Raw genomic sequence first — 72,089 nt, forward strand, 5'->3', positions numbered from 1 at the left:
GCATCTCACCCAAAACAAGAGTTTTGTACTGCAAATTAATGACCTTACTATGTATTTCAGATTTGAAACAGAACATGAATACACTAAAGATAACACCTGAAGTAATTACTCAAACATTGGCAGAGTTTTTAACAATTACTTGACTACATGACATCACATTATTTTATATACCAGTTTTGGAATTGGACTGTAGTGTCTAAAATGGCTTCTGCTCCTCCAGTTTCCTGTCTGTGCAGGAAGTGATGCAAAGAAACAAAAAAAATATTAAACCCAGTGGCCAGTCTCTTCTAATTGTCCAGTTATGGTCCATAAATGTTGTGGATGAATTATTGGATATCTTGGCTATTACTCTGGCCTGTATGTATGTGTAGGACTGAAAATAAAAAGTAAAGTATAAAAAAGGGGAGGGACTTGAGTATCACCTGAGTGTGGGGTAAATGGAAATAACGTCAATCAAAGGCAGAGCTCAGAGCTAGGGAAGGAGCTGTAGATGGCGGCTCAGCCCTGGGAAGGGTGCATAGGCTTTCGACGCACGCTTTCTGGCCTGGCTACTGCCAGTTTTCCTTCTTAAATGGTCATATTTGGACGTTTAAACTTTTCCGGACGCAGTTTTAGCCGTTTTTGTAGGTTTTGGTCGGGTTTGGAGCTGTATTTTGTCACGAAAGAACGGAGTGTGCTGTCGGAGTGCTGTCGTTGTTTTCAGAGCAGACTGTGGCGGCCATGGCGTTCCTCCATTTGCAGTGCGCTGCTCCCATGGCTGCTCCCAGTCTGACAGCAGGCGAACACCAGTAGGCCTGCAGCCTTTCACATGGAACATTTACTCATCATTTCTCGCTTAACTGTACTTTTACAGCATTTTATTCAAACCGGGAAATATCCCGAGTCCGTATTAAAGCGAAGTTTGATTTAGTACTTCTGTCGTAGGCTACCAGCTTTCACTGTTTAGTTCTGCCTCGTTTCCATTGTGAAACCTATAGATTACTCTTTTGTTATGTTTAAAAGTGTTATTTGTTAATATTTATGCGATGACGCAGTAACAATTGGGCTTTCTGCATGCTGCTCAGTGTCCGGACTACACTGAATGAGACAGTGAGGTTTGCACTACTGTACAGAAACTATCATGACTATCATCACCTATGCCATAGCTACAGGTTTCTTCCAGGCAAATCATGTTTGACATTTTTTTCTAGTTTAATTCCTATTTTTCTAGTCGCGTCAGCTCGTCTTGGTTTAGCCTGCCATCTGAGCAAAGCCACTTTTACAGGACTTTAATGATAGTTAAAGCATACAGTCCAACTTTTTGTCAACACAATCAGGATAAACAACTGCACAGTGACATCTTCACGGACACTGCGATGATGAAGAGTAAAAGTAAGAAACTCGAGGAAGAGGGCTCTACTCACAGCAATGCGTCAAGGTACGACCCCTTCTCTCTCTCTCTCTCTGTCTCTCTCTCTGTCTCTGCTTTCTATTCTGATTGTTGACTGATGGGGTTGGTTGCTCACCTGTGAACCACTGCACACATGCTGTCTTTCATGTGGTTTGCTCTTGTGTCTTCAGTGACCTTGCTATTGTTTTCTACAGCCACACCCCTTCTCAATGTAAGATTTAGACCAGTTTAAAGGGTCTCTAGAGTTTACAGTTGTAACATGTAATGCTTTTACATTTAACACTTTTGTTTATTTGCCAAGTATGGAACACCATCTGAACAGGTGCCTCTGCAATGCACCACTTAAAAACAACTTTTCATATGGTGCTCATAGTAAGAGTGTGGTTTAATGAGCTGCTCTCATCTTGCTTTTAAAGTTAAACTTAACATGTCATTTTCTTTAGTTGATAATTTTACTGAAGAATTAAACTAACTTGGAGCTGTCTCCATATTTAGGTAGTGTGGGGTGTGTGTTAAATGTTAGAACCTTAAACATGGGCACTGCCATGTTTATAATGCACATTTGTACTTATTACACCAGCCTGATGTAATTTTAGAAGCTGCATCTGTCTTAAGCAGGGGTTACATTTGACCTTTAACCCTTTAGAAAAGAGGTGCTCCAACAGGCTCACAATCATTGTGCAGATGTAATGTGTGAAAGGTACACTGTAGTTAGCCTGGCTCTTTGGAGACTCAAACTAATTGTAGGTCATTGTCATTTGTAAAATGCTTGTTCATTACTTCCTAGAATGACCTAAATGTTGAGATCTTCTGTTTATACCGTGGTGGCCAGATATGAACTTTCATCTCAAAATGATCTGTGAGAAATAAAATTGATTTTAAAAACTATCTTGGTTTGTAAATATCACACATTTCTGAACATCAATAAAGAGACTTGGAATATCTAATCTTTCAGGTGTCTGGGTGCATACAGAAGTAAGGGGTTATAATTGGCCATGGAGTTGTTTTACACATTTACATAAATTCAACTAATAACGCGACAGAACAATAGGACTCAGTAGCTTGTAATGTTAAAATCCCAGCTTCTGCACTCTATAAGTGGCAGCCATTTTACTCTGAAGGCCTGAGGTAAACTACCTTGCTAAGGTGGTAATAATGACTAGCCTAATTTCTATTAGCCCTAATTCTCAGATAATTTTGGAGACTCAGTCTGAAAATGTGCTGGGGTCTTCCAGCAGGCTGCTTGGTTAAGGTTGTACTTTAATTGTATTTATTGGTCACAAAATGGCCCTTGCCTCATGCACTGGTCTGTATGCCCTGCTCAGCCACAGTCAGAACTTCACTGAGAAAGAACAGGAAGAGCTCAGCTTCTGGTATTTTCATTCATGAAATCCTATTGGTCCGAATCGCATGTAGCAACACATCAGCCAATAGAAAAAAAAGAGCAGCACATCAGTCCCGCCTAACTCTCAGCTCAACTTAAAGGGGCTTTCACTTTGGAATGAGCACTGGCATGGAGAACATGCTCCCACATCCTGCTGTTAGGTTAAAGTCATACATTAAGATTAAATAAAACATTTGTTTCGCACACATATCTTAGATGCAGGTGAGAACAGTGAGGGATGCTGATAAGATCTCAATGCTGAAATGGCCTTGTCATGTTTAGTTCATGTTCTTTTAGCGCCCCCATGTGTTTAAAGTGTGTATATCCACAGCAAGGGTTATATTACTTTACTTAAATGAAAAGTACTAGTTTTTCATACAAAACTTACAGCCTACATAAGTTAGAGGCTATAAAACAATATGCCTAACTGTTGGTAACCCCTTCAATTCATTCCCTCTTACATTCTGCATAATAAGTCTGCTCTCATGAAAGGAGTATGTTTTTCTGCCCTGAAGACTATATTTGACAGGCTGAAGTGTGAAATGGGGAGAGAAGGGCAAAGACATAAATGTACATTTACTAGGAACAAAATTATCTTTTTTTTTCTTAATTTGGTCACTTATTTTGGACACAGCAGAGAAAAAAATCATGCATAAATTACTTAACATTTATAATGTTTTTGTTCAAGAAGAGGTGGGAAGAAGTTATAATTTAAATCCCACCCCTTTAATGCCAGCAGAATTTTACAGTTGATCCTTCTTGCATCCCTGACATATCCAGAATGATATGTCACTGTATTTTTATACAGATTGATATCAGTCTGGTCCACTGCCCTCCATTGTGTATCAAGCCCAGCCAAACAAGATCGTCCAATTGGATTGTTTTTTTTCAGTGACACATGTGAAATGAATGAGCTTATTGGTCACCTATCACTTAGAAATAAAATCAAATTTATCTCACCTCAGACTAACAGAGTTTAGTGCTTCGCACATTGATTCTGCAGAAGTGGGTGATGTTCTTCAGCCCCCATGAAATTTTTTTCCTTAATTTTTTTTAGGCAGACCATGTGTGTTCCTGATTGAACAATTTATATCTTTACATTTTTGTATCTTTAATTGGACAAACAATGGATGTCTGTTTCCAATTAATTTAATCATCAATTAATTCACTTAAAAAGTTTTCATGAACCTTTCAGTCTCTCCTCCATCTATTTGAAATTGCACTTGTGTATATTTTTTACAATTACAAAATAACTTCCCCTTTTTGTTTTTAAACATTAGTGCATCCATCCATTTCCTTCCACTTATCTGGGGCCGGATCATGGGGGTAGCAGTTTAAGCAGGGACTCCCAGACTTCCCTCACCCCAGACACATTCTCGAGCTCCTCCGGTGGGACCCCAAGGCGTTCCCAGGCCAGCCGAGAGACATAGTCCCTCCAGCGTGTCCTGGGTTTTCCCCAGGGCTGGAACACCTCCCTAGGGAGGCGTGCAGGAGTCATCCTGAACAGATGCCCGAGCTGCCTCAACCGGTTCCTCTCGACGTGTAGGAGAAGCGGCTCTACTCCGAGCCCCTCCCGTGTGACTGAGCTCCTCACCCTATCCCTAAGGGTGCGCCTGGCCACCCTACGGAGGGAACCCACTTAGGCCTCTTGTATCCACGATCTTGTCCTTTCAGTCATTAGCCATAGCTCATAGATGAGGGTAGGAACGTAGATTGACCGATAAATTGAGAACTTTGCCTTTGGACTCAGCTCCTTCTTTACCACAACAGATCGATACAGCGACCGCATCACTGCAGACTCTGCACCGATCTGCCTGTCCTTCCCTCACTTGTGAGCAAGACCCCGAGATACTTGAACTCCTCCACTTCCACTTCCGGTCGAGAACCATGGCCTCGGATTTGGAGGAGCTGATTCTCATCCCAGCCGCTTCACACTCGGCTGCAAACCGCCCCAGTGCCTGTTGCAGGTCCTGGCTCGATGAAGCCATCAGGACAACATCATTTGCAAACAGCAGAGATGAGATCCTGTGGTTCCCAAACCAGACCCCCTCCAGCCCCTGGCTGCGCCTAGAAATTATGTCCATAAATATAATGAACAGAGCCATATAAGCACAAACATGTGGTATTTCTACACATATGTGTCTATAAAGGCTATAAAGTCCTCATGTGCCACAAACTACCCTTTAAACACAGCTTTGCATTAGAACAGTGCACTGACCCTCACCTCTCACAGATACAAATCAAAACCATGTCTTTCCTGAAAAAACGTCTTGTATTTCCCTGAAGCAGCGTGGATCCAGAACAGCCACATTTCCTCTTCACACGTAATAATTCTGTTATTCCACGAACACTATCGCTTCATAAGCGAACGGGCTCCTCTCCAGCTGCTGTCACTCCACTGCTCTGTCCGAATCCTCTATTTCCCACAAACTAGCCCTGAAACTGGCTCAGTGTTTGATTATATTACTAACTAACATTATTAGAAACGTTAAGCTAAAAGCGAGTTATTTTAGTCACTCATGTTGAAAGTTGGTGCTGCGTTGTCATTTCCTGCTGCACATAGATCTATAATATGGATCTGTAATATCAGTTTATTCAATGGTGCGGTTCTCACATATGCGAGCCTTTAAAACAACGTAGAGAGTGTGGTGCTGCATGACCTCTGTAGAACAGTGACCAGTAGGGTGTACCAAAGGATGACGTGACAACAACCATGCTTCAAACAGGCAGAAGTGAAGGGAAAACAGGATTATTTGGATATATTTTGAAACTATTTAATTATACTTTTGACACATGAGGATTTTAAGATTTTACTGAACAAGCTTCTTGCTTTGATTGCATTGACCACACTCTATTTTACCACACTCTATTTTACAGATATCATTTTGATCCTCATACAGCGGAACCCCTCCCGTGACTCCGACTCCATATATTTCAAGTTTTCGAAGCAGCATATTGTAGTTGATTGTGTCAAATGCTTTTTTAATCAATGTTCAATGGCATTTGTAATTCAATATTAATATTGTATTGTAATATTTCAATTGTAGAATCCATATTGACCATCCATGAGCAGTTTATGTTTTGCTATAAATGTAAGAGTAATATATAGTCTCAACAGTACTTGTGTAAAAGTATGATGTCTAAAAACTACTCAAAAAAGTATTACGTACCGCTGCCTAAGTTCTTTTTTTTTATCACCCGCTATTGTCTAACTTGTCCTGGCTATAAGAGGAGAGTCTTAAAGCCCAGATTATTTGTGAGTGTCAGTCCTGGTTATTGTCAGTCCAGTAACTAAAGGCAGTAGATAAAAATTTTAAATTGGCTACAGTAAAATATATTTTAGTTGGTTGTGTCACCATTCCATATCGTTCCACCTTTAGCAACTCCGCCTCAGAGGAATCTAACCACTCAGCGTCTGACTCGGGCAGTCAGTCTGAGAGTGAGCATGGCAGCGAGCGGGGCAGCGAGCGGGGCAGTGAGCGGGGCAGTGAGCGGGGCAGCGAGCGGGGCAGCGAGCGAGGCAGCGAGCATGGCAGCGAGCGCAGGAGGTCCCATAACTCAGAGTCCAACAGCTCCTCAGACTCAGACAGCCAACCAGAATCTGATGAATCCAAGTCCCACCACAACAGCGAGGCCAAGGACAAGCCCGTTGGCCGCAAGGAGAGACTGGCTGACGTCAAGAAGGTACACCCACTGTCAAGTAGGGCTGCAATGGAATCCAAATCGCTATGTGAAAAGACTTTATTAGTAAATCAGCCTTGCAAAGGCTGAAATTTTTGAAGTCACATATTTTTGCTGTGATGCAGATGTGGGAGGAGCATCCAGATGTGTACGGTGTGAGGAGATCCAACCGCAGCCGCCAGGAGCCTGAGCGCCTCAACATAGGAGCAGGGGTAAGAGTAGTCTATTGATGAAATATAAACCCAAAATAAACCTTTTGAGTTAAAATGGGACTAAATACCTGAACTCCACCCACTATTAGTTTTTAAATAGAGCTGCTAAACTGGGCAGTATCTGAAGGAATAAAGGGGAGAGTGATTGGTCTCTAGAAGGAGGTATAAAGAACAGTGCGATTGGTCTCACAGGTAGACATACTTCAAAGTCTGCCCCTGTCAGGTAATCATAAACACCTGGCTGTAATCATGGCAGTCATGTGTGATGGCACACAGTACTTGAAATTGCAGTGCTCAATTGCAGAAAGCTGCAAATGTGCCTAGTTTGTATTAAAACATCCATTAAGAACTCAGAACAGTACACAATACTATTAAAAAGCAATGTTTGCACATATACGATTTATATATAATTTAAAACTCAAAATAGTTCATATTAAATTTCAATATATGATCTTACTATCTCTGCAAAAAAAACAGCACCCTATGTTTTCCCTACCTTCTCAAATGAGTTTGGATACTAGGCTGAGTATTCATTTGTATCTGGGTATCTGCTGTTACATTCAACACCCTCTCTTATGCTACATTTTCAGGGCAGCAGTGACTCGGAGAGTGAGAGCCCCAAACGCAAAAGCTCACGGACTAAAAAGAAGGAGTAAGTACTGAAGCATATTTGTATTGAGGTTTAAGAGAATACTTTTCACCATACTTAGAGGATCATTATGTCCCTACCATCCTGCCATGACCATTCTTTCTTCTGGGTATCTGTTTGGGCTGCGATCAGTGCCTTCTCCTGCTCTAAACTATGTGGTGCTGGGCTTGCCAGTATCCACCTAAAAATGATTGGTGTTAGTCTGATTGGTCTGAGGGTGAACTTGTGGCATTTCTTTGTTGTAAGACTAATCGGGAAAGATGGAGACTCCGATGATGAAGAGGAGTCGGAGTCTGAAAATTCCGACAGTGAGCAGGAAGAGAAAAAAGTTAGATCCAGACGACTTCCTGCCCGAAGGTAAGATTAGAGCTAATCTGGCCTCCAGACAGTTACCCACTGGTCCTCTCAATCCACCTCATCCTTATACAGTTTCCTGGTCAAAACAGCTTAACTACAAGCATAATTCAGTGTCTGAAATGAGCCTGTGGCAGTTTCTGGAATATAGACTATAAATAAAGAAGAAAGAAGTGGACTAAGGCAGCGTGATGTCACCTGTAGCGTTTGGCTCCAGCCAAATGAAGCCATTTGAGGCTTACCTGTTGCTGTTGAAAGAAAGCGCCTCAGTGGTGTGTTCATATCTTGATTTGATTACGGACAAACTGGCAAAATAAAAACACCAAGATCATGTAGGGCCAACTGTGAAAACTAACATTTTAAGGTCAGAATGATGAGCCTTGCATCAATCAGTTGCAACCAGAGCTTGAAGGAACCGCTTCTAGACTATACTCACTTCCTATTTGGAACGCAGCAGCTAGCGTGTTAGCTGTGTCCATTTATATATACAGTCTATGTTCTGGAACCATTATATACCCCATTATATAAACTGTGTGTGTGCTACAAATGGCAAATAATCTAATCTAACCTGTACTAGACCTGAAGTGTGTACTTCTGTTAACAGTTAGCTTCACTAGTTAGCTTCTAATGTACCAGTTCCTAAAAGGGGGTAGTGGGGGCAATGGTGGTGTTTTAGAAATTTTAGATTATGTTCCTCAGAGCAGGTTGCTACCTCCTGGAATGGACCCTTTGCTATATAAATAAGGTGTGTGAATAACTTATTTACATACCCAAATTTAAGTGCTGTGAGTGTGCGTAACTGTGTGTTCCAGGCCTCAGAGTAGATCATCCAAAAAGCAGCAGTCTCAGAAGGCCAGGAAATCCAGGAGACAGGAGTCCTCTGTTGATGAGGATGAGGAGGACGAAGACGATGATGATGATGATGATGATGAAGATGATGACGAAGAGGACACTCCAAAGAGACAACCGCGCAAAAGAGGGGCCACCAAAGTCAAGAGGTATACATACTCCCACAATGAGATTCTGCAGCCACGTGTCCCACATGCATGTATGTTTATCTGGAAGCACACCTAACACGCTGCTCAAAGTGCCTCTTGTTTTTGACTCTTGTTGGGCTAAAAAATATTACACATATTAAATGTAATCTGACAGTAATGGTGGTTCTTAGAGCAACTCTTCTCGTGACACTGAATGTTCCCTGTCCTTCATGCTCGCTGTTGCTGTGCAGCTATAAGGAGGACCAGCACGACTTTGAGACAGACTCTGACGACCTGATTGAAATGACAGGGGATGCAGGAGAGGAGACGCAGGATGACGACAGCGAGACCATCGAGAAAGTCATGGACACCAGGACAGCCAGGAAAGGAGGTGACCACTTGCATGACACCATAATGTATCATTTATCAGTTTGTTATTTTACAGGACATTGGACTTAAAACTAAATTTTAAAATGATTTCAACTCGGGAGTTAGAGCCAAAAAACAGCACTCTGATGCTGTACTTGGGCGGTCTGTCTCAGTTTCAGTTCGCCATCTGAAAAAGCTGTTTTAAATCCATGCATGCACATGTGGATATGAAAGAAATCAATCTTTGTTTTTTTTTTGTTTTTTTTTTTACTTTTCTCCCACGTTTATAATATTGTTCATTCATCAAAAACATGCCTGCAGAGGTTTTAGATGTCTCTCCCTATTTAAATACTTCCATGTCCATGGGATGAAAATCAGGCACCTCAGCTTGAAACTGCCATTAATCTTGATTATAAGTTGTAATCGCTCTCCAAAACTAAAAATAAAAGCTTTTACTATATCTCTTATGCCTAAACAATGGCTGTAAAAATGTGGACCATCCTTGTCAATTATTTGAGAACGTTCATGACCCTATTTATTAGCTTAACTCAATAGGCTACAGGCTTTATCTTAAAGCTCCAATAATTCTCACTGATCTGTCAATCAAAGACTAAATTTTCAGAAACCCCATAGCTCATGAGAAACACTAAAAGCAAATGTCCACAGCCACTGGAGCGCGCACCACCCTGTATGCAGTGGAGGAGAACGGAGACCCGTGTGAGGGCTTTGACCCCAGCACTGAGGAGGGGGAGACCCAGTACCTGATCAAGTGGAAGGGCTGGTCCTACATCCACAACACCTGGGAGAGCCTGGACTCCCTCACCCAGCAGAAGGTCAAGGGCCTCAAGAAACTAGACAACTTCAAGAAGAAGAACGATGAGCTCAATGCATGGTCAGAAACTCCTCTTTATACTATTTTTTTAATCCCTCTATTGTAGAGAATGTATATTTTTGTTAGGGATCTTTAAAAAGTGGTATTTAAAAAAAAACAACAATATTTGCTTATTTCTTGTGAAAAATGTTTCTACTGTTTTGTTTGGATATCAAGTTCTATGTAGGCCTGGGATTTAACCTGCAGAATACAAAACAGGCCCATTACTCAATATGTCTCTAAATTTAAGTCTTTGAGAAAGGGCATTTTAAATATCAGGGACTTCGTAACTGAACTGGTGAGGAACTTTACAACTTTTCTTAAACAAATTGCCCAAAAGCATCTCAAACACTGTAATTTAGTATATATCACAATTGTTTACCAATAATTGTAGGTTGAGTTTGAAGAGTCCATCTGACCAATTCATTCTCCATTTATTATTCCCAATAATGTTTTTTCAGTATTGTTCTATTATTTTCAGGCTGGAGAAGGCCACTCCTGAAGACATCGAGTTCCACAACTGTCAGCAGGAGCTCAACGCAGATCTCAATAAACAGTTTCAGATCGTGGAACGCATCATTTGTAAGTCAGGAAGCAGATATCCTTTGATTTTTGATTTGACAGTATTCTAAAACGTGTTTCATTTTTAACAGCCATTAAAACGGGAAAGTCCCACGTGCCTTCTGACTTCCCCTGTGAGTAGCACTTTTATTATATGCTCACCCAAAGTACACATGCACACATATTTTTGACCCTTTTCTGTGATTGGCAAGTTCCTTCCAGACCTAAATAACTACATATTCGACTTATAACAATTTAAAGTGCACACGGCAGGTTGACGGGTTACCCTATTCTCAGACTGCATTCCATATAATTGAAAGTGTAAAGAGGGCTCAGACCGCACGCTGTGCTGTCCAGTGTTGCTGTCCGGTGTTGCTGGCGGTGGTGCTTATGGGACTGAAATGTTTAAATGTTACAAAAAGCTTAATTTTGTGTCCCGGTTCAACACTGGTGGCAGATCTGACATACATAGAGGTATTCCATCAAGCAATCATAATGTAAACAAGGGCCAAACCCGGTCTAATTTACACAGTAGTTATGAATGGACAAACAAAAATAAAGGACAATAACTTTTATTTTGATAAATGTATAAACTGTCAGAAAAAAAATGCTTTCCATGTGCCTAAATTGTCTTTTCCATGTTATTCTCTTTTAGAACTCGCCTCGACTTCCTGAGCACCCCCTGAGCCCCCTTTATTTTTGTACTTTTCTTCTCAAAGTTTTTGCATAAACTGCTAATAATAAACTAATAAATATTTACCATCTCATCAAAACAAGTCATTGTAAAAAATTGTTTTGCATCCTAAATTACCTACCTATCAGACAGGCCGCTACTTAGACAATGTTTAAATCCAGGCTCAAAATGGTTCTGTTTAGCTGTAAACATGGCTCAATTTTGTTTTGTTTTTTATTGTGACTATTCTCTTTTAGTGTTAATTTTATGATGATTATTTATGTTTTGATTTGTTTGTATTGTAATTGTAATGTCTTTCTTAGTCTGTAAAGCACTTTGAATTACTTTTTACAAATTGTGCTATACAAAAACACTTGCCTTGCCTCCATAGTAGTAACTGTTGTTTTGTCCAGCTCACAGCCATAAGACGGGCTCCTCAGATGAGCCGGAGTACCTGTGTAAGTGGATGGGCCTGCCATACTCTGAGTGCAGCTGGGAGGATGGCGCTCTGGTCAAGAAGAAGTTCCAACACTACATCGACAGCTTCAACAGCCGCAACTCCAGCAAGACCCTGCCCTCCAAAGACTGCAAGGTGCACTGCCCTACAATAACTCTGTCTTTCCTGCAATTAACTATTAAGCTAAAATCCCTTCAAATCATGATGTAAACCTCCTGTCTAGTAGGTTTGACTAGTTAGTAAAGATGTTTTGCTTAACTGATTTAATTGAGCAGTTTCAATATATTTCTGACTGATGTTCTTGTTTTATTTTAAGTGGAATCTAAACTTGACAGATTGGTTTCAAAATATTCTTGAAAAGTAATATCTGTTAAAACAAGTCAAATTACACCTCTTAGTAAAAATAGATCAACAATGTTTTGTCCTTGGTCTTGACACCTAACTGCCTTGCATCCACACACTGCTGTAATTGTGTGCAAATGGTTGTGATACTTTGAGTGTGAGTGGTAGAAACATACTTTTTTAAATATGATCACTTACTGTTAACGTGACATCTATGGCCAGGTTCTGAAGCAAAGGCCAAGGTTTGTGGCTCTGAAGAAACAGCCCTCATACATCGGAGATGAAAACCTGGAGCTGAGAGACTACCAGCTGGCTGGGGTCAACTGGCTGGCTCACTCCTGGTGCAGGTACAGCTCAGTGGGACTGCTCGTGTACATGTCAGTGAATGTGTTGTGTGCCTTATTAGAGAGTCCATAGGCCCAGATCGGCTGCCACATTTCTGAGTCAGCCCTGTGTCCACTGTGGCTATATAACCATACTAACTCTGAGCATGGTCAGTGAATGATCAACAGTAACCTGCTCACAGTGTTAAAGTCATGCATGATTCAAAGGAGCTTGGACTTGAAAGTGCCTTATGCAACTTTTTTCTGATGGAGGGCCCACCTGTGTGTCTCCATGGATACGTTATTGCTTATCAGGAGACTGTTATGCCAGGAAGGAGGTGATGCCACCAGGCAAGTTACAGATCAGATCAGAGGAGGCCTTGCTGATGGTAGTAAATTCAAGATAGATCCAAGTTTAAGACAATACCGTGGAATATTCAAACAAAACAAAATAATCTCTTTGGAAACGTGCAGGTGGCGGACATCCCATCAGATAACTTACATAGTGCACCTTTAAGTCATGGATCACCTTCATCCAAACAGCGCTCCCTCAATAAAGCTACTGGGCAGACTCCAGACCTGACCTCAGTATTCCCCATACATTTTGTTCAGACTATGATGGCACGAACACCTTTTATATCAATAACTTTCTTTCATACCCGTAGTGGAGTTTGAATGTCACTTATTGCCTGTATTTCATGTTTTAGCAGTCTTTTCGAACAGTGTAGTTACATTTTATGTTAATTACAATACATGGAGCATCAAAGTGAGATTTTGTTACATTGATATCTAGTCCATGTTCTTTTTAGACTATGGAGGATAACTTTAGACTATGGGGGCCAGCATCTATTCTATTAATGGGAAATTCTGTGACCTCATGCCTATCGTGCAACGTTGGCTGTAACGTTGGCTGTAACGTTGGCTGTAACGTTGGCTGTAACGTTGGCTGTAACGTTGGCTGTAACGTTGGCTGTAACGTTGGCTGTAACGTTGGCTGTAACGTTGTGTGCAGGTGTAACAGTGTGATCCTGGCTGATGAGATGGGCCTGGGGAAGACCATACAGACCATCTCGTTCCTGTCCTACCTGTTCCACCAGCACCAGCTGTACGGGCCCTTTCTGGTGGTGGTGCCCTTATCCACACTTACTTCCTGGCAGAGGGAGTTCCAGACTTGGGCCCCCACCATGAACGTGGTGGTGTACCTGGGAGACGTCATGAGCAGGAAGACGGTGAGTGTACCACATAGTAAAACGGACGTATGAATGAAGTAAGTTCAGTAGTTTGCAGACTAGTAGTAGTAAGTTCAGTAGTTTGCAGACTGCTACAATTTAAAGTTCATAAGACTGGTTTTCCTGTTTTACTTTTACCTACTTTGTTTGGTGGGCTAAAATTTATTTTACTTTTACCCAAGTGAAGTGGTGACATGGTGAGGAAAGCAGTTAAAAATTGCAGGAGTTCTTAAATCGATATCTATGTCATCAATAATAAAATTCCATTGGAGTAGCAGGGACAATTTATGCATATGGTGCTGTTTTATCTGACAATTTAAACATTCTTGTAACAAAATAAAGGTTTGTCATATTTTATTTGTGAATAATAATAACTTGGTTAAATTAGATAAGCTTTGGTCCTATTTTATATTATGGTTAACTAAACCAAAATTGTCAAGCAATTGGGAAAAGTAGGCAAGATTTTGAGGCAATTTTTTTTATAAAAAGGTTAATTGCGTTTATGGAAATAGTCTATCCTATGCACTTAAAATATATTATCTTTTTAAACAGATCCGGGACTATGAGTGGGTTAACCACCAAACAAAGAGGATCCGCTTCAATGCCCTGTTAACAACTTATGAAATCCTCCTGAAAGACAAGGTATGTGCATATTTAAACTGTCCATAAAATGTCTATGCAAACAAGAAACTCCACTGTGCAATGTAGTTTTGTTATGATACTAAAATTTCAAACTCTGTTTCGATACTAAGGAATAGACTTGATACTCAATACCATTCCGATACCACAATGATTATAAAAAAACACTCTTTCTTTAGTCAATAGAATGTGATTTTCCACATTAAATCATAGTACTTTCTTTTATATTCCCATGTGGTCTTATATTCCTGTAATTCCTCAGTGGTCCATGGTTCATGTATACTAGTCTATGTGGTCTTACACTTCTGACATAGTGCAAAATCATTCTAAAGCTATTCAGGAAAGGTTCATTTCTGTCTGGTTGATGTGACTTTTTTAGTATAAAATGTTTTAGTATCGAATAATATCTGATTTTCAATTATTTTTTACAATACTAGTTCAAAGTATTGTTGTGGTAATGGATGACCACACATGCTCTGAATTTACCCTTTTTAACATGTCAATCTCATATACATACATGTACATATGCATATTATTACGCCTGTCACGATAATTTACTAAATTGACTGATTATTTAATATATGAAAGCTGGAGCAATATATTTTGAGGCTCAATATTTATTGTGTGTACAGTTTCTTTGCAATGGGGAGACTTTTGCCATTTTTATTTAATGAAAGATTTGAGCTGTAGAGAGTTTAATAAATAACTTCTATGGCTAATTAGTTAATTGTGCTGTTTGTTGCAGCACAGGCCTTTTAATGATGCTGTCTATTTAAAAACTGGTTTTCTACTATGAGCCTGCTTTGTGTCAGTGGTATGAAGTAGTTTCAATATTGTAATTTATCGCAATATTGATACTTTACAACTGATTTCATCAACATTTCCTGGGGGTGTGATACCAACTGAAGGCACTACTCTGTCTGAAGCTCTATTAGACTTTAATCTGAGCTTTGTTGTAACACAATTTGACCAGAAAACTGACTTAGTAGAATTTACAGCAGGTGAGCTGATTTGTGCTTTTTAAGTCCCTGTCAAATTACATCACAGCTAGCATTAGCCAACAGTTTTTCAGTTAGTCATTCCCACCTTTTTTGTTGAAAACTCCTAAACAGGACTATGAATATCACCACGGTAACAGCTGAAAATTCCACCATAGTGATACATGTCGCACTCCCTTGTGTGATGTCATTGCAAAGTGTCAGTATCGTGCTTCAGAATGGGTTGTCGTGATAGGCCTTCATATTACTGGTCCTAACTGTGTTGTGTGGGCAGGGCGTGCTGGGGAACATAAACTGGGCATTCCTGGGCGTGGACGAGGCGCACCGTCTGAAGAACGATGACTCGCTGCTGTACAAGAGCCTGATGGAGTTTAGGTCCAACCACAGACTGCTTATCACAGGCACACCTCTGCAGAACTCCCTCAAAGAGCTGTGGTCCCTGTTGCACTTCCTCATGCCGCACAAGTACGACTCCTCTCTGCTCTTAAGTCTTATTTTCTTATTTTATTTATTTGTGAACGGGCAGCACATATTTAAGTGCCAATGACAGTTTGAACCACTCACCATTTTCCTGAAACACAGTTTACATCATTATATTTAAAATTGGGATATATATATATATATATATTTTTAATTTTAAGTACAATTTGGCAGTTGGTTAAGTTTCAGATTTTTCTCCCTGGTTGGAAATCATGACATCACGCTAGGGAAATCCATTACTGTTACCAATTACTGGGCCAAAACTCCTCTAATGCCCACTAAAGTTAATATTTGAGAAATAAAATAGTAAGAAAACAGCATTATTAGTTGAAACACCATTTAAAATATTTGAGAAAAGACTGTTTCTTGCGTGTAAACTGTAAACTTTTGGATATAATTCTTCCATGTGGTATCATCAATGTGGAACTCTCTAAAATGGGATACTCTACTTCCAGGAATTTTCAACATATTTTCCAACTTGTCTTTGCAAATTGCTTCTTGATTGGTGTTAAACCATCATTTATATTTACAGCATGTATTATCCCACCAAATTAAGCATCAGTAGAACCTGTCATACACACTTTGAAATGTAAAGATTATTTCCATCTTCAGTCCCTCGGCAGGTTAATGTCAAACAGTCTACAGGACAGGAAAAAGCAGCATCAATCACACAAGGGCAAGTTTAACAATAAACTTATACAATATTAAAATGTAATTTTGTATACATTGTGACATATATGACCCTCCAACAGCCACTGTTTTAAAACTTTAAATCTATACCAAATATTAATAGTAGATAATAGTGAGATTCCATAATCTAGTGTTGCCACAATACAGACATTTCAAATTAATGATATGATTATTATTATTATTATTATTATTGATGATGATGATATTATTAAGGCATTAGTCTTATATAGCTCTTCTGAGATTCTCAATGTTGCTTTACAATTTCATGCATTGTTCATTTACTCCATACTTTGTGATGATAAGCTACTATTGTAGCCACAGCTGCCCTGGGGCAGACTGACGGAAGCAAGGCTGCCAATCTGCGCCATCGGCCCCTCCGACCACCTATCATTCGCGCACACACCACTTTCATACTAGGCAATGTGGGTGAAGTGTCTTGCCTAAGGACACAACAACAGTTTTTGCTACTGGTGCCCCACTGTAGCACCTGGTGTTCCCAGCAGTCTCCCATTAAATAAATAATAATAATAATGGCTTACACTTGTAATGCGCTTTACAGGCTTGTCAAAGCCTCTCAAAGCGCTACACTATAGTGATTATTCATTCATTTCCACACTTGGTGATGGTAAGCTACTATTGTAGCCACATCTGCCCTGGGGCAGACTGACGGAAGCAATGCCAATCTGCGCCATCGGCCCCTCCGACCACCTTTCATTCGCGCACACACCACTTTCATACTAGGCAATCTCATGATTGCCTACGTCCCAAACATGGAGTACATTTCAAGGACAGACAAAACTGGATACATTGGTGTCACTAATGCATTTTAATTATCTGGTGATGGACAAGTTGATATTATTGTTTTGGTTGTATTGTCTTAACAGGGAGCTCATGAAAAAAAATAATCTGATACTCTCATTTGGCTCTCCCTGTAAAAATAAACAAAAATGAAATGGTCTGGTCTGTCTGTGCAGGTTTGACTCGTGGGAGGACTTTGAGGATGAACACGGTAAAGGACGTGAAAATGGGTACCAGAGCCTGCACAAAGTCCTGGAGCCATTCCTGCTGCGTCGTGTCAAGAAGGACGTGGAGAAGTCTCTGCCCGCTAAAGTGGAGCAGATCCTGCGTGTGGACATGAGCGCTCAGCAGAAACAGTTCTATAAGTACGTAGGCCTGTCACAGTAACATGTTTTGATGCACAACATATGGCTACAGAGAAATATTGCTGTAAGTGATAATATTGATACTACTTTATAGGGCTGTTGTTGCAATCTTTTGACTTTCGTTGAGTAATGTTCTAACTGATTTTAGGAGAGCCTGGAATATGGATGAAATCTTTAAGCATTCATAGTTTTTCCTCTAAGCAATCCCAGGCTAGAGATAGTTTTCCCATTTTCCTTTTACCTGACTGGTTCAGCAGGTCTTTGCATACAGCAGTGTCACTAAATGCACTTGTCATTTTCAGGTGGATTCTCACAAGAAACTACAAGGCTCTGTCCAAAGGCACCAGAGGCAGCTCGTCTGGCTTCCTCAACATCGTCATGGAGCTGAAGAAGTGCTGCAACCACAGCTTCCTTATCAAACTTCCTGAGGAGGAAGAGGAGGGGGACAGCAAGCCCACGCAGCTGCAGGTACTGTCATGTAGGTTTTTTAACTTAAAGGGAGAGTATGTAACCTGCACCCTTGCTGGTTTAAAAAGGTATTGCATCACAATTGAACCTGGGTTGCCAGTGTCTAAACTTGCAGATAGAGGACACATACAGGTTTTCTCATTCATAGAAACTCCAGAATTCACTCACTGAGCTGCCGAGGCTGCAGTAGGACTGATTAATGATTGGCTGCAGGTTCTGGGGTTTAAATAGTAACCTTTCACAGCAGAGAAAGTCCTTCCATCTATTCTTCCATTTTCGGTGCGGGGTTGCAGTCTAAATAGGGACTCTCAAACTTCTTTCACCCAGACATGTCCTCCAGCTCCTCCGGTGGGACCCCAAGGGGCTCCTAGGCCAGCCGAGAGACATAGTCCCTCCATGTCCTGGGTCTTCCCCGAGGTCTCTTCCTGGTGGGACATGCCCGGAACTTCTCCCTAGGGAGGCGTCCAGGAGGCATCCGGAACAGATGCCCGAGCCACCTCAGATGGCTCCCCTTGACCTGGAGAAGCAGCGGCTCTACTTTGAGCTCTTCCCGTGTGACTGAGCTCATCACCCTGTCTCTAAGGGAGCGCCCAGCCACCCAGCGGCGGAAACTCATTTCGGCATCTAGCATCCGTGATCTTATCCTTTCGGTCATTACCCAAAGCTCATGACCATAGGTGAGGGTAGGAGCGTAGATTGATAGGTAATTGAGAGCTTTGCCTTTCGACTCAGTACCTTCTTCACCACAACAGTCCGATACAGCTCCACTGATCCGCCTGTCAATGTCATGCTCCATCCTTCCCTCACTTGTGAACAAGACCCTGAGATACTTGATCTCCGCCACTTGAGGCAAGGACTCCACCCACCTGGAGAGGGGCCACCCTTTTTTGGCTGAGAACCATGGCCTTGGATTAGAGAAGCTGATTCCCATCCCAGCCGCTTCACATTTTCAAATCGTCCCAGTGCCTGCAGCAGGTCCTGGTTTGATAAAGCCATCAGGACAACACAAATAGCAGATGATTCTCCTCTCCAGTACCCTGGAATAGACTTACCGGGCAAGCTGAGGAGTGTGATTCCCCTGTAACTGGAACACACCCTCCAGTCCCCCTTCTTAAACAGAGGGACCACCACCTCATTCTGCCAGTCCAGATGTACCATCTCAGATTGCCATGCGATGTTGCAGAAAAGTGTCAGTCAAGACAGCCCCACAACCCCCAGAGACTTGAGATACTTGGGATGGATCTTATCCACCCCTGGAGATTTGAGGAGGTTGCCAACCAATTCGGTGACTTCGGCCAGGGTGCTGGATGAGTGCGTATCTTAAGTCCTCAGTCTCCGCGCTCTCTTCTGAAGACATGACTGTGGGATTGAGGAGATCCTCAAAGTATTCCTTCTACTGTTTATCCCCAGTAAACAGTTTTGGTGAAGCACTGCTTCCCACTTCTGAGGCGTTGGATGGTTTGCCAGAATCTCTTTGATGCCAACCCATAGTCCTCCTCCATGGCCTCCCTGACCTCCTCCCAACCCCAAGTTTTTGCCTGCCGTCAGTTGCCTTAGAATCCCACAAGCCAACAAGGCTCGATAGGACTCTTTCTTCAGCCTGACGGCATTCCTTACTTCTGGGGTCCACCACCATGTTTGGGGTTTGCTGCCACAACAAGCACCGCAGACTTTATGACCACAGCTACAAGCAGCCGCATTGACTGTAGAGGCGGAGAACATGGCGGAGAACATTGCGTTTTATTATGGACAAACTGTGACTAGCACAGAAGTCTAACAACTTTGTTTGGGGAGGCTGTTCTTTCTGATCATCCCTCTCCAGCTGTCACCGTCTTTGCCCTCGTGGGCGTTGAAGTCCTCCAGTAGAACAACTTAGTCCCCAGTCCGGGCAATGTCTAGCACCCCTCCCAGGGACTTCAGAAAGGCTGGGTACTCTGCATTGCTGTTTGGCCCGTAGGCCAACAAAACAGTGAGAGACCTGTCCCCAACCTGAAGGCGCAGGGGAACAATGCTTGTTCACCAGTGGGAAGACCTTTTAGATTTATTTTTAACCGGTTTTAGCTGTAAGATCTGGCAACTCAAAAGTATGAGGCTCATTCTGCTTTCTAACTGGATATTAAATTATAGCATAAACGACTTGGCCATCATGTCTGAATAGCAGTGACATTTCGGTACTGTCATAGATAGAAGATAAAGCCGTATGTTGTGTTCTGGCCAGGCCCTGGTGCGAGGCAGTGGGAAGCTGGTGCTGCTGGACAAGCTGCTGACCCGCCTCCGAGAGAGAGGGAACAGAGTGCTGATTTTCTCTCAGATGGTGCGCATGCTGGACATCCTGGCCGAGTACCTCACCATGAAGAGATACCCTTTCCAGGTATGGTCAACCCATGCAGACCATTTCTTATATTCAAAGGAGCAAGCTAAGAAGTCATCAGTACTGTGTCAAAATCAGTCACCTAATCAGGCAATAATCTTACATCAGGTAATATTTCTTTAGCAATTTCTGCTGCCTGACAAAAATGCCTGATCACAAAAAAGTGGACTTTTTTTTTTATCATTATCAACCAACATTAAATGCAATTATAAGTCCAGTATTTGTCAAAAAAAAAAAAAAAAAGCCCTTGATCGACCGTAGTACATGCTGTACTCAGTATTCTCTAATGGTACTGTACTGTGAGTAAACATTGTGTCACATTGGCACTCTAGTTCAGCTTAAGGCCCAGGATGTTGACCTTTGTGTTTGGCTCAGGCTGAGGGTGAAGTGTGGGGGCTTGTTTGGCCTGTGCTGAGCCGGGCATCAGGTTTCCATGTTGTGCCTACTTCAGTTATTTATACCAATCCAGTTCTGTACAACTGAACTGCAGTGGGCTGGTTTGCTCTAGTGATCACACAGCTTAGTTCTTTAGGCAGTAGACATTGGCCTGCAGAGCAAAGGAATGTACACGTTAAAGAAGACACTGGTTAAACCTGCTGTTCTGTCTGTTCTCTGCAGCGACTGGACGGTTCCATAAAGGGAGAGATACGGAAACAGGCTCTGGATCACTTTAACGCAGAGGGCTCAGAGGTCAGTATATCTACACTGAATATTCATGCAGTAGTTTGTGTATGTTAGTGAATATATATGGACAATAGGATGGGTTACATCTGTGTCATTGTCATCTTGAACACTAGCCCTGGATTTTGTAAGTGTCAAAAACAGTAGAACACTGCAATATAGAAAACCACATCTGAAATGGCGAGTAGTGGATTTTTTTTCATTTGTACCAAAATAAGGGTCCCACACATATTGATCAATTAAGAAAATAAAATTGGAGAATGAAGTAAGGACAGAGCAGTGGGTGTATCAGGAGTTGATCTTGAAAATAAGCAATAAAAAATGCTCAAACATTCACAATTCACTCCAAATACAATTTTGAGCATGTAAATGAGAAAGGAAACCGCTATAACTGGTTAAAAGCACTGAAAAGTCGATTTTGCTGAATAGGTCTCTCACTACGTGTGTTTTGGTTGTTATGTTGAAATTACTGGCCTTAATGTAAAGGCAAATCACTGACAAACTTGGAGCTTAGAGCTTCAGCATCACATGGTAAATGTGTTTGCAGCCTACATTTAGATGGGATTGCAGGTTGAGTTTTTCACCTCATGTTAAACCCTGGAGCACACAGCATATTTACAATCTATTGTGTCTCCAGGACTTCTGTTTCCTGCTGTCCACTCGGGCTGGAGGTCTGGGCATTAATCTTGCTTCTGCAGACACTGTGGTCATCTTCGACTCGGACTGGAACCCTCAGAATGACCTGCAGGCCCAGGCTCGGGCACACCGCATTGGACAGAAGAAGCAGGTACAGCCCTACATGTGCACACACACATGTTACTTTGGATATAAGCACAGTGCAAGATTAACTGTTACTTTTACTACTGGAATGGTTCTTCTTAGCATTTTGCAAGACTGCAGTTATGTAGATTGTATCATGTTATCTGCAAACCACAAAATATGCCATCTCTATGTAGTCTTGCTCATAAAACATCTTGTAACCCTGTTGTTTAGAATACTATTGATACCTTGTACTGACATAACACTGGAGGTGTTATACATGTGCATCTGTGTGGTGGAATGTTCGGCAGTTATCATGGAGACACAATGCACACATTAGCAAACACTGTCATATAAGTTTTTAGTTGTTTTTTTTCCTGAAAACTCAAGAAAAAATACAAAATAGATTAGAGCAACACATTTTGGCTAATGTTAGCTAGCTTGTGACAAATTTTATGTGTGACAGACTGGTTTAACAGCATAAATCATCTCACCTGTTGTAGTTCCAGCCAAGTCAGGTCTTCATGGTCAGACTGTGGTAAAATAAAGCTCAGATCAAAGTCTAATAGAGCTTCAGACAGATAAATGCCTACAGTTGTCATCAACATTCCCTGGGGGTATGAAGCTATCAGCTGCAAAGTATCAATAACGATGTTCTGAAATGCATATGATTTTTGTTACAGCTTAGCAGTCCATATTTCACTGTTCTCTCAAATGTTAATGCTCCGGTGTTTAAAATGTGGCATTTTGAACTGAAGGGAAAAAGTTGTACTGACTATTGGGTAGCCCTTATTAATGCAGCCTTAATGTGGTTGTCTGTTTCAGGTAAATATTTATCGGCTGGTGACCAAAGGAACAGTGGAGGAGGACATTATTGAAAGAGCCAAGAAGAAGATGGTTCTGGACCATCTGGTCATTCAGAGGATGGACACCACTGGACGCACAGTTCTGGACAACAGCTCAGGAAGCACAAAGTGAGCCTCATTAACATACTCTGAGTATGGGGGTCACATGGAGGTCATATGGGGTTTGTGAGTGTAATCTGGCTCTTAACGTTTGCTGCTGTACAGTTCCAATCCCTTCAACAAAGAAGAACTGACGGCCATCCTCAAGTTTGGAGCAGAGGAGCTGTTTAAAGAGGCAGAGGGGGAGGAGTTGGAGCCACAGGTACATGCCCCGTATGACATGGATACAGCTGTATTGTCTGATTAAATAATATACAGTTGCACATTGTTAGTAAATATTTAATTCACTTTGTGTAAATAGAGCAATTGCATGTAGTTCAACTTGGCTAGAATAAACCGTGCAGTAAGTGATGTCATTAATCCCGCAAATACAGGAAATGGACATCGATGAGATCTTGAGACTGGCCGAAACCAGAGAGAGTGACCAGGGCTCCAGTGCCACAGACGAACTCCTCTCCCAGTTCAAGGTACAGATCATCATGTACCTCATAATGTGTTCTACAAGACTGAGAGTACACCTCATCATGTACCTTGTAATGTGTTTTAAGACTGAGAGACTGCCAAGTCTTATTCTATATTCAGTTCTCTTCTGTCTGACGTATGTAGGTGGCTAATTTCTCCACAATGGAGGAGAGCACTCCGGAGCTGGAGGAGAAGCCTGCTCGAGAGTGGGATGACATCATTCCAGAGGAGCAGCGCAGGAAGATAGAGGAGGAGGAGAGGCAGAGGGAGATGGAGGACATCTTCATGCTACCCAGAAGCAGGAGCTCCAACAAGAAGGTCCCAAGGCACAGTGTACATATGTGGTTCTCTGGTCCAGCCTGGCTCTGACCCTTCTGTGTCCCTCTGTGTGTTCTCAGGCCCAGGCCAACGACAGCGACAGTGACGTGGGCTCCAAGCTGAAGAACCGCTCGTCTGGCTCTGACAGCGACAGTGAGGATAGCGGAGATGACAAAAGGCCCAAGAGGAGAGGCCGTCCCCGGGCTCGCAAGAACAATGTGGAGGGCTTCACTGATGCTGAGATCCGCAGGTACTGCAGTGCACTAACACCAGTCTTATATCTGTTCACACAGGATATGTTCACATTTGTTCTAATCTAATCGTTTGTGTGCAGGTTCATCAAGGCTTATAAGAAGTTTGGAGCCCCTCTTGAAAGGTGAGAATCTCCTACCTCATGGACTACTCTTGGAGGAAAAAGAATGCTAACACACTGCTTCCCATTGCAGGCTGGAGGCCATCGCTCGAGACTCTGAGCTGGTGGACAAATCTATCGCAGACCTGAAGAGACTGGGCATGCTGGTCCACTCCACCTGTATGTCAGCACTACAGGAGCACGAGGAGCAGCTCAAGGAGAACCCTGTGGAAGGTGAGGAATGCTTTGGAATAGTCTCACTATGAGATGATTAGGAGTGTGCAAAAATATCTAAATATTGATATATATTGTATCGACAACTTATTAATGATACCCAGCTCAAATGCTGATGATGTAACAGAGGCATGTCTTATAGCTAAAGGTCCCGGGAAACGCAGAGGGATCAACATCAAAATCTCAGGAGTCCAGGTCAATGCAAAGTCCATCATCCAGCACGAGGAGGAGTTTGAGCCTCTCCACAAAGCGGTGCCAGCTAACCCCAGCGACAGGAACAAGTCAGTAGCCTCTATGGATTAGGACCATGGCTAATGTGATTGTCTAATATGAAGCTTGTCCTGCAGGTTTATGCTGAACCTCCGAGTGAAGCAGGCCCACTTTGACGTGGAGTGGGACCTCCAGGATGACACTCAGCTGTTGCTAGGGATCTACGAGCATGGCTTTGGGAACTGGGACCTGATCAAGACCGACCCCGACATGAGGCTCGTGGACAAGGCAAGTCTCTTTCTCTTCACCCTCCTCTTTACATTGAAATAGCACAGCTACAGAGAAGAGACACATGAGGGATAGGTGGTGTTCCCTCTGACCTGTGCCCTTCCTCTGCTCAGATTTTGCCTGATGACCCCAGTAAGAAGCCCCAGGGCAAGCAATTGCAGGCACGCGCCGAGTACTTGCTCAAGCTGCTCAAGAAGGAGCAGGACAGTGCAGAGCAGGTGTCCAGAGATGAGGTACTGTCACTGTGACTGCACTGCAACCAGACCGCAACCAGACCGCAACCAGACCGCAACCAGACCGCAACCAGACCGCAACCAGACCGCAACCAGACCGCAACCAGACCGCAACCAGACCGCAACCAGACCGCAACATGCCAAACTACAAAAAACTCCATGAAGCCAGACCTGACCACATATAACCAGTCAAAAGTTTGGATACACCCTCTCATTTAATGTTCTTTACTATATTTTAGATGCATATAGAAGACATCAAATATATGGAGCAAGATGGTGGAATTATGTAGCTAAGAAAAATATACTCAACTAAATATATATATATATATATATATATATATATATATATTTTTTTTTTTTCTTCAAATCCTTAAAGTAGCTACACTTTGCTATATTGAACTCTTGTCCTTCTCTCAATAAACCTGTTGATGAAGTCACCTGAAATGGTTTTCACTTCACAGTGTGCCTTATTATTTTTTCTTAGTTTATTTTTTTCTTTACTGCATTCCGTATGTGTCATTCATAGTTCTGATGCCTTTAGTGAGAATCTACAATGTAAATAATCATGGAAATAAAGAAGAAACAAATGAAAAAGCCCAAACTTTTGTCCAAACTATGGACTTGACTGGTAGTGTACATGAGAGCAGACCAAACCATACCTGACCACAATTGCACTAGACCAGACCAAAACAGCACCACAACAGGCCAAACAGTAATGTACAGACCTGAAGAGCTGATCAAAGCAGCTTCAACTCCGCTGTCTGTGCAGGTGAAGGTGAAGAAGAGGAAGCCCCGGGTGAAGAAGGACAGTGGTGCTTTGAAGGATGAGCAGGGCCAGGACATGTGCTCCCCACGCCTGTCCGACAATCAGTCAGAGGAGGGGGGCATCAAGGTGAGCCAACACTGCACTGAATCAGAAAATGGCTTAATACGGGCCCTTTAGGTGCAGTGGAGTATGTGTTTGATTGTTCTGATATTGTCTACAGCAAGAAGATGGAGCAGAGAAGTCACCCACCAAGAAAAGACCAAAGAAACGCGCCAACAAGGAAAACAAGGAGAAGCAGGGCACTCCGAAAAAGGACAAGGACGCAGACAAGGACAAGAAAGCCCCACGGCCCCGCAAGGAAAAGGTACCACCACCACAGCACTCAGAAGTACAAATGTAGCTATGGTTCTATGAATCCTGCACAACCGAATGAACTCCATTTAAGAAAAGGAAAGTAGGCCATTGTAGGATTTAAAATTGTCAGTGCTGCTCATATATCAACTAAGTTCTTCAACTTACAGCCCTACTTGCTCATCACTATCCCTTACTATCTCCTTACCACCTTCATGTGTGTGTTTCAGCCTAAAACAGTGAAGGGCAGGAAGAACCAGGGCCCCGTGCACATCACAGCTGGCTCCGAGCCCGTCCCCATCCAGGGCAAAGAGGACGATGAGCTGGATCAGGAGACTTTCAGCATTGTAAGCTTCATCACTACATCATTGCTTTTCTCTTGGCAAACATAACGTCACAACTTTACAAAACAAAACAAAAATCTACTTAAGTGAGCTTTAACCATGGTATAACAGTGTTCCCCCACCATTGGCTTACTTTAAAGTTGTATTTTGTTGGATTTGCACACATAATAATGCTACATATCAGGCTTGAGTGCTCCGAGGGACAGTTACTTTACGGTTTACAATGAACAGACTAATCCTAGGTTATAGTTCAATGTTAAAAACATATGTAGTACTGCGCAGTAGTTAAACATTTGAATCATAATTAATCCCATACTTGAATGCGATTTAACTCATGTTGCACCCAAAAATCAAAAATCAATATGAATATGAAGGGGTTTTTTGGCTCCTAAATAGCTTTTTATTCTACTTTTTAGATCTAAATATGTTTGAACTTGGCCATGATTTTTCTGTGTATCTGGGAAGGGTCAGGGTATTTTTAGTGATGTTGTGAGAAGGCTTGCTGTGTTTCTAAAAATAACCTTAATATCAAGATACTTTACTGCTTTGGAAATGGTTTGACCCCCATAAACAACAGAATATTCTTAATAGTAGTTTAACTAATTGTAGGGATGGTCCGATGCAATGTTCCCTCTAATTTTTCACGAGTCTGAGCAAACACACAAACTCCCTGAGCGTCCCATGGACCACTGTGAGCAACATCAGACGTGCGCACTGTGGTCATGCTGCATCACATCCATCCAAGTTAAATGTTTTTTTAAAATAATCAAATTACCGCATTTACATTTCTGTTATATGACTTTTAATTAAGTGCTTTAGCCACTTATACAATAAAAGTGACAAAAATCTTGCTCATGACCTGTGTAGTATGTTAATGCTATTGGAAGTATAAATATTTAATTTTAACTATGGAAAAACATGAGCTTCCAACCAAACCAAGCCAACTGTAAACTCCAATGTTGAAAACACACTTAACATTTTTATGATAAAGCTCTGACTTGTATTATGAGTATAAGCCATTGTGTGAAGCTTTGTGCACTGAGTGCGATTGTCCTACTGTGTCTGAGAGACAGTCCGTTAACTCTTTTTCAGTATATGACACAATCATTTGATTTTTACAACTCATAAACTAGTGACAGTAAATGACCAATATACACAGAGAGGAATCTGTATCTGCACACCCAGCTGCTCTATTACTGTACATTTATATATTAAAACACAATATAAAATGTGTATTTGTATATTAAATACATTCAAAACAAGTGGTATGGGTCAAAATAAATATATTTACAAACCACACACACACTTCAAAATGTAAACAAACACACACTGGAAACTAAAAACACACTGTACATGTGACAGTGTGACAGTCATTCTGTGACAGAGGTTGGAGGATCGAGTCCCGCTCGGACCAACTTCTGTCATTGTGTCCTTAGGCAAGACACTTCACCCAAGTGGAGTGTGCGTGAATGATTGGTGGTGGTCGGGGGGTCCAAGGGGGAGGTACACATAATACATATTTGACAATTAAGTCAATAGAATAAACCACGCTTACCGATCAGGAACAGCATCAGTCCATCAAAACATAAGGTCCTCTGCTCCTGACTCCACCATGAGATCTTTACTCGGTTCCACAAACCGCCCCGGGTCCGAGATGTCTAGATCTAGTTTAACTTGTACAAACATCCACAGTGTCCGCACTTCCTTTGTTTTGTCCATTTCGTCATGTTTAAAACGCAAAACTGCTGCAAAACAGTGCGTAAAATTACGCAAATACTTGCGCGTAATTATACGCGCAGATCTTTGCCCGAGGGCGGGCCGTCGGGACGTTAAGGGGTTAAACAGCACTTAGAATCATTAGCGAGTTTTCACTCCACATCGGTGACATCGGCTAAAACACTGGTAGCGGCGCATGAGGAGCCTGTCAATGACGTTGATAAGCTGTGCAAATACGTATGTGAAAAACATAATTGTCTGGAGCATCTTGTCCCCGGTCACACTCACTGACTCACATTGAAAAATAGCGCAGAATGAATTGTTGTGTGTTTATTTTATTTTCAACACCGGTTTGATTTTGTTGTGCGCAGCACAGATTTTCTGTGCAGGGAGACCGTGTCAGCAGTGCGCAATTGAGCACGCGCGCAGCTTAGAGGGAACAGTGGTCCGATGTGTATTTTTTCAAGTCGATATCCAACATTAGTTTTTTAGTGGCTGTGGACAATGACCAATATTTCCATGGTATTAAGAATTTAAAATCAAGAATGAGGGGAATCAACTCATGCCACGTTTTGGTACCTGCTTGGAACAGTTGGAACCAGATCAGAGATGGTTTTGTTAATGTCCTTGCTCCAAACTGCCAATCCTGGGTGGAAATACTTGAAATGAGATGGCAGCAATAAACCTGCTAGTACTTCCCTACATTTCGGGTTGGGAGAGCACTCTGTCTATACTTTGAAATGTCCGAATGTTTCCTATGTGGTGGTAAAATGCTTTGTATGTCGTGTTCCCAGTGTAAGGAGCGCATGCGTCCAGTGAAGAAGGCCCTGAAGCAGCTGGACAAGCCAGACGAGGGGCTGACCGACCAGGAGCAGCTGCAGCACACCCGCACCTGTCTGCTGAAGATCGGAGATCGCATCAGCGAGTGCCTGAAAGCCTACAGTGACCCAGAGCATGTCAAGCTGTGGAGGAGGTGAGGGGAGAGAGAGGAAGAAAGGAGGAGAGGAACGAGAGAGACAGAGTGTTAATGCTTTTCTCATGTCCTCAGAAACCTGTGGATATTTGTCTCCAAGTTCACTGAGTTTGGTGCCCGGAAGCTCCACAAACTGTACAAGATGGCTCAGAAGAAGCGCTCACATGAAGAGGAGGTGCCTCATCTCACTTTTTAATCTGATTTCATTGTGTAGATGTGATGTAATATTTGTGTCTAACCCGACCACATGGCTGTCGCAGAAGGAGCATAAGAAGAAGGACGATAGTGGTAAAACGAAGACGCTCAGACCAGAAGCTGCAAGCTCCAGCCGGGACGGGGGAGCTTCCTCCAAATCTGGGCCCCAGGGACACCACCGAGAGCCCCATGCCCCTGGAGCCAAGAGGCACTTCAATGACGGTATGTTCCACACAAGCCCCACATACACAAGTAGGAGCTAATTGTTGTTTCTGAATCATATCTACAACAGCCCTCTGGCCCTCTTCTCAACATGTGTAAAAGTTTGAACCAGTAGCTGTTACTCTCTCTCGATCTGATTATGTAAGGCTTCACCTGCTTGTATATGCTGCTTCTACTGTTAACACGGTATACTGTCCAAACTATGGCCCAAATGATCATAGGCAATACTTTTTACTTAAGCAATTCTACCAATATAACCTCATTAAAATCCCATAGCAGTGAGTAAAAGCAGGAGTAAAATAAATGTTCTAAGTCTCATTCAAGATACAGTGCTCTGTCAAAGCTGTGTAAATGTGTGTGTGTTGATGACTCACTTGTGGTCCACCATAAAAATTATTTGGACACCTGTTATACCCCATTGCTGCCAGCAGAGCGCATCAAACTCCTGTACAAGGTTTAAAAGGACCAGGATTTGCAACACTTTTACATAACCCTGCTTCAACATAAGTTCTCATCAAAAACATACATGGGCATGTTTCATTCACACATGTGTATGAGTAACCCTTTTTAATTAGCCTGTCTACATCTCCAAAGCTCAAAATGATCTTTTCCACTTTGTGATGTCATGAAGTGGTAGTTTTCAAGTTAACAGCCCACCTTTTTACCTTTAGCCCTGGAATTACCAATCTTTACTAAACTAAAGTGGTCCAAATAATTCTAGTGAAGGTGTCCATACACCTTTAAAACACAGTGGAGCACTTCCTGTATTACCTCATGATATCACAAGGTGGAACAGAATGTTTTCTTTTAGAGAGAACTAAATATGCCTAAATTTGCAGGGTTTGAAGAGGAAACAACATTATAACATAGACCAGAAAATAGCATGATGCTGAGCATGTGCTGTTGTTACAGAGCGCGGGGACTGGCAGAGGGACAGGAAGTACCCATACCCCGGGAACAGTGGTCCGCCATGGGGTGAGCGCCCCCATCAGTATGACCGCTACAAGGACCACTACAGCGACCGCCGCCCACACGGGGGAGAGTACCGCAGCTCAGGAGGGTACCGCAACAACACATCACCAAGGAAACGGCCTTATGAGTACAGCAACGACAGAGATCACCGGGCCCACCGGCCCTATTATGACAGGTAAATGTTCAGATGGTATTAAAAAGTATGTTAAAAGTATTCCGTGGATTATGCCAATGTTGATATTTGACTTCCTCATGAACATCCTGTAAAAGTGGCATTGTCATTTTTTTTTGACAAATTTCACTCCAAATCTGAAGTTTAATTGAAAAAAAAGATTAAAAAGACCGTTTCCATCATTCTTCGATTAAACAGACACTAAAAACGTAAGCATTCAGGTGTGTAACCTGAGTGTTTGCTGTGGCAAAGTCAAATGTCAATTCCCTGAGTGAAATGAGAAATTCCACATAGGCAAGTCACTTAACCAAGGTTACAATCTACTCCTTAAGAAATATCCAAACAATGGAGCTCTAGGAATTATATTGATGTGACTTTGCTTAAGAAAATACAATTTAATGAACACAGGAAAATCGGCTCCTGTTCCATCTGAGAAAACATCAGCACATTCAACATTCAGAAACTGACCCAATAGTGTGGTTAAAGTTGTGGAATAATAAATCCGTAATACCCCTGAATCCATCTCTGTTTCAGACATTCAGACCCGAAGAGGAGACGTCCTGATGAGTTCCGCGGCCCTGGCTACCACTCAGGCCGAGAGGGGCCCATGCAGGAGTTCAGGAGGCCCCCAGAGCACAGGCAGAGCGGCCCCCCAGGACCTGATAACTACCGGCCCTTCCCCCAAGACAAGCCCCTTCCTCTGCTCGACCCCCGCTCTCCCCAGACTCACAAGTCCCCCCAGGACTCCCGCTCCCCCCTTGAGAGGCCCCTGGACCCCAATGCCAGCGGGGACGCCATCTGGAGCCGCAAAGCCAACTAAGCTAAAAGGACTCTGCTCAACCGTGTGACTGCAGAGAACTGATGTGGCTTTCAAAGGCCGCCACATGTAGACCAGGACTAAACAAGTGTTGTTCCTGTATAAAACAGGAGAAAAGCAGAAACAAAATCTGATTAGATTTCAGCCCAAGTGATCAGAGAATTTCTGAGTTTCATCAGAAGCCCTCGTCTCTCAGTTTGAGATGTGCTCTCCTGTGACTGTGTTAAAGTCCACAGCCTGGGCCTGTGTGCCAAAGTGGGCCAGGCCAAACCACTCCAGCTGCTCTGTGACCCGGGCCACAGGGGGGCCACAGGGGGGCCACAGGGGGGCCACAAGTGTTTATCCCTGTCTGTATCACACTGACTGTGTCGGAGATTAGTCCTATGGAACTATTCCACAGCAGTGTGAGAACTGTATTGAGAAGTGTGTGGGGGGTTCATATGGACTGCCCCTCAAAGTGCCTGAGTGGATCGTGTATGGGAGATGCTCCCAGAAGAACATAGTGACATGGACATGTGTTATGACTATGATTTGTGAGATTAGCTTTAAGTTTTGTGAATTTAAAAAAAGAGAATGTTGTAATGCACCTTCAAATGTAGCTCGCTCTCTCTCCTGTCCTATGCTCAAGTGTCAAATGTTTAGTACAGACTCAGATCTGTATGTCCTTTTGCTTTGGGAGGGAGCGGCAGTATTCAGGCACAACCCTATTTTAACACTACATAGACTTTGCCTCCCAGTATTTGCCACTTCACCTTCTATTGCACATTTTAACTTGGATGGTAACTACAGTACCAGGTCTGATTTTAGCTTTTCCTCTGAGTCCACACGGACTCCCACTGAATTAGTCTGGTGCCAAAGTCCGGCATTTTCTTCAGCTTTTCCATGGTGCCTTATTTGTGTTTTATTGTATTAAACTGGACATTGCGCGGGCAGTACACATGTGGCAGTGTGGGCAGTGGAAGGTGAGTATTAGGGACCATTTCTCCTGTTTGTGAATGTGGCTCTGACTTGAACTCTATGAAAGCTACATCTGTGGATCTTGTTGAAGAAATAATTTATATTTGAGACATGTGCTGTACATATGGGACATGTGGAATAAACTCATGTGTTCATAAAATCTGTCTGCATTTACTGGCTAAATATAATATTCTAATCGTATATGACAAGTCATGTCAAGATGTGTCACATCAGCTTCATTTCATTTTTCATGTATTAAAGGAACCATATGTATGATTTAGATTCTAAATTCCCCAAAAATGACCTAACTGTGTCCCCAGATAGGAGGTAAACATGTTCAAATCAAATATAACAATTGTAATACATGTACTTATTTATTCTTATCAGTAAGTAAAGTACAAAAGCATTGAATAAGATGGACAATGATTATCCAATTAGAAAGCAGAATGAGCATCACACGAGTCTCTTGGGTTGCCAGTTTCAATGAAATCCAGATCAGTAATGGGTTAAACCTAAAAGGACATTATGAGGATTCAGCTCTACCAAAATCAATGATGGCTCCTTCTCACTGCTCCTTGTTCCTCCTTGGTCCTTATTGTTGACCTCATGACATATCTCTCAAATGTCCAGGCTAAGGAGAAGGAAGAAGGCAGGACAGGGAAGGAGGTATTTTTTCCCAATTTCAGATTGAGCATCTGTGATCAAAGCCGTCACTACCTAAACCCCAGCACCTGCAGCTAATCATGAATCTGCTGTATTTGCAGTATCTGCAGGTTAAAGCTTTGGCAATCCAGGTGTAAGTACTCTTTAGAAAGGTACTACCGTTCCTTTATTCATCTATTTTTTACACATGACACAATATGTCCAGAACGCATGACTAGAGGACTGAATACTCTTAAGTCAGAGCAGAATAATGGGCTATTTGAAATATTGCTGCAAACACATGAAATTTGGTCAAGTATCACTCAGATTTTTACTTACCATGGTGACCTCCAACCTTAATATTTATAGAAAACATCACAATGGCATTAAATAACCTGAAATCTGTCAGAAAAAAAACACTGTAGCTATTCAGTTGTGTCCAGCAGGAGGCGCTCTTACACTGTAGGTAGATAAACACGAGACCAGACACTTGAGAACAAGACATTTGCTTTTATTCAATAAATAACAGACATTATAAACAGCTGCATGAGTCACTGTACAAACACGTTCATCTGTCTGGCATCTTATTGTCATCCCTTTTTTATTTGACACAAAACTAATTCATAAAGAGCTCCAAAAAACATAAAGTGCTTCAATCAAAACATGAGCCCCAGTATCAGCAGCAGCGTTCTCCCACCCCTCTGTCACTCCTCTGACACACCTGGACTCACAGTAAACATCCAGCCTCTGTTTGGGTCTGAAGAACCTGGCTCACTGGGGATCAGGTTCTGTACAATCCCTTTAAAAAGAAAAGGTTTCACATTCACCAAAACAACACAAGAGTAAAAGTCACAACAGAAGTACAAACACCACACATTTACTGCAGAATGACCACACAACACCACGAACAGCAGCCGTGGTACAGTTGCCCACCAGAGAGCGCCCACCAGAGAGCGCCCACCAGAGAGCGCCCACCAGAGAGCGCCCACCAGAGAGCGCCCACCAGAGAGCGCCCACCAGAGAGCGCCCACCAGAGAGCGCCCACCAGAGAGCGCGCAAGCTCAGAGTCACACCCAAAACCAACCACAAGTGAAGTGGTTATTGGTCAGTCCAAATACATACAAACTATGACGTATTGTGATGACTGGAGTAACACTACAGTCCCATAGAGAGCACTGGTTAAACATCATAAGAGAGACTGGCACAGATCGACTCATTCTGGACTGTGTGTGTCCTCAGAAAGAGCACAGGTTTCATTCACTACGTTTACATGCACAGAGAACTCTTGAGTGCCCCAAACCTGTCAGACCACTTTTGTTCTAGTCTAAAGAAGTCAAAGAACGGACAAGGTGCGAACAAGGGGCCACGAGACATTCAGGTGTGTCTAATAATCTAGCATTAGCACTAGCACTTTGCAGCTACAGTTACTGATAAAAACACTATGGGGTGACAGTAGCTCAGTTTGACAAATCGTTCATCCACTGATCCGAGGGTTAGTGGTTTAAATCCCGCTCTTGACATAAACTTGACACTTAATTCACATCGCCCCTAGTGTCTGTGTACACTGTCTGTGAATGGGTAGTAGTTCCTTGATGTAAAGTGCTTTGAATGCCTTGGAGGTGGAAAAGCGCTATATAAAAATGTGACCTTGAAACATATAACCACACTTAGTGCAGAAATACATATGTGATATCTCATTAACTTTACTGTCTTCCTCACAATGTATTTGCTCTCTTCAGCACAAATAAAGCCTACATCGACACTTCAGCAATTTTCATTTTCACTTTAACATATTGCACATGCACTCTGTGGAGAGGCCGTAGTTTTGTCACCACTGCTGATCTAAAATGAGTGATGTGTCCAAACACATGTGTAAAACTTTCCTGGCTGTTTCTGAGAGTACGAATCAACTTCTCCAGATGTAGTAGATGAATCTCAAATATCCCAATAATACAAAACCTCAATTGTAGTTCTCAGCTTTACAGTATTTGGAAAAATCTGTTTAAACTGGACTAAGCCAGTTATCAGGTTTTCCTGTTGTGCATGTAAATGTAGTGACTGAGGCTTATAGTATTTGGAGCGCCAGGGGAAGCTTGGGACCTACAGGGGGCGCTGTGGGCACAGTTCAGCACAAAGAGACCCTGAGCTGCGAGATTGGCGGCACAAGGCTGGCTCTTTATCAATTATAATGACCACTGGAGGCACCTATGAACCAAGCCTGCACAATACTGCTCAATACAACAAACTAAATGCAACTTTAACCATATGAATTTACTTAAAAGTCACACAGTGGAACTTTTCTTGCAAAATGTTCGCCATCTGCTCGTCTCAGTGGTTATTGCTTTACCTCGAATGGCATTTCACTTTTTATCTTTTATTTACAGTGGTCCCTTGCTATATCACGGTTCATCTTTCACGGCCTCGCTGTTTCACAGATTTTTTTTGTGTGTAATTTTACATGTTTTTTTTTTTATTTACAGTGTATGAACGTGCATTGTGTTCTGCGTCCTGATAAGGGACTGCAGACCATTGTAAATCAATCTCCTTCGTGCCGTGTCTCTTGTATAGTACAGAACGCGTTGATCAAGCATTTATGTAAATTTGGCTAAACACTACAGCAGAACGGCACCAGGACAAAGGTCCAGTCTGAGGAATTGAGAAATACACGAGTCACTATTAATTAATTAAACAAGAGAGAAATGTGAGAAAATGTTAATGCCTGTCTGAGAAAAGTGTATAAAGTGTGTGGTGAGGGGTTTTACAGCTGCAAAACATGTATAATAACATAACCCCCCCCGATAAATGAGGGACCACTGTGTTTAATTACGGGCATTTGTTTATATGGGCAAAAAAAGACTTGAAATTCATGCATTCTTAAAGTGAGAGGGGTCACTTCTCCATAAATCTGATCGACATGGAATATTTCAAACAAAGCAGTAATGTCTCCATAGAAACCAGCAGGTGGGAGGCCATCCACCAGAAAAGTTACACAGTGCACCTATTCTTCTAGATCCAGGTTTAGACTTTTTTTTCATAGTTGAGATTTTTTTGTTTAGATTTTTGACAGTTTAAATTATAAATAAAGATCTTTGCATGTTTTCTTTAATATAATTCAGCTGAAAATGTTAGTGATCGACTCAAATATGATTTTGTCCTCATGATGATGCCGTAGCCCTCCGAGGGGCCGCACTCGTTCTGATTGGCTCAGACAGTGTAAACACGTGGGCCTGCTTTGTTCCTTTGCTGTTTGCTACATTCACATTTCAGACTAAAAATATCTAATCAAACACAAGTGACACGACCTGAAACTGCATCACACTGTTTCACCAGCTCCTGTTCAACAAGTAGCACCACTGACACAAGATGGAGCCCGATGCCACTGGGGCAGAGGTACATTGTGTCCCCTCTGCCTCTCACCGGGGCCCTTCTGTACATGGAGGTGACCTGGCTGTAGGCTTTACCCTGTGCGTGTCTTAAGGTAGGAGAACATGCAAACGCCAACAAAAAGGCCCCAAACACATGGGCTGGGGAAATGAACCCGGGACCTTCTTGCTGCAGGGCAAGGCTCTGCCAATGTGCCACAAGACATGAAATCTGTAAATTACATTCACCATCCACCATTTTACACATTTGATTCAGTGCAGTTTGACAAAGCCATGTGCTGCCAGCCCACTGTCAATCAGCTGTCACTCTACTGCTGTCGTGAGACCAGAGACGCTGGAGCACTGGTCCTGCTCCAGAGGAATGGGCTTCCATCTGTTTACACCAGCACACAGCTGACCTCTGCTGCACATCTCACCACTGCACTCTCCATCCTGATGAAGCTCCTGTCTGCTCCTGTTAGCCCCTCACGCAGCCGGACCCCGCCCCTCACAGTCTCCTCTCTGTCCCACGCCCTCAGTTCAGGCCTTGAGCCTGGGCTGGTCTCAGGGGCTGGTCTCTGGGCTGGTCTGCCTACACGTGGGATGATGTGACTAAAGGAGACGACACAGACCTGACACTGGAAGAGCACACACATGTAAAGAGACCAGAGCAGATCTACAGGCCCCAGAGCAGCAGAGCACTGAGGCCAAAAAGAAGCAGAGAGATAGGGGCCTCTCTGGGGCCGAGCCCGGGGCCCGCCCTGCTCCTCAGGTCCTCCTCAAACAGGTGGTAGCGCTGACTGTTTGAGTGCAGCATCTTGACGTCCTCAAAGGCGTAGAAGGCGGCCATAGTGAAGTTGATGTCCCCAGAGGAGAGCAGGTCGAACACACAGGATTGGAAGTACAGGTCCTCTACAGGCAGCCTCTCTTTGCACTTGGCTTTGGCCGTGTGGTAGCTAAAACCCTGTGCTCTGCTCCGGCCCGTGGCCTGTAGGGTGCTGCTGAAGTGGATGCGCTGATTGGCGGGACAGCCATGCAGACATAGGTACAGGTCCTGGGAGTCCCCCTCTTCCGCAGAGTGGACCACCTCTTCAGGCATGCGTACCGCAAAGGTCAGGTAGCGGCCCACTTGGCGCACCACGATGGTGGTGCCAATGTAGCGTGCCTGGATCTCCACGTGTGCCCCAGGAGCCTTCTCCACGATGCGCAGAGTGTTGGCGCCGTGCCGCTCGCCTCCATTCTTAGAGCCATCGGCGAAGGCAGCTGGCAGCTCATCTGTCTCAGCGTGGTACGTCTTTTGATCCACACACTCCTGGAAGTTCTTGAAGATGATTGTGAGCTACAAAGGCAGAGGACAGACAAAAGCATTAGTGACACAAGACAAAGTTACATTCATTACAGTACAGCTGGAAATAAATCTAACCAGATCAGCTCTGCTAGAACTGCAGCACTCATCACTGAGGCTTTTGTCCCACTCAGCTCCAAACAGGGGAAATAAATGCTAACCTTCATCTTAACTTTAACCTTAGCTATAATCTTTAAAAAAAATTAAAACGCAAAAACCTACACACGTTTTGAGGATTTTTTCCCACTTAATGAAAGCTTTGAGCAATGTGGGAAACTAGGACTGGTATGTAGAGTGGCTTGTAGGCTAGTTCTTGAGCTTAATGAATGGTAATAATCGTAATTGTCCAGCCAATCAAAGAGGTGCAGAACCTGTTACCAGGAAATCAAGCAGTATGTGGCTGAAGTATAGGCATAGGAGGCCTTTGTCTGACCAGGAACAGCTCTGTGTCCCTGACAGCAATAAACAGCAGGACTGTGAGGACAGGGTATGCCACAACAACAGATGTATCAATCGATAGGACCCACAATACCATCTTTATATCCATGTGTGTGGATGTGTGGTTCATGATTAAACCAGTATTAGTGAAAAGTGACAGGTCGTTATGGGGCTCTGCTGTTTGGAAAACTCCTCATAACACAAAGTAGTGCTGCTCCTAACCTCCAGGTCAGAACAAAGTCAGACAGGGAAGGAAAGTCTTATCCCAAATCTAAACAAGACTCTGCAGATAAAGACCCAACTATCAGAAGCCACACACTCTAGAGCTCACAGCCACAGTGTCCAACACAGAGAGGAGGACGGTTCTACACACTGGAGCACATACAAAGGACACATGCTCATACAGAAGAATGAGAAAGCCACATAAAAGGCCTGTAAGAATACAAATGAGTGTTAGCACTTTGTTAAGAATCAGCAAAGAAAGACAATAACAGAAGACTGGCACTTTCCTCTGACCTGTCAGAGCTGGTCCGACACTACACCCTCTGTACTTATGTCCTACATGTTGTATGCTTCTGCTGCTCTGCTTTGGGATCACTCTGGGAATTTATAGGGATGCACCAATTTTCGCCATTTTCAGTTCCAATACCGATATTGACATTTTGACTTTAAGTACCTGCTACTTCCTAGCAGTCTAGGAACAGAGAATGGCACTGAAGTCCTTAAGACACAGTAAACTTAAGTGATCCAACTGCGTTATGCAACTCTCATTTACCCTTGAAATAACCAATGAACAACGTTTTATGAATACGAATACGAGTTCTATTATGGAGACGTTCTAGGACAAAATCAGCCTGTAAATGGTCTTATTACATCCAATAAAGGCCCAAACAGGCTTAAACAGTATCATGAATCCAATGCCCAATCCATCTTATTTTTTCAGTACTGGGCCAGTATTTGATACCAGTATCATATCGGTGCATCCCTAATAGGACATTAACTGTCTCACCTTGCTGGTGGCCGTTGCCATGGCGCCGGGCACCACGGGGGTGTTGGTCACTTGCACAGACAGATACTTGTTGTGGATGAGAGGCCAGGCCCCCTCCACCTTACAGGTCTGGAACTCATCTCCAAAGGTACGGAGGTGGGGGTCTCCAAAGAAGCCGCAGTGGGTGTAGTTGGGGGGTGGAGCTCCGCGGGGCAGGCTGCGCTCGTAGTGGCACACCTCGGGCCCGTCCGAGCGCTCCTGACTGTCAGGAGGGGGCGGGGCCTGAGGGGGTGGGGCCTGAGGGGTCCTGGCACGTGGCTGGGTGGTAGGGCCTTCTTTGGAGCAGTTGTGTTGCATCAGGAGATCCTCGATGCCGTGCTGAGCTGAGTGATAGGCCAGGTCCCCTCTACAGGTGCGTGCTGTACGCCGCACACAGCTGTTGTACGCCCGCAGAGCCACACAGAACTCCTCCTCTGTACCCGACTGACCCGTCGATGCCCAGAAGTCTGAATTACACTTGAGGATCTTGCACTGAAGGCTCACTGCACACAACATACAAGGAATCAGTTACCGGTGACAACAATTTTACAGCTTTAGACAGAGTCATATACAAAATGTCGCTGTGAAACGCTCTCATTTTGGGCTATAGCCATGTCATAGTACTATACATGCACTCATATTTCATGTTTGTTCGGACCATTATAAAAATGTACACTCAACTGAACCATGCTGACGCACAGATGTATGCCTCATTAGTTTGGTCCCTGTCCGACTCAGGGTTTGAGTGCACACTGGCTGTATTTCTCGTTACCTCTGGCTCATGAAGCCATGAGTCAGCCCCTACCTCCAAGAGAAGTATATATCAGCGTGCTAAAGTCACACTTTCACCCCCCCCCTCCTCAGTCCTCTCCTCCCCTCTGCCCTCTCTCACACACTCTCACACCCCTCTCCTCACTCCATAGACGGTCCATAGAGGGTAATAGATTAATCTGGCTGTGTTCTATGGGACATTCTCACTTTGCTGTGTGGGGAAGTGACTGCAGAGAGGCTAATAAGAGCCAGCCAGACATCATGTGTGGGATCTGTCACTCAGCTATAGTTAGATCTTTATGAACACACATTTCATTTATTAGATTAAAGATATGTATATCAGGGCATTACTGATCACATGAGTGTTTAAAGGAGGCTGGGGAAGTTAAACAGGCTCAGATTGGATTCTGTGATCTCTTGGACCGATGGTACTTTTAAACAGATGCATTCTGTTCAATAGGACCAGTGTTCAATAGCTGCTCTACACATATGTACTTAATCATGTGTACTTTAGACTGCTGACCTTTAACCCTGTTTTAATACATCCTCACCAACACATCTTATGTGTTTTACTTCACTGTAGTTGTGGCCAAACCTCCTAGTCAAAGCCTGATCTCGTCAGACCTCAGAAGGTAAGAAGTTAGTACTTGGATTGGAGACTGCTGAAAATACCAAGTGCCACAGTGGGGCAGCAGTGGAAAAACTGTTGTGTCCTTAGGCAAAACACTTCACCCACATAGCCTAGTATGAATGTCGTGTGTGAGAGAGTGTTTGGTGGTGGTGGGAGGGGTAGATGGTGCAGACTGGAAGCCTCGCTTCTGTCAGTCTGCCCCAGGGCAGCTGTGGCTACAATAGTAGCTTACCACCACCAAGTGTGGAGTGAATGAATAATACTTATAATTGTAAAGTGACTCTGAGCATCGGGAAAAGTGCTGTATAAGACTGGTGCATTGTTATTAAATCGTTCTCAATGCTAGCTTATGTTTTATTAGGTTACACTGCTGCACCTCTGTGTTTTCAATGTAAAAACAAGTTTTTTTTTTCCATAACCTAACTTTAAATGTCCTACATGAAATAACGAGGCTGTGGTGTCTAAGAGTAATGTAGTCTACCTGATTATTCTATTTTAAAAACAGATAGAGCAAAAAATGTGAGCCGACTTCACTTGAGGCAATGTAATAGTATGATCCAAAGTAGACACATGGAGCATTTAGCCTCGAACAAAAAGGGCTGCATTCAAGGAGCTGTGAGGGCCAGACCCATCCCCCAAACACAACACACTATGGAGCTAGTGCTGCTAAAGCTCCGGGCAAGACACAATTCAATCAACTATTAACCAGAGCCAAGGCATCATTGCACTGAGGCACCAGGCAAACATGGGGCCACAATAGAAACTAATAAAGCATAGTCAAGTTACTTTTATAGTCAATATGTTCTGGCCTGTGTCTATACCATCCTATGAACTCATTCATTTGTATTATGTAATATGCTACAGTCTGACACCTAGTTTATCAAATCAAACCTCATGTATGATCAAGTCAAGTCCAGGCGACATGATCAGACAGATACAAAGCACATTAGATGAATTGTACCATTTTGGAGTAGTCTGAATGCAAATCACATCATTTTCATAATAATTATTTTTTTAAAACAAACAACAAAAACATTTGGAATATTAAACATAATATGAATCATCTCATGCAAGTCACTTTATCTGCCGTTTATACTGTTCACATGCTGCACTGTTCAGAATAGTCAGAGACCCTTATTGTACAGAACAGTGCTGTAGCACTTTTTTTGTTTGTTATTATACTTGCACAGTGTTGTGTTTAGTATTTGTTTATAGTGCTTTTTGAGTGCCCACTTCTGTTCTTGTGCAATTATGAGACTGTAAAGACTGCAAGTTGCAACTCTACCAACTATTTCTTCACCTCTTCTGTTTTTATGGTACGATAACACACTGCCCTTTGTTTGGACACTTGAGGCCTATGTTAAAATGTGAGTGCCGTTTGTGCCTCATTGACGCGGGCAAGTAAAAGCCAAGGAACCGAAAGTTGGAACTAAAACTCGGTTCCAAGTAGAAACTGACCAAAATGATTTGGCAAGTACTGGTAAGCAGTGCCAACTTTCAGTTCCTTGGCTTTAAATACCCGAGTCAATGGGCCAATAAATAAACTGCACTGATTTATCAGCAGCACAGGTGCTCGTGCATCACAATTGCACTCTGCACAAACGAGTAGCACAAACAGGGGTCATGTTTTAACGTAGGCCTACATGTGTACAAACAAAGAGCAGCGTGTCATCTTACCATAAAACAAGAGAGATGACGAAACAGTGAGCAGAGCTGCAATGTATTCACTCAAACACATTGAGTCTCCAGTGCGGAACCTTTAGTTTCTCAAAGTGAAAGTGCATAATAATAAATCCACATCCAGTCAGAGTATGTAGTGTCCACATAAAGCTGAAGCTAAACAGACAATATGAACCAAACTCTGCCAAAAACCTCCTCCTTCTCAGTCTTGGTAAAAGCGTAATTCTCAAGAAAATGCGGTGTAGTAAACATCCAGTGTGGAGTATGTGCACGTAAAGATGTATCCAACCAAGTCTGCATCAAGTTCTCCAAAATCCTCCTGGTAAAGTACTGGTATTGAAAAAAAATTATCAAATAGTGCCCAGCCCAAGACATAACTCATTTTAACATTTAGCTTTTTTCCCAATTTTGAGAAATGCTGTAGGCCAGACACTGGGATACTCTTGCCCCTATATAATCAGAAATGGGTAGAGTAGCCAAAAATTGTACTCAGGTAAGAGTAACGGTAGATTAGAAAGAGGAGTTTCAGTGGGTCGATCAAGTTTCAGGTCAGGCGCTCTTCAGGATCACAGTGAAAACATCACAGACAACAAAGAGGAAAATCTGAGGCACTCCTACATTACATTCAAAAGTCCTTCATTGTAAAAACAGGACTTCCCTACACGTTTCAGCCACGTGGGGCCTTCTTCAGGGAAAACAAGGATAAAAAGATGCCAGGTGCTTTTAAATAGATCGAGTCGCATCATAACAATTAGGACACAAAGAGTAAAACAACTAGAACCTAATGTACTATTCAGACTAGTATTGTAAACTCTATAATAATAGTCAACAGTTAGAAAAATACAGAAAAATCTAAGTCTTCATAATGGCTGGGGTGTATTGTTGCTTTTATGGTCTCTCTTTAATATGTTTTCCTCCTCTGTGTGCTAAGTCCATCTCCCCCTCTCATGGTTTTGGGGAGTCATTGACATTGCATTGGTTTGGTTTGAGAACTCGAAATATTTTTCAGCGGAACAATTAAGATTTTGCGACCCGATGACATACCGGTACTTGTGTTCTGCGAATCCGTCTCACTTTCTTTTTGTGGGCCCAATATAAACACATCGAAAGCTGCAATCTAAGCGCTATACATGAGTGCTGTTGCAATTTCCATATTGTTTGCAGAAGGATGTTTTTTTTGCCCAGATGAAGCAGTGGATTTGTTTATATGTGTACAGCGGTGATGATCCACATTGAAAACTATCACCTGGACTAATAACTTCAAAATAACATTACTCAAATAGAAGTACAAAGTAGTAGCAAAAGAACAACTGGAGTAAGATGTCTGTGTAATCCCGCAGTTATCCAGGTCCATCCAGAATAAAAGCCAGTGTTAAATCTGTCAACTGGACAAAACGTTGCAGGAGTGAAGACGTTTCACTGCTCATCCAAGCCGCTTCTTCAGTGTCCACCAGTGATCTGACCAGTACTGAAGAAGCGGCTTGGATGAGCAGCGAAGCATCTTCACTCCAACGTTTTGTCCAGTTGACAATTTTAACTACAGCTTTTTCCTAACTGAAGTAAGAGTTGTTATTGGGATGTAATTGGACAGACAAAACATTGAAAAATCATATCTGAAGGAGCTGTGCAAGAAACACAAAAGTTCAAATGGTTTCATCTTGTCAATATTTAACCTTTTGTCACTTTTAGACCTCCTTTACACAAGTAAGAGTACTGTGATTACTTAAGTATGGGGAAAAGTATGTTGTACTCTGTTTAAAGTAAATCTAACTGAGTAAATGCGTACTCCACATATCTGCAAATATAAGAGGTCCAATTTACACGTATAGACGTATAAAGTAGTTAAATGTGGAGTTTTTGGCCCACATGTTGCTGGCGCGTGTCTGTGGAGTGTTTACGTCGTTCTCACGTTACGTCCGGGCTCGCGCTCCTCTGCTCTCACGTTCCTAGGGCTAGAAAAAAGGAGAACTGTGGGCATTAACAGTGAGTCTTACCGGAGGGACAGAGCCAGAGCAACACGATCAGCAGCCTGCACACATCCAGCGCCGACGGGCTCCCTCTCCTCCCCATACCCGTCCATCCAGCTCCGGCTCCGGGCACTCCGCTCTCCCTGCTCACAGAGGGGACACGTTACACCCGCCGCTCCGGGAACAACAACACAACCCCGGTGCAGTCATAACGGCTTTCAGCGAAGAGTTGGCGCGGTTTTAGCGGATTTTAGGGGAGTTTTTGCGGTGGTATTACGCGAAAGAAAAGACAGAGGCGCCGTGTCGAGTGTCCGAGAGCGAGTGAGAGTTTGTAGGGAGTGTCTATGAGAAGGTGCAGCCTACGGGCCTCGCGCACACTCTCGACCAATCACAGAGCGGTGTTTGAGCGCGTGACCCCCCCTCGGCTGCATCGGGTTACAAGTGTGTCTGCCTCCTTTACGCACTCTGCTCCAAGACCCTCGTCCTCCCTCCTCACGCCACAAAGCGGCTCTCCACGAGCTTTGATTCGCTGCTTAGTGAAAAAACTGTGAGTAAAACATATCTAAACACGGGGTAGCGTCCAAGACTTTATAAACACTATCAAGTGAGTAAAAGTACAGGTACTGGAGTAAAAAAAAAAAAGAAAAAAAGAGTAAAAAGTAAAAGTATCACATGGAAAAAAATCTACTTCAGTAAAAATATTAAAGTATCTGTTTGAAAATGTACTGAAAGAGTAAAAAGTAAAAGTATCACATGGAAAAAAAAACTACTTTAGTAAAAATATTAAAGTACCTGTTTGAAAATGTACTAAAAGACTGAAAAGTAAAAGTATCACATGGAAAAAAAAAACTACTTTAGTAAAAAATATTATAGTATCTGTTTGAAAATGTACTAAAAGACTGAAAAGTAAAAGTATCACATGGAAAAAAATCTACTTCAATAAAAATATTAAAGTATCTGTTTGAAAATGTACTTAAAGACTTAAAAGTAAAAGTATCACATGGAAAATAACTACTTTAGTAAAAATATTAAATACCTGTTTAAAGATATACTTAAAATAGTAAAAAGTAAAAGTATTACATGGGAAAAAAAAATACTTTAGTAAAAAATATTAAATACCTGTTTAAAGATATACTTAAAAATAGTGAAAAGAGTAAAAAGTAACAGTATTTTGCACATACTTTGAGGTCTTATAGACTTCAAATGTAGTGATTTTGAAAGAGAATTGTGCTGTATTTTATTCAACAGAAACAATTGAATCAAACTTTTTTATTTCTATATTTTTGTTTGCTCAAATTATAAACGTGCTAAAATAAACCCCTCAGCATTTTTAGTGGGTCTCAAACAATCCAGTTTCAATCCAGTTCAAAAATGTAGTGGAGATACCTGCTCTGAAATGTAGGTATGTAAAAGTGAAAAGTATTCACTTTAAAATGTAAGTAAAGCACAGATACTTTAAATGTGTACTTAAGTATAGCACTTTTTTACTTTAACTTTGTTACATTCCACCACTGAGACTATTTTAGATTGACAAATTCAACTTTTTCAGTAGTAAGACAAACATTCTCTCAAAAATGTTACTGTTTATAATAACTACATGAATGGCATAGTGTACACATTTATTTACATGTAAAATAATGTCAGAGAAAATGTATATGTTTAGTTTTCTTAGTCTCATGTGATAGGAAAGGTGTTTTAAAATGAATCCCAATATATCTAATTCAGTAGCTGGGTTAGGGCAGTTGGGTCACTTTTGGGGTTATTTTCACATGAATTAGGTTATTTTTCCTTAACCCAAACAGGTCATCAGGTTGGGTCATAGTTGGGCCATTTCAAATACAACATATATACATTGTCCTGCCTTTTGTCTGACCTATCCAGCGGTCTGGGTCAAATCTCCAAACAACCCAGTGAAATGGGTCCTCAGCAGCCATTACCCACCTGTGGATTCACATATATGTAATGTAATCTAAATGTACATGGAATCTATGTAAATCTACATGACATCTACACCCGTCTTTAACTGTTTCTAAGTTACTACCTAAATAAATATTATGGATCTGAATGTTTCTAACATAAGTTCACACTATTTGGGTTCTGTTTTATACTCCAGCTGTATTTGACACAGAGGAAGAGACATTTGATCTGTATATTTGATTTCTGTCTGTTCTTTTCTCTCTCAGTTGAATGTAAAGCAGACTGAGGTGTTCACAGCCTTGAACTCTGGACTGAGAACTCAACCCTATAGGCTCGCTCTATACAGCGGCTTTTGAATCACAGATGTAAGTGTTATGTTAAATAATATTATATTTTATGAAGTCCTTGTAGATGTGTCACAGATATATTGGACCTGTAAACATCACCATTTTGTTGCTCCCACAGTGGAATCTCCTGTGACACAAACTCTGGAGATTCAGGGATTATTGTGTAGAATGAAACCAGCAGAGCAGTTAAATATAACCCAGAACTGGATAGAAGAAATACAAAAATCTGGGTTAAAATAAGAATAACCCAGAGTTCTGTTGGTCCAATAGTGACCAAGCGCTGGGTTATTATTGGTTGTTATTTTTAGCCCAGTCTTTTTTAGTGTGTTGCTTTTGTCAATGAACAAAAAATAACAAACAGGAATTTTCTTTGGGAAATTAAAAAAAACAGCAGAGACAGGGTGCTGCTGGTGTCTATATAACCAAGGGTCCTGTAAAAGGGCAGTTCATTAAAGCAGCTCTATTCTGCAAAACCTTAAACATGCTATAGCTGTCTCCCCTCACCATTTATTCAAGTTGTATTTGGAGTGATTTGTGCACGTTTGAGCAATCTTCAGTCACTTACTTTCAAGATGCCATGTTGCCAATAAACTTCAGTTTTCGCCGCCACTGGCATCTGCTCTCTGCTCTGGACTTACTTCGTTCTCCAATTTTATTTTCTTAATTGGTAATGCGTGTAGGATTTGGCAGACATTTTGGTACAAATAAAAAAAATAATCCTTTGCTTGTTAGAGTGATCTGCAGCTATCCATCAGATCTTTGTTGGTCTTTGTTGTGATGACGTTTACGGTTGCGTCAGCTCTCATTGGACACCACAGTTTTCTAACGTGGAGGACTTGTTTCTCTTATGAAGTAGTTTTAGATGAATATTGCGATTTAAAATGTTCTGATTATAACATAATGATCCAGGGGTGTCAGACAGAAGCACAATAGGTCTTCTTTAAGAGAAAAACATCAGGCCTGGTTAGAAAATATTTTAAAAGCCTTTATTTTAGGAGGGCAAGACACATTAAAACAGACTAATGCGTGTCAGTGCATGTGCCTGATATATTTGTTTTCTTAAGGAATTTGATTTGATTTGATGTTAACATGCAACAATAAAAATACAATAAAATATAAATAGGCTACAGTTATTTCTACTATACAACCAAATAACCAAAGGTACTATGAAATGGTCAGTCAAATGTGATGAGTATTGGTTTACCTGCTGTAATGGGGTAATTTTCCTGAACATGTTTAAAATGTGGACTTTTTCTCCATTTTAGATTTGCAGACTTTAATGGCAAATGAAGGTTCAAAATCCTTAAGCTAGTGACATCAGAAATATAGTTTATGCCAGTGCATTTTCAAAACATATAGAATCATGCAAAATGTAACATTTAAACACATAAAGTAAGCTAACTAACAAAAGCAAAATAAAATAAATGCTATCTACGACACCAGTGACTGTCACTTTAAACAACTGTAATTAACCTGTACTTCTGCCATAGACTGTATATATAAATGGACACAGCTATCCCACTAGCTGTTACTGAAGTGAGCAAGGGCGTGTTTCTAGCTCTATTGACTTTGGCTTCAATTCACTTTCTATTGAAAAACATCATCCCTCTCTTTGAAACTGCTGCTGTCAGGCTCGTTATTTTGATCTTAAAATGTTCTTATTAATCCACTCTACATCATCCTGGTGTTTTTATTTAGCTTTTTTGTCCCTAAATCAGGATATGAACATTTATAACAGACCAATCAGGCGTCTTCTTTCCCGAGGTCACTTCTACTAGCTTTAGCAACAGTTTGATTTGCAGCGCTGCTAAGTGGCCACTCCCTGACAAACCCATGGAAGTATAATAAGATCTGGAAAATGAACCAATTATGGCGTCATATTGTTTTCAAATGCCTCTGCTAATTGGTGCAAAATGACCAAAACGTTTTTTTTCTTCTGTATTACTTCCTGAATGCTGACCTTGCACCGCCCAACGTGTGATATCAGAAACATGCATCACGTGATCAGTTCTGACCAATCAGAGTGATGTTGCTGGAGCGCAGTCAGAGTGGGCTCAGAGCAGGACTAGACAACATTTCACAAAGCTAACTTTATAAAATTCATTGCATGTTGTGAAAATACAGAAAAATCCCTACAATATCTGACCTTTGTGAAAAGTGTTAATGCCCTAGATCCAGCAGTAGATCACAAAACAAGGCTGACATTCAGGGCTGGTTCACAGTTCTCCACCTTGGAGCTCTGTTTGGCCCAGTTTAGTTACAATTTTGATGTGTGAACGTATCCTAAGTGACAGATCTACTTTACACTTTTTGTTTTTGTTTTTTTTTTTTGGATGGAAAATATCAATGCAACTGTGTCAGAAAGAAACCAGTGGAGTGGCTTTGTGTTTATTCACAACATGCAATGAAGAGTAAATTTGATCAACCAAACAAATCAAAAATGAGCTTTACCCCTGGTGCAACTATGCTTACTATTAGTGTTGTCACAGTACTACAAACTTCAAACTCAATTTCGATACTTCGATAAGAAATAGACTCGATTCCGATACTACAATGATAATAAAAACACTCTCTCTTTAGACAATGTGATTTTCAACATTAAATCATAGTACTTTCTTTTCTATTCCCATGTGGCTTTTATATCTGTGTAATCCCTCAGTCGTCCAGGTAGGCTCCATAGTGATCCATGGGTGTATACTAGTCTATGTGTCTAATATTTGTTCTGATACAGCAGAAGATCATTCTAAAGCAATTCAATAAAGGTTCATTTCTGTCCTGTGAATGTGACTTTCTTAGTATTGATACTGGCTTAATTGAGTATCTAGTAGTTTGTAACATAGATTAGTATCTGATTCTCATTATGTTTGACAGCCCCTACTACAGTAGAACTAAAGAAGTGACTTGGATGAGCAGCAAAACGTCTTCATTCCTACAACTTTTTGTCCAGTTGACATATTTTTTTTTTTTTTTTTTTTTTTTTTTACTAACCTTTACTATACTACTGTACTACTACTCATTAAACAGAATAAAGAAAATTGTGTGGTGTGGGTGCAAGACTATAATGGGGCTAGTCACTATAGAAAGACTCAACATTTGTTCCTTAAGCAGATCTGTGTGTTGTTGGTTACACTTATGTCCCTGCAGTTGGGGCTGAGCCACAGGCGGAGCAGTCTGTCAGTAGTTTGTCCTTTACGGGCCGCCGTACGACAGGTGCAGGCCTATAAGCGGCGCATGTAAATACTTCACATGCCCCGGATCACTCCACCCTCCTCAGAGCTGCACAGTTAACTACATGTCTCTAGACTGTTGGACCAGACAGTGTACAATGTGGTCTCACTTTATCCAGTCTGCACTGAATGACACTAAATGCATTTTGTGAAAGCGGCCTTTAAATGTATTTTTATTTGCCTGTAAAACAAAGTGTGAAAGCTTTAGCATATAATAATCTTAATTGTGTAAAATGAGTCATCATAGAGACTTAAAAGGCCCTGTTAAGATTAAGGTACACTTTATTGTCCTCATAGGGAAATTTGTCCTCTGCATTTGACCCATCTTTAAATGCAGCTGGGACAGGAGCACCACAGCCCAGTGCTCAGGGACCTATCTCCAGATCTTGAGCTCTTGGTCAGGACTAACTTAGTTGGAGGATTTGACCTATGGAGCATGTTTTGGGTTGATGGGGGAAGTCAGAGTGCCTGGAGGAAACCCACCCAGACTCGGGAAGAACATGCAAACTTGACACAAAAAGGCTCAGTCAACCCAGGGATTGAACCTGAAACCTTCTTGCTGTGAAGCATGAACGTTAGGCACTGAAAATTTCCCATGTACTTGAGCAAAATGTGTCTTGCCCCAGAACAGATGAACCGTATAAGCAGCTTTGGACCATAATAGGTCTGCTGTACCATCTGTATCTAATTATGAAGTGTTGTATTGTCCGATTATCAAGAAGTATGGATTAGCATGCTAGTTGTTCACTTTACTGTGGTGGCAAAACTCTGCTCTGGTCTGAGAGTTTTGAAAAGCTCTTATTAAGTCACTGTGGTGAGTAATTAGGGTGCTCAAAATGTAGGTAAATGAGGAACTTTGGACTACTGTGAACTGTTCAAAAATAACTACTTCTGTCTTTTTAAATGTTTTTAAAACAGTAAAATCAGGTTTGGTGCCTTTAATAAAGTAACACATTCAACGGTTTCTCCATGTGACAAGTAAATAAAATGTGTCATTGCAGCTCAACGACATCCAGCCACCTTGAGGCGCTGGAAGTCCATTTCTCATCCATTTTATTGACTTTAGTTTGAAAGCTTTCTCGGGGCTGATCGAGTAGCTAACTACCACAAAACCTATCATTAAAAAAGAAATAAATGTTTCTGAAACGTTAAAAAAAATAATAGAAAGAAATAATTTTGCCAAAAGTGTTACATCTCTATGCAAAACAGGTACAATAGGGCAAATCCTCCAGCTAAGGTAGTGCTGACCAAGACTAGCTCATGATCTGGGTCCCCAGGTCCCAGAAAAGTACACTGTTTATATCTGCAGCCTGTGAATACTCCTCTCAGTTTAAGAGGGATGGATGAGTGTTTCGCCTCAGTTGTTGGTGAGCAGTGACTGTGTGTTTCGTAGTCTAACGCTGCTTGAACAAAGAAGTCCCACAGGCAGGACCATGGCCCTGCTTCTAATAATAACCAGCAATAGGCTTTAGAGTGAGCACTAACATTTGTGTGGAGAATCACACAGCATTCTTTCACATTTCAAAAATACAAAAATGAAATGTACTAACACAAAACATCCCCCACAGTTGCAACTTGGGTTGATAAATACCCACTGATCAATACCAAAATCCAGAATAAAAATACAATACAATGGGAAATTACATAATTAGAGATGCACCAATACAGTACTGGTATCGGATATCGACACCTCATCGAACATTTTGGTGGATTGGTTGTCAGTTCCATGTTATTGGTTCAGCCGACATCCCATTTTGGTCTAGAGGTTGGTGTAATAAGACAATCTACTCTAATGTTGGGCCAAAATGTCTCATAAGATTAAACTTGTATTTTTGCAAAGCTGTTCTGTAATTATTTTACAGTTGGATTCAGTTCCTTTGAGTTCATTCAAGCACATATTATAATGTATCTGTGTGATTGAAGAGGAAAGGATTACAGTATTTCAGATGAAAATAGATAAGATAACATTTCTTCTCACAATAATCAGAACAATATTTTACTTAACCCAGCAGCATTGAATGATAGGTCAAATGCTGAGAATGAATTTCCAAAATAAACGTTTAGCCTAACTTTAACCTTAAACTAACCACTGTAGCAGCAGCATCAGAACAATCTTGTACATTTCTTGGTCATACAGAGAACAAAGCAGGTCTAAACCAAAACTAAGTCTAGAAAAGAGGTCTTAACCAAGACTAAACCAAGACTTGAACCCACAAAAAACAGCTCGCATTATGCCATGAAATAATCTCGGTCTGAACCAATACCAACAAAACGCCTCACTGAGGAATAGGTCAGGGGATACAAATGACTAGAAAATTAAGTTTAAGCATTATTTATCTACAACCAAACCAGTTCTAAATATGTGCGCACTACATTCAACCTCCTATAGGCCTGCATGCACGGACACAATCATAGGATCCTCTCCATAAATCCATGCGTAATTCAAAGCTGTCACTCTCGCTTGTGACGCACCGCTTCCACCTGCCCGACCTGTTCCAAACCCAGCTCCTCTGGCACCGACACCCGATCTACAGTTTACGCACACCCGCCTTCGTAAACACCACTACGAATTCATAATCAATGTAAATAAGCGGCCGGATCATCGCTCACCGTGGCACGTTAAGTGGACCGATGGTTTCCGACAGATGGCGCTTGTTTAAGGCTTAAAGAGCGCAAAGGCACCGCGCACATGGCATTACTGGGACGGCCAACCCTGTCATTAAATGTGAGCTTTATGGACAGCTCGCTTATTGCTCTAATTGCCGCTGTCATGTTTGAATATACGCACCCGGCAGGCGCAGCGCTGCCTCCTGCGAGTACACTCAACCGATTTGCTATAAAAGTATTCCCCATAGCAAAATGAACGTGAACACCTTAAATATGTCATGTGTGTGATCAAAAACAGTGCCCAGCGAGGAGAAGTTCAGATTTTTTTTAGCGATTAACCCCGTGCGTAAAAGCGTGACGCATTCTCTGGAACAGTTTGCGAATTTTGGCAACTGTCAAAATCAGCCCACACAATGAACTGGCATGACGTGATATAATTTGAGGCACAATTTGATGTTAAAATGTACCAACCTCGGCGGCTGCATGGGATCCAGTCCTGCAGGGATCCAGCGAGGAGCAGCGAGACGTAGCCGCTGATCGTCTAGTCACCCCCGTGTCGTGTGTCACTCTCGGCCAAAATTAACCGCACTCCGGTCCTCTCGTAACACCAAATACTCCATAGTATCCACCGAACGCTCCGTGTCCGCTCCGGGGCAAAACCAACTGCAGTGCGCTTCGGTTCGGTGCCGTTCCAACAGCTGACCCCAGAGACGCGTAACTATCACTCTGTCTATCAAGTCATAAAGCACTACTCTGGATTGTCGGATCCAAATGGGAAGTTCAATGAGACGTGTAGGAGAGAGAAGGAAAGGAAAGCCCCGAGGGGAAAATCTGGAGACACCGCTGCCTGCCGCTGCCCGTGCCGCGTAAAAGCTGCCTGGATGTGCCGAGAGACGCCTCGTTCCGAAGTGTGAGAGAGACAATGACTGCGCTGCATGACGCCGCCGGTAGAGAGTCCACGGCCGTACGCAGCACACACGCGGACGAGACAAGCTGCAGCTACGAATGGAAGGGCTATATATAAAACAGGACTATAGGCACGGGTGGAGTGAGGATTGACAAGTGTAGGCTAGTACAGTACAGTCGCATGGCTAATAATGTACTCAATTACAAGTACTGCTGCCAAGGCTCAAAGTACAATTCAACATGACAAGTACTCAAAGTATTAGTAAGTTATGTTTAAATGTAAATATTGAAGCGGGAAAAAACGAGACAGCGGTGCATAAGGACAATTATAACTTGAACAGTACTCAGTAACTATGATTTTTAATGTGATTACAATTACATGTCTAGAATTAGGCTGTACTCAATGAAAAGTGTTTAAAATGTTTTTTTTTTTTATTAAGATTACCCCCAAATAACTTCTCTATTACAGGACACACAGGACAGGACTAAACCAGAACTAAAGACTCGGACTCAAGACTAAATATGGAAACTGTGTTGTAAACAAAGTCTAAACCAGGTTTAAACCAGGATAAAGCCATTTCCAAACAATGTTTCCAGATCAGGCTGCACATTTGGAGTCAATAGCAAAGAAAACATGCACAAATGGGACTCCGTGAAGCTGAAATTGTGGTAGTTACAATGTAGTAACAAATCCTGTCTCGTGAGGGTGTCTGCATTAGGGCACCTTTGCTGCTGTAAGAAAGTCTCCAAATGCTTAAGTCATTTACAAAACAAAATGGTCACACCTCAAAACATAAATAATCATGCATTAAAGGTCCTATTACACAAAATGTACTCTTGTGAGCTTTAAGCCATGTTATAATGTTGTTACCCCCTCAGAAACACACCTGGTGTTGTGTGTTTGTTTGTAATGTTTTGAAGACCATACTGCTGTATCATGAGCGAGGTTACATGTCATAGTGTAATAAGTGCATTGGCTGCCCTCAAACTCATGGTTCCTTTTGGCACCAGTGGTTATCTTGGTCAAATGCTGTATTGTTTAGAGTTGCACACATGCGTGTCTATTTGGGTAAATCAGATCCCATTTAAAATTAATTTTAAACTAAACCAAGTCTAAACCAGGACTAAACCAAAACTAAACCAGCATTAAATCTGGTCTAAACCAGGATCACACCAGGACTAAACAAAGACTAAATCAAGTCATAACCCGGACTAAATCAGCTCTAAACCAAGATTAACCCAGACTAACCTGGATCTAAACTAGGCAGGATTAAACTAGAATTAAACAAAAACTAAATCCAGGCTAAACAAAGACTAAATCAAAATCAACCAGGACTAAACCAGGTCCACACCTGGATTTAACAAGGACTAAACCAGGTCTAAACCTGGACTATACCAATACTTAACCAGGATTAAATCAGATCTAAATTAAACAGGATTAAACACTGGAAATAAATATAAATGAATGAATGAATAAATAAATAGGTCTAAACCAGGGCTGAATTAGGGCAGAATCAGGTCTAAACCAGGCCTAAACCAGGACAAGACCAGGTCTAAACCAGGACTAAACTGTCGACATGTCTCCGTGCTCCTCTTGTATCTGTGGAGGTTCCTCTTCTCACCAGAGCCTCAGAGGGAGCCTACAGAGCGCTCAGGTCTTCACATCTCCTCCAGACTGAAGCAGGGCAGCAGGTCTGTGGACATGACTTACATCTCAAAGACTCTGACAGGTCTATGTGCAGTAAAACGACGTGAGCACCAACCCCACTGCTTCACTTTGTAGCCGTTATAGAGCATACAAGTGCCAGGATGTAAATATGCCTATGCATGCAGAGGAATGCACCAGTGTGGAATAGCTCCGCCCCACCATTTGATTAACCCAATTTTTAAAGGAGCACTATGTAACTTTTCTGAAGTTTTGTGCTTTGGCTGGAGTGTTTGATGTATGTATGGTTTTAATCTATTTATTCAATCACAAGTGGCAGATTGTTCAAAAATACCTCTAAAACTCTGCATTATTTCTGTGAGTACAGATGCAGAAAGTGAATTCTCTACCAGGAAAGTTACACAGTGTGTCTTTAACATGATTCTTCAGTGTCTCCCTTCCCCTCACCCTTTGTGTTTTCTGTTTGTGTCACCTGGGAGGAGTCACCCAGTCCACACCAGCTGCAGTCTGAGGTCCATTAGGTCCTGTCTATATAAGCCTGTTCCTCCTCCACTCTCTGCCAGTTCATCAGTTATTCCTCATGTGATAACTAGCTCTTGGCTCCTTTCTGAAAATCGTGTTTTTGAACGTTTTGTAATTTTTTCCTGGACCTTTTTTCATAATTTGGTGATTTTGCTTTCAGTGCTTCTCGCTTTCAGACACCCCCCGTGCCCAGGACCTACTATTGCACCATACCTCTCCTGCTCCTCAGGACTACCCCAGCTCCATATCCACCTGTAAAATAAACTCATTAACTTAGATTGAGAGTGAAGTAATTATGGAAAGATGAAAAGCTGAAAGATGGTTTTAGGTTGTGTGTGAACAAAGCTGTATTCACAGCATTTGAGTCAGGGCTGAACATGGGCAATCAGTGTTTCAGTTTTTGCAGCTAAAACCTGGATGTTTAAATCCAGGATGTTTAAATCCAGGCTCAAAACGGTTCTGTTTAGCTGTGCATATGACTGAACACTACGCTTTTCTCTTTTAATGTTAATTTTATGATAATTATTTATTTTTTCTTTGTTGTATTGTGATTTTAATGTCTTTCTTATTCTGTAAAGCACTTTGAATTACTTTGTGTATGAATTGTGTTAATAAACTTACCTTGCCTTGCCATTTGGGCAGAATTTAGCTTGAAAACATTTGATTTCAGGAAACATGTTTACTCTGAACTTTGACGCTTTTAATGAACTATATTTTAATAAATACAAATAATAAATAAACTCATAGATCGTGGTTGCCTGGCAACTGCCCTTCATTATGCCTCGAGCCTTAACCAAACATGATCATCCAATCAGATTTGTTTATCTCAGTGGCACATGTGAAACAAGGAACTCATTGGTCATCTATCATTTTGAACAAAATGATAAAATTTTTTTTTTTTTTTTGTGTATGTTTAGTGCTTCGCTCATCGGTTCTGTAGAAATTTTCCATGTTTTTGACTCCCTTGTGATATTTTTTGCCTTTCTTTTTTCCTCGTAAGCAGACATATTTGTTTTGGTACAGCTCATTCCAATCAGGGACCGTGCCTGTCCCTGATTGGCTAATCCACCTGTCAATCACACCATCTGAACTTGGAGAGATTCAGCAGTGATCAGACTCAGACTCACAATGTATATTCTGGATTCCAGGAAAAGATACTAGAGATGCAACAATAATCAGTATAATATTGAATAGTTCAGTACAATACAGAACACAAGGGGCTCAGTTCACACTTCACTGCTCCACTTGTCCAGCACTTTCACAGATCTACAAGAAAACAGCTCCATACACTCCCACCTGCTACCTGCTGTATTTAAACAGAGAAGAGATTTGAAGTTTATTTAGAAAAAATATATTTATTGATAATGGTCATAAAAAATAATACAGCAAAATGTGTGTTGTTCTTCTGTGAGCCATGTATCAGAATTCAAACTGAGACAAAATGATTATTTCGTCCCTAATAAATCAACCTCATGTATTCGGTCTGAAAGTTGTGCAGGCTTCATTAGTTTGTGCAGTATTCACCAGTACAATCAGAGGTCCACATTTCCTCTGTCTCTGTGTGGCTGTGTGCAGTGCAGCTCCTGCTTTATGCAAAATATTGTCTCTTTAACACAATAGATTTTATAATGTTGCAGCTGAGTGGGCTCGGTGTTGGTTTAATTACAAGTGCATTAGCATGTGAGATGAGCAACATGGAGACAGCTAAATAAAGCCTTATCTCTCTACACAGCTGTGATGGGCGCTACTGTGAGGAATCCTACCATGGACTAACTTTATTTTATTCAGTGTGAATATTTTTATGTAGGCTACAAATTATGCTCTATGTCTATTGTCCTAAAAAGTGAATATATAGTACACACAATTCCTTCAGACCAACTAATCAAGTAGGCTTTTTTTTTTTCTTTTTTTTTTAAATTAATACATTTAAATCTAAATGTTAAAGCAAATCCTTCCGAAAACTCGACAGAAAGTCTAGTTTTGTTCTGTTGAAGTGACCCCAAACCTGAGCAGCAAGTGACAGGGCCAGACCCCCTCAGAGGAAGAGGCACAGACCATTAGCACAGACAATTAGCACACCGCGGCTAATGACCCCTCTGCCTGTGTCCGTGTGTGTGGTCTGCCCCATAAAGTCCCCCAGAGCAGTGAGGGCTAAAAGAGAGCGCTGGAGACACGCTAACCCTGCCTTGTACTGTATGATACCTTCTACGCTAACCTTAGATTTTTGCCAACCTATAGGCCGCCTGAACACTCCCACATGATAGTGTTTCTGATTAGCTGTGCTCTTATTCTGTAAAGCACTTTGAATTACTTGTGTACAAATTGTTCTATACAAATACACTTGCCTTGCCTAGAGGATTTTAAAATCAAAGTGCGCAGACAACAGACATTTGCAACAATCATGTGTCGCATTCACACGAATAACACAACACGTCTTCAGGAGCGAGGCACACAAATTCATGGGTTTTTCACAAAAGATTCCTTCCTGATTTGAATGATTTTGTAAGGGCTGTTGTAAAGTTGAGTGACAGTCATAAATTTCCAACATTTTGGATTCTGCGATTTGACAAATGGCCTTTACCCCACAGACATGAGCAGTGCTATGACCCATATGTGTAAAGAATAAAGAACTTTCACAATCGGCCTCACAATCAAACTAAATATCTTTCAGTGTGCAGCTGATTTAAGGTCACTCCAGACCATCTCTCAAAGCTCTGCGTCTCTTGCAGTGAACAAAGAGAACAGCACAAGTGACATATGCTCCCTCCAACTAGAGAACTTCTCATGGGAAGACAAGCTCAGAACCAAACCTCTGATTTAGATTTTAAATTCCATAAACTTGACCTTACTGTGTCTCCAGATACGAGGTAAACATGTTCAAATCAAACAGAGCTTTTACTGATAATAACTATAATAGTGATTTTTTTTTTTTTTTAATTACAGAAAGATTGACATGATGTCTCATTAATTTATGTTATAATTTTATTTTGCTTCCCAAGACGATTATCCAGTCAGAAAGCAGAATGAGCCACACTTGAGTCTCTCATTTGTGTTGCCAGTTTTAATGCTGAAATCCAGTTGGTCTAAACCTAAAAGGACTGAATGGTCACTACCTAAACTCCAGCACCTCCAGTCAATCATGAATCAGTGCTAGTGCAGCCTCTGCAGCAAAGTCAGTGAATTCTGACTTGTCCATATGGTCAGAGCAGGTAATGCTTTGTTTTCCCAATAAGAGTAAGTAGTGTTTGTTGTTCCTTTTCCAGTGATGCCTCGCTCAGACTGCATGTGGACTGATTGCGACTGCTGTCAGTAGTATGTATATACACTCACCTGAAGGATTATTATGAACACCATACTAATACAGTGTTTGACCCCCTTTCGTCTTCAGAACTGCCTTAATTCTACGTGGCATTGATTCAACAAGGTGCTGATTCATTCTTTACAAATGTTGGCCCATATTGATAGGAGCATCTCGCAGTTGATGGAGATTTGTGGGATGCACATCCAGGGCACGAAGCTCCCGTTCCACCACATCCCAAAGATGCTCCAGCGGGTTGAGATCTGGTGACTGTGGGGGCCATTGTAGTACAGTGAACTCATTGTCATGCTCAAGAAACCAATTTGAAATGATTGGAGCTTTATGACATGGTGCATTATCCTGCTGGAAGTAGCCATCAGAGGATGGGTACATGGTGGTCATGAAGGGATGGACATGGTCAGAAACAATGTTCAGGTAGCCCGTGGCATTTAAACGATGCCCAATTGGCACTAAGGGACCTAAAGTGTGCCAAGAAAACATCCCCCACACCATTACACCACCACCACCAGCCTGCACAGTGGTAACAAGGCATGATGGATCCATGTTCTCATTCTGTTTACGCCAAATTCTGACTCTACCATTTGAATGTCTCAACAGAAATCGAGACTCATCAGACCAGGCAACATTTTTCCTATTTGTAGTGGAGATGAGTGGTACCCGGTGGGGTCTTCTGCTGTTGTAGCCCATCCGCCTCAAGGTTGTGCGTGTTGTGGCTTCACAAATGCTTTGCTCCATTCCTCGGTTGTAACGAGTGGTTATTTCAGTCAACGTTGCTCTTCTATCAGCTTGAATCACTCGGCCCATTCTCCTCTGACCTCTAGCATCAACAAGGCATTTTCGCCCACAGGACTGCCACATACTGGATGTTTGTCCCTTTTCACACTATTCTTTGTAAACCCTAGAAATGGTTGTGCGTGAAAATCCCAGTAACTGAGCAGATTGTGAAATACTCAGACCGGCCCGTCTGGCACCAACAACCATGCCACGTATGTATGTATGTATGTATGTATGTATGTATGTATGTATGTATGTATGTATGTATGTATGTATGTATGTATGTATGTATGTGTGTGTGTATGAAAAAAGCCTGTGGAGGGTTGCAGCATCTGTGCTCTATTGGAGAATTCTTTTTTGGCCGGAGCTCCTGTGAGCTGAAGTACCTATGAAGCTGCTACCAGTTGATCTCACCCCGGGACAGAGGGGGAATGTCTTATCCAGTTATTAGTATAGATCCATGGGCGTGCAGTCTGAGCCAGGGGTTAAAGCTCAAACGATCAAACCATAAGATTAAAATGCAGGAATGCACATATATATTCTGTTACACCAAATCTCTCTACCCTCTCTCCTCTTCTTCCTCTCTCTCCTTCCCCCTCTCTCCTCCTCTCTTTGCTCCCCCCTCTCCTTTCCCTCCCCCCTTCTCTTCTCTCCTCTCTCCTCTACTTTCTCCCCTCTCCCTCCTCTACTGTCTCCCCTCTCCCTTCTCCCTCTCCTCTCTCCCCTCTCCTTTCTCTTCGTCAGATTAGCAGCTCTTACATTCCTCTCTGTCTTTTAGTCCGCCTGCTCTGCCTTTGTTGGACTTTACGGCACCCTGCTGTCCTCCTGTGTGCACAGCTGTGGGACCCCCCCTCCCTCCTTCCTCTCCTTCTGTCTATCTCCACTTTCCCTGTATCCATATCTCTCACCTCTCTCTTCCTCTCTTGTTTCTCTCACTCTCTTTCTTTTCTCTCTCTCTCTCCTCATTCCTTTTTAAATCTTTCTGCACTCACTCTCCCCCCTTTCTCTCCCTCTCTTGTCCCTTGTTTCTCTCCCTCCCTTCCTATCTCTCTCTCTTTGTCCCTTCTGTTTGTCTCTTTTCTCCTCCTCTCTCTTTGTCTCCCCTCTCTCTCCCACTGCCGCTCCTAAAGACAGTCTTTTCACAGGTGTGGATCGCAAACTCGTCTCTGCTCTTAAATGCTATGTGTGTGTCTGGGTGTTTGTGTGTGTTTGTGTGTGTGTGTGTGGCGTGTGTGTGACCATGGATGGGGTAAATAAACACATTTTGTATCTTTCTACAAAATGCAAAGGAAACCCTGAAACTGATCTTAAAGGCCCATATTACGATTTTCTGATCTATGTTCTAAAGTTGTTTCCTCATCACAAACAGACCTGGAGTTGTGTTTTGTTTCATTCACACATGTTTAACGCACAAATCCTGCATATTTAGGCTGCGTTCTTCTCTCAAACTGAAAACACTGTTCCACCTTGTGATGTCATGTGGTAATACAGGAAGTGCTCCACTGTGTTTTTAAACTCCATTCACCTTCACTAGAATCATTTCATCATTTCAGTCCTGTTTGTTGTTGTTGTACTGAACTAAAGGTAAAAGGAGCTCTTAACTTGAAAACCACTGCATGACATCACAAGGTGGTATAGAATATTTTGAGCTAACCCTAATAAATGATTACTTAAACATGTGTGAATGAAACAAAACACAATTCCAGGTTTGTTTTTGTGGAGCTAACAGCATTATAACGGCTTAAAAGCTGAAATGGTCAGTTTTGCTGATATAAAACCTTTGATGTGACAAGTCAGGAGAACTGTTACATTCATAACAGAACTGGTGCTGCCAGAGCCTTAACCTGCAGATAGAGACACATACAAGTTTTGCTCATTCTCAGTTTATGGACAGGCCTCATGTAAAAGCTCAGAACCTCCAAAAAAATTCACTGACAGAGCTGCAGAGGCTGCACTAGCACTGAGTCATGGTTGGCTGCAGGTGCTGTGGTTTAGTTAGTGATGATTCAGATCAGAGAGAGGCCTTTTATTTTGATAGAATCTGGCAATTATATGTTTGATATGAGCAGGTTAGAGGACTGTTGGTGTAACAGTTTGCCTTTTACTATGTGGTCACTGGCACTGTGTCTTTGAGCAAGACACACAATCTTCAGATACACTGAGCAGCAGCAGTGGCAGAGTGGTTCACAGTAAGACCTGTCTGTTTAGAGTAAACAGGCTCCATCCTCTGGGGCTCAGGTAGCAAACTGACTGACCCTCATGCAGCATCATGGACTGTATCATGAAAGATAATATATTTGGAGATTTCTGGACATACCATCTGATTTAGGATTTGAAGTTAAAGATTGATTTACACTGTCTAAAAAAACATTTCAAAGTGTTTGCAGTGGTCCAATGTTATTTCTCTCTTACCTTATGCATTCTTAACATCCTAATTATTCACCACAATGAGTTTACAAGCACAACTCTCAAAGACTACAGTGGAGTTTTCAAAAACTAGCATGCTAACACACACTTCCTGATTATCTGACATTAAAATGCTTTTTAATTAGATGTAAACACTACAGAGCAGATATATTTTGACCTGCTTATACCATGTATCTGCACTGGGGTAAGACTCATTTTGCATAAATACATTTTTAAGACAAATGCACATATTTTCATATTTCTAAAGAATTTACCGAAACATGAATAAAAATTACAAAATAAAAAATCTAAAGAAGCTGTGCAAGAAACACAAATGTTCAAATGATTTCATATTGTCAACAAAAAGCTTTTGTCACTTGTCGACTTACTCACAGTTGGAATCATTACCACAATTTCTAATCAAGTAAGAGTACTGTTACTCTGTACTCAACTAGGAGTAATTATGGTGTCTGAAACCTCTCTGAGAAGGACAATTTTATAAAAAGTTACTTGAGTAAATTGTGACACTTCAGTACTCCCCGGGTCTAACATGTACAAAGCTCTTGTCTATGCCCCTCCCCTTGGAGCTGTCTGAAGGACCAGTCTCCCCTAAACGTGACTCTATTCTCCCAGATCAGGGGCTTAATAACAGCTCCGAATGAGACGAGTCCGGCGGCATCATTTCGCTCTGGGTGGAGGAGGATTAGAGATGAAAATTTGCATTTCTAGTGGCTCAAATTGGTCTGAAATATTAATGCGGCCCCTAAACTGTTAGAGTGGAGCCGTGTGCAGAGGCTGAGCAAACCAAGTCATTCCACACTCATTAGGACTTAAACTATGCATTTGAAAGTGGGCCAATACAGACTATTTTGGGACTAAGTATATAGTGTAATGTACGTTTAGAATGATAGACTTCCATAGATACTGTGGGGTGGCTTAAGATGGATTCATTTAGCAAAAATAAAATGGGTTAGAGGGTTTTTTTTTTGTCCATGAAAACCTAAAATATACACAAAATGGAACATCACTTTATTGTCTTTTTATCTAATCCAGGCCATTATTAAAAGGGATCCAAAACTCCCTTAGTCCACCTCTGTTTTACAGCCTGTGGTCCTGATCAAACTGCTTAAACCGCTCTACATGATACTGGTGTTTTTCTTATGCTACTTTGTCCGTAAAGCAGGTTTGATTGACAGCTATCGTGCCTTGTTGCTAAGGGCCCACCCCTTGCCAAACCAGTGTGAAGGAGCGAATACTTTGAACAGCCTCGCTCCTGTTGGCTCTTTTGCAAAAATGACAATTCAGATACAATTTAGATTTTATTTATAAAGAAAACATGAGTTATGTTTGTGTGACGTAGCAGAGCCCTGCCCCTGGACCCAAAGCTGTGCTCAGTGCATGACGACACAACTCGACTGGAAGTGGCCCCACCAAACCCATGGCTAATGCTGTCAGTGTGTCCTTGGCACTTTCCCCACCTTCCCAATATCAATGTGTGTGTTTGTGTGCGTGATTAGCTCGAGGTACAAATTGGCTGTGTAGCAAAGTATAAAACCAAACCATTATTATTTTCTTAAGTGGGCTTTGTCCCTGTGTGTAAATGAGACGTGACAGCTCATTATTATGTGGTGTAAAAGTCAGACTTTGTGTTTGTGGAGTAATTAAACTGTCCTTTGCCAAAGCCGTGTAGAACCAGAGAATCTCCTAAGGCCTCGTGGTGCTGCTCTGATAGAAAAGGAGTGTCATGGGAGTAGTTCTGACCTTTCAAACACTTGTGTCCACCACTGCCTGGTCTAAATTAGATAAATAAACATGGTTATTGAGTTATATATTCCCTGTATTCCTCCCCGTCAGGATGTTTGGGGGAAGTTAATGCACTTCACCATGCAATATTTGTTGAAAAGAATGCATTAATATGTTTGCATTTGTTTGCATTTCTGTTTTGTTTTTGACCTCCGGGACCCACCTCTGTTTGCTCCCTTCGCTAAATCACTCCCCCCTCCGAGCGCTATCACAATAAGTTGTAGTGCATTGTGTATTTGTATCAAGTTTTTGTATATTTATGGAGAATTGTCATTTGGGAGCATGGGTGACGTCGGCTTGTGGGCTGAGAATTGGACAGAATCGTACAGCAGGGTTCAAATAGTGCCCAGGAGAGAACGCTGGATTACTCAAACATCCATGGATGATGTATAAAATCACTCGAGGCATATTTTTCATGAGGGAACAACATTATAACAGAAAGCTCAATAAGTCAATTTTGCATAATATCTCCCGATTTAATGAAACAAGAAGGAATAAATCAAAATAGCTATAGGTTGTCTCTTTGAATGTGCTTTGTTGGGAATGTTACACAGTATGGCTTTACATGTATTGATCTAGCTAGCATATATTTCATTATGGGTATTTTTATTGCTAAAAATACCTAACATGTATTCTTACAGTGAGTGGGCAATTTGTCCACAGATCTGACCTGTACGTAGAAAAATCAAAAATAGATAAGTTTAATGCCACTCTGTAGAACATTTGTATCGTCTTCGTGGAGACAAGCGGACATGTGACATATCCTCTAGCTGAAAAGTTCCACAGTGCAGCTTTAAAATGGTTTTGGTTATGGTCACAAACAACAGGCCTTATACAAATATACTTATATAATATACTTACTTTTATTTTATATAATATACTTACTTTTACACAGTGTAGACATCATACAGTGCTGTCCAAGAGCATAAGAAGCCTATTGACCTCATTTGTCTCTGCGCTCCATCAGGGTCATGTTAAAGGTGCTGCAGGTGTTGAAATCCAAACAGTCCTAAACACCTGAACCTCCGGTCTGGAGTCCCACCTCACAAAGGATCAGTGCTGCGTTCTCTTTGTGCAGAAATCAGATCTGCTGACAAAACTCACTGTGACATCTTTATTGTGTAAGCAGATGTTAGACCTAGTGTTCTTCATGAAGGTTAGACGTTGTTGCAGTGCAGCTCTATGCTTTCCCCACCCACTCCCTGTACTGGTAAAACGGTGACACAAGCGCAGTGGATGAACTCTACACTATTCTGTGAGACAGTTCAAGATCGTATATATTACATTATTTTCTGATCTATGTTATAATGTTGTTTTCCTCATCAAAAACATACCAGGAGTTGTGTTTTGTTTCATTCACACACGCACACGCACACACACACACACCGATCATAGATGAGTGCACATTAATCATCATAAAGTACAAATTTGATTTAGGCTGAAGTAAATCATTTTGTTTTTGTTGTTTTTTTTAACATATTGCCCAGTTAGCCAAGCTGTCAAGTCAAAAGGTGAACTTGTGGTCCAAATAATTCAAGTAAGAATGACACAAACACAAGCTTACGAAAAGTCTTAACATATAGCTTTTGTCCCTAGTGACTTCTGGTACGTATGTGGTATGTGGTATGACATATAGTAGTAATAATAGTAGTAATACAATAGTGTAAGCTGAGGCTCCGGACCACAGAGGGCCCGGCCTGCAGCACTGTCCCTGATGAGTGACTCCTCCCTGGGGCGCAATAGTTTCAACCTGTGCCTGGACATGCACCCTCTCCTCTCTCTTCTTCACTCTCTCTCAAACACACTCTCTTTCAGTCTCTCTCCTTTCTTTCTTCATCCATTCTCCCTTTCACTTTCATCTTTCTGCCCTTTCTCTCTTTCACTCACTCTCTATCCTCTCTCTTTCCTCCTTCATTCTCTCTCTCACTTTCATCTTTCTGCCTTTTCTCTCTTTCACTCACTCTCTATCCTCTCTCTTTCTATCTCTTTTCTCCCATTCCACTTTCTTTCATTTCTCCTCTCTCTTCCAGACTCCCATCTCTTCACCCTCCACTCTTTTATGTCTCCCTCTTCTTCTGTTCTCTCACTTTTCTCCCCTCTTTCTCTATCTGATTTCCTCTCTCTTGTCACCCGTCCACTCTTTTCTTACTCCTTGCTCTTCCCTCGCCCATCTCCTCTCTCCTCCCCTCTTTTTCTGCCCTGTCTCTTTGTCTCTCTCTTCTCTCCCCCCCTCTCTCTCCGTCCTTCTCTCTCATACTTAGTCCTATTGTATTTCTGTGACTTTTGAACAAAGTGTGAGAACTCAGACCTTTCTCAGAACCAGTGCAGTGACAGTGGGAGCAGTACAGTCCCTCACACTGCAGTACTCTACGGCCCCTCACACTGGAGTACTCTGCGGCCCTTCACACTGCAGTACTCTACGGTCCCTCACACTGGGCTACTCTGCAGAGAGACCAGAGCTGGGCTGATGGCGATGACAGCGTGGACTTGTCTCAGAACGACCTTATTTGTCCCAGGATTATGAGCATACCTTTGAGTACTTTCTAATATGGATAATGTCTATTGAAATGATAGGACACAAACAAGTTTTTGGCTGCAGGGGCTGGGGTTTAGATAGAGACCGTTCAGGTCAGAGAGATTCCTACTAGGTTTAAACTAACTGGATTTCAGCATTGAAAGTGACAACACAAATGAGAGACATGGCTCCCAAAATGTCAGGCCTGGCAGAGTCGCAGGTGCAGAGTCTCACGGTATCAGGGCACATCACTGATTCAGGCTTGGTTTTGCAAAAAAGTCTGTTCTGTCAAGGGATATTTTTAGCTTAGGTTTTTTTTTTTTTTTTTTTTAGCTTTCTGGAACTTCTTTTAATTAGTATTTCATCTTTTAATTGAAAAAACATGTTTGAATTCAGGGTGTTTATTTTGGATTTGAGTTGTTTTGGCTAGCTTAGATATAATTGCTCGTGTGGCATAGTTAATTAGTTTCGAGACATCTCTGACTGTTTACACGATAATTTGATTCCTAAAAAAACCCAACACTTCACCCACATTGCCTAGTGTGAATGTGGTGTGTGAGTGTAGTTGCTCAGAGGGGCCGATGGTACAGCCTCGCTTCCATCAGTCTACCACAGGGCAGCTGTGGCTACAATAGTATCTTACCACCACGCAGTGTGGAGTGAATGAATAAGCTCTGTAAAGCACTTTGGGTGTACTAAGGAATCGACTCAATACTCAATTCCAACACCACGATCATAATAACATCACAATTAAATAATAGTTTTGTGTTTTCTTTTATATTACCATGTGGTCTTATATCTTTGTAATTGTAGTTAATTAGTTTCAAGAGATTTCTGACCAGTTACAAGATTATTTGGTTTATAAAGGAAAAAAAATGCAAAACAATGGTCTTGAAATAAGAAATAATGTATTAAAACATGTCAAAAACATCTAGATCCATCAAGTTATGTCAATAAATCAGAATTTGTCCAAACCATAAGATACCATAATCTCTGTATTCATTTATTTTTTGCAGTGTGGGACACTGGAGTGTTGACACTGACAAGTTAACCTGTCCATCCAGAACCATGCGCTTTGACAAGGACATGTGGGTCTTGAACCACATCCTGTCTTCTTGATTCCAAAGGGCATGATGGACAGGTGGATTAACCAGTCAGAGAGAAGCATGGCCTATTAATTTAGAAACAAACATAGTGTCTTACGAGTAAAAAAGGGAAAAAAATACAGAGGACTGAGAAACAGCACAGATTTCTGCAAAATCAACAACAGAAGCACCAAACTGTTTTATCTCAGGTAAAAAGTGATATATTTGTTCTGAATGATAAAAGAATTAGAGGAGAGTGATGCAAACTGGATAAGTGGTCCATGTTAAAAAGGCAACAATCAGCAATGAATTAGCACATGACGCTAAGGTGGATGCTTTCAAGTGAAGGCAATTTAACAACTGCAATTAATAAATCCAGTCAAGAAATATGTAGTTTTAAAACTTAAAACTTTAAAACAGGGAGGTAGAACTGGGTGTAACAAGATTACAGGAGCACGTGTGAATGAAACAATACACTTTAAATCCAGAACAGTATCTCAGTATTTAGGGAAACCAGAGTGCCTGGAGAAAACTCACCCAGACACAGAGGGAACATGCACCGGAAACCTTCTTGCTGTGAGGTGTGAGTGCTAACCATTCAGCCACCTTATCACACCCATCTGAAATCTGTGAGATTCACCGGTGACCAGACTCACATCTTTATAATGTATTGAAGAAGTGTGTGTTCTGGATCTCAGGCAATCAATACAGGACCGGTTTCTCATGACTCATCAAATCAAACCAACATTACAAAACAATATGTAGCTCAGTGCTTGGGTTCTGATCAGAAGGTTGGTGGTAAGAATCCCGTTTTCAACATAGACATTTTTGGTCTATGTTAGATCCACTGACCCACAGGCACTTTGGTCCTAATGCCACAAAAGAATGTTGTTGTTGTGGCAAGACACTTAACTCCCTGGTGTTTGAATTTCTTGAAGGTAGAAAAACACCATATAAATGTGATGATTTTTACCATAACATTATTGACTTGATTACACCAACATCAGAATTTAGTCAGTTTAATAGCAGATGGCATAAAAGATTTGTCCTGAAACATCATGAATTGTGAAGTGAAATTGTTAAAGAATAAGATGGAGCCACAGCTACTCTGAAATTGTGTACAAACCTCAGATACTGCTTTAGTCGAATATTCAAACTCCAATGAATCCAGAGCGTTCCCAGACCTTTAGTATTTGAGGCGGAGCTTAGCACTGGGGTATAGTGTCCAGCAACACCACAGACCTGCCTGACCCACAGAGGGGGCGATGATGCCACATTTTTCTTATTTTTGAAAACTGGCAATTTTTTTTTGTCATTGTTCATTGTTTTTGTCATTGTTGCCCAGAGAAAAATAATAAGGCTATAATATTCCAATTCAAACTAATGCACTAACCTAATAATAGTACTTTCTTTTATATTCCCATGTGTCCTTATATCTGTGTAATCCCTCAGTCATCCACATAGGTTCCATAGTGCTCCATGGGCATATACTCGTCTATGTGTCTTATACTTGTTCTGATATAGCTCAAGTTCATTCTGAAGCTATTCAGTAAACTTTAATTTTAGAATGTGCCTTTTTTTGGTATTGATATGTGCTCAAATAAGTTTCAATACTAATTTTAGTACTTTAAACAACCCTGGACTAAAGCAAAAATAATGATACAAGACTAAAGCCAGCTGCGCACAAGAGGATTTAGAAAAGTTCTGTGATTTGAAGTGAGCCGCTGTAGCCGACAGTGGGAGGAAAAGTGAGTGAGATCAGGGGCAGAAGTGTTGCTCAGCCCGTGGCCCAGAACCAGACTTTTGGTGCATTGCAGAGTTCAACAGAAGAAGACCTCCTCTCACATATATATGCCAGTCTCATCCACAACTAATGTCTTACTTTGGATTGACACTTGGTTTTTCTTCTGTGGCCATTTTGGGAGTGTATTAAATTCCACTTTCCCACCACAAACTTTTAAGTTAATAATTAGGATGTTTGGAATATGGTACGTGAGGAATAACTATGGAAAACTATAAACCATTTTAAATGAAAACTTTTTTCATGTTTTTTAAAACAGTGCACCATGTGCTTGCCTCATAGAAATGTGACTGCTTTGCCTTCACAGGATCAAACTATGTATCTTGTATTTATTCAATTCAATTTGTGTGGCTAAAATAACATGCATTAGTGTGAGCGGGGTCGCCTCTCCATACATGGTGGCATGATGGCTCAGTCCTCACAGCAAGAAGGTTCTGGGTTTGACTCCCAGGCCACCCGGGCCTTTCTGTGTGCAGTGTGTATGTTTTCTTCCTGTTTCTGGCTGGATCCCCCACCTGGGCCAACTGCTCCTGACAGATTGCCCCCCGCAGCATTTTCCTATGGAGACAAAGTGTGCCTTCACTTTAACCTTAGACCTGGTGTATAACTTCTACCTGGCCAGCCAGAACCACACGCTTTGACAAAGTTTTTCAAAGTCGTGTGGGCCTGGAGGCGTATCCTGTCTCCTGATTCTAGAGGGCCTGATTGACAGGCTATTTGTTTTTATATAACTTTCCATTGTGCCTTGTATTTGTTCCTCCTACAATTATCTGTTGTTTTTGTCATTTTTAGTTTATCCTGGTTTGGAACTGACACAAAGAACGCTTAATCATGCACCATACTACACCATAGGCGTTGGAAACACACATTCTTTCCCAACAAAATGCTGCGTTGTGTGGAGAGAGAATGCACATTTGTGGGTGTGCTCAGCAGATGGCTCGCACATGTCCTCCAGGGTAAGCTGATCTAAGCTGGAGTCCAGACAGCATCAGGGCTGCCCATCCAAGGACCAGAATACCTCAACCGCCTGCTCCATGGCTGCAGACAGGCAAAGCAGAGGGAACATTCTTGACACCTTTATGGACATTATTTACCACATCGGTGGTAAGTCTCCATTGTACCTTAAAACTCTTAATATTAAAAGTTTTTGAACTATGGACTGTACTGTTCAGTTCCACTGAGTAACTGCTTGGGTAATTGAACTTTATTGAGTAGATCTTTAAACATGTTGTTGCACTTATAGTTGAGTATAATTTCAGCATGTAATTAGTTACATGTGAAATCATAGAAGTTACAAAGTTCTGTACATGTTCCAGTTGTCCCACTCCATGTCTTGTCTTACATCTGTCTCTGTTTTATTTTACAAACACACACAGTTTGATTGATATGATAGTTTTGTATAAAAGGCTGAACTAAATACATTTAAAACAAAGTAGGCAGCAGTGTGTGTACTTGAGAGTACATTTGTATCTATGCATCTGGACTTTCACTTAAGTACAAATCCTCAGAACTCTTTCTACCACTAAATACATACAACTAAATACTAATAACCTGAATGTCACTTCTAGTGCGATGCTTTAATCTCCAGATTGAATGCCTGAGATCTGAATGTGAGCTGTAGGGGCCAGAGCCTGTAGTTGAGGCCTTTGCTCTGTCAGCTCCAGACAGTGTCATCTGAGGGTCACATGGAACAGCCAAAAACCTGCAGCATTTCACCTCTCTGCTCTGGCTCTTCTGCTCATCTTCAACAACAAACAGATGTCCATTCATCTTCACTTATTTCAATGTTTATTAGGGACAAAGCACAGTTTGAAATGCATGCATGCCTTGTACATGAACCTGAGCATAATGAGTAGATCTGGTCCCTGCCAGAAACAAAACAAAAAAAAGCTGTGTCAAATGCAAGATAAGTATAGTAAGTCTATATCTTATCCATGTGGCATCCATTGATCAACCATGATCAGTCACCATCAGTCACTCTCACTTTATTTGTCCCCAAGGAGCAGATTAAACACATTGAGCAGTAAAATACAATAATAATAGAAAACTCTAACAAAAGTCTCAGTGCAGTGCAACAGGTAGAGTCATTAGAATCATTAGAGAGTAATAGCCCCCAGGACAAAAGTGCCCCTCCTCTCTGCCCTGAAGCCCGGGCATCAGCGTAATGTCCAGGGGGAGTCAGGTGATTTCTGGAGACACAACAGAAAGACTCTCCTAAGCCTTGCTCTCTCTGTGATCTGTTGTTTTGGTCAGTAATGAGACGGCCCAATCCCTCAAACTCCTCTGCCATATTTGATGTAGAAAAGACGTAGAAAGTCTGTTGCATTGCTGGGTTAGCTCCATGCAACGTTACCGTGGATACAGGAAAAACTAACTTCTCAAATCATCCCTAAGTCCTGTCCTCTGAACTGCAAAAGCTGCACTTCTTAGTCGGTAAAAAATGTAAGTAAACATTTTTATTCTCAATCGTACTGGAGTTGTATTGTCTTAAGATGTGACAAATCACCACTTCCTTTTAAAGTGTTCAGTGTTTCAGACTTACTACATACATTTATAACATTTGAAATATTCACCAAGACAAGTTTATAGGCATGTTTCACAACTTTTAGAAACCAGAGTAGAGTTGTCTCAATGCTATCAATGACTATCATGCTAAAACAGGCTAAAGCTTCATTACATGCAGACAGCCCGTATATTGAGTATATACACTATATACACTCACCTAAAGGATTATTAGGAACACCTGTTCAATTTCTCCTTAATGCAATTATCTAATCAACCAATCACATGGCAGTTGCTTCAATGCATTTAGGGGTGTGGTCCTGGTCAAGACAATCTCCTGAACTCCAAACTGAATGTCAGAATGGGAAAGAAAGGTGATTTAAGCAATTTTGAGCGTGGCATGGTTGTTGGTGCCAGACGGGCCGGTCTGAGTATTTCACAATCTGCTCAGTTACTGGGATTTTCATGCACAACCATTTCTAGGATTTACATAGAATGGTGTGAAAAGGGAAAAACATCCAGTATGCGGCAGTCCTGTGGGCGAAAATGCCTTGTTGATGC

The 72,089-nt window shown here is 41.8% G+C and overlaps 2 protein-coding genes across 2 annotated transcripts; one reads left to right on the forward strand and one right to left on the reverse strand.

Moving 5' to 3' along the window:
* The first annotated feature begins 446 nt into the window (after positions 1 to 446).
* On the forward strand, positions 447 to 32,428 carry chd2 (chromodomain helicase DNA binding protein 2). The gene is made up of 38 exons (XM_033967685.2): positions 447 to 1,417; positions 6,155 to 6,458; positions 6,581 to 6,667; positions 7,258 to 7,319; positions 7,563 to 7,673; positions 8,483 to 8,668; positions 8,899 to 9,038; positions 9,683 to 9,908; positions 10,369 to 10,469; positions 10,541 to 10,582; positions 11,535 to 11,713; positions 12,143 to 12,267; positions 13,256 to 13,472; positions 14,025 to 14,114; positions 15,384 to 15,574; positions 17,254 to 17,442; positions 17,745 to 17,910; positions 20,129 to 20,281; positions 20,900 to 20,971; positions 21,600 to 21,749; positions 22,547 to 22,695; positions 22,792 to 22,888; positions 23,061 to 23,153; positions 23,293 to 23,466; positions 23,547 to 23,716; positions 23,801 to 23,842; positions 23,913 to 24,052; positions 24,195 to 24,333; positions 24,400 to 24,550; positions 24,664 to 24,783; positions 25,553 to 25,675; positions 25,770 to 25,913; positions 26,131 to 26,247; positions 28,755 to 28,933; positions 29,009 to 29,108; positions 29,194 to 29,350; positions 30,263 to 30,497; positions 31,029 to 32,428. Exons 1-38 carry the CDS (start codon positions 1,272 to 1,274, stop codon positions 31,312 to 31,314), a joined length of 5,553 nt encoding a protein of 1,850 aa, XP_033823576.1. The 5' UTR covers positions 447 to 1,271; the 3' UTR covers positions 31,315 to 32,428.
* A 972-nt stretch (positions 32,429 to 33,400) lies between these two features.
* Positions 33,401 to 53,201, reverse strand: rgma (repulsive guidance molecule BMP co-receptor a). Its single transcript, XM_033967954.2, has 4 exons — positions 52,701 to 53,201; positions 44,159 to 44,274; positions 39,065 to 39,585; positions 33,401 to 37,611 (listed from the first exon to the last, which is right to left on the reverse strand). The coding sequence occupies exons 1-4, from the start codon at positions 52,712 to 52,714 to the stop codon at positions 36,949 to 36,951; spliced, it is 1,314 nt and encodes a 437-aa protein (XP_033823845.2). The 5' UTR covers positions 52,715 to 53,201; the 3' UTR covers positions 33,401 to 36,948.
* Positions 53,202 to 72,089: the final 18,888 nt, after the last annotated feature.

The sequence above is a fragment of the Periophthalmus magnuspinnatus genome, chromosome 6 (genome assembly GCF_009829125.3).
Source record: "Periophthalmus magnuspinnatus isolate fPerMag1 chromosome 6, fPerMag1.2.pri, whole genome shotgun sequence".
NCBI classification, from domain to species: Eukaryota; Metazoa; Chordata; class Actinopteri; order Gobiiformes; family Gobiidae; genus Periophthalmus; species Periophthalmus magnuspinnatus.

Coding starts and splice junctions, on each gene's coding strand:
- chd2 (XM_033967685.2), top strand. CDS start 1,272: ATGATAGTTAAAGCATACAGTCCAACTTTTTGTCAACACAATCAGGAT. Junction 23,467..23,546: donor GCAGGAGCTCCAACAAGAAG/GTCCCAAGGCAC, acceptor GTGTGTTCTCAG/GCCCAGGCCAACGACAGCGA. Junction 26,248..28,754: donor ATCAGGAGACTTTCAGCATT/GTAAGCTTCATC, acceptor TCGTGTTCCCAG/TGTAAGGAGCGCATGCGTCC.
- rgma (XM_033967954.2), bottom strand. Junction 39,586..44,158: donor GCTCTGGCTCTGTCCCTCCG/GTAAGACTCACT, acceptor TGTTGTGTGCAG/TGAGCCTTCAGTGCAAGATC. Junction 37,612..39,064: donor TGGCAACGGCCACCAGCAAG/GTGAGACAGTTA, acceptor CTGCCTTTGTAG/CTCACAATCATCTTCAAGAA.